The sequence below is a fragment of the Lathamus discolor genome, chromosome 3 (genome assembly GCF_037157495.1).
Source record: "Lathamus discolor isolate bLatDis1 chromosome 3, bLatDis1.hap1, whole genome shotgun sequence".
Taxonomy (NCBI): domain Eukaryota; kingdom Metazoa; phylum Chordata; class Aves; order Psittaciformes; family Psittacidae; genus Lathamus; species Lathamus discolor.
In genome coordinates, this window is record NC_088886.1 from 10637467 (window position 1) to 10708993 (window position 71527).

At 46.7% G+C, this 71527-nt stretch overlaps 1 protein-coding gene across 4 annotated transcripts; it reads left to right on the forward strand.

The window, feature by feature from the left end:
* Positions 1-3707: 3707 nt before the first annotated feature.
* TMEM275 (transmembrane protein 275) lies at positions 3708-28683 on the forward strand. Of its 4 annotated transcripts, none has more exons than XM_065672559.1 (4): positions 21052-21370; positions 22411-22546; positions 23356-23454; positions 25372-28683. In XM_065672559.1, the coding sequence occupies exon 4, from the start codon at positions 25450-25452 to the stop codon at positions 26008-26010; it is 561 nt and encodes a 186-aa protein (XP_065528631.1). In that variant the 5' UTR covers positions 21052-21370; positions 22411-22546; positions 23356-23454; positions 25372-25449; the 3' UTR covers positions 26011-28683. The 4 variants fall into 4 exon arrangements, with proteins under 4 accessions (XP_065528633.1, XP_065528631.1, XP_065528630.1 ...); XM_065672558.1 differs by having other exon boundaries at positions 23356-23447; XM_065672561.1 differs by lacking the exons at positions 21052-21370; positions 22411-22546; positions 23356-23454 and adding an exon at positions 3708-3804.
* Positions 28684-71527: the final 42844 nt, after the last annotated feature.

Here is a 71527-nt window from a genome sequence, read left to right on the forward strand (position 1 = left end):
CAGATCCTCTGCTCTGAGATAAGTCCAGTTTGGTTCTATTTCCTTAAAGAGCATATTCCCCACAGGAAAACATTACTTTGTTTTACATTTAGTTACGGCCACGTATGCAATTACATACCTTTCCTGTGCGTGTGTTCACACATACAATTGCTCTAATTCTGAGCATAGCTATTTCCTATCTGCTGTGATCTGACTACAGCAAGAATTAAAATAAAGATTAGATTAGTTGCCGTGGTAACAGCTACCCCTGCCTCATATGACGCACAGGTTCTGCGGAGAGAAGGAGCACACATCAATTTGCACTCTTAATTTTTGGGACACTCAGGGTTTCAGCTCTTCCCAGGAGGTCCTCTGATGACAGCAAGTGATACCTCCCCGCTCCCACTCAGCAGGCTTATCCTCGTTGACTTTCTGTAATTCATAACATCTTCAGAGCTGCTGCCACCATCTCTTGGTAGAAACAATCTCTTCTTCCTTTCAGTTTTAATTAAGAGAGTGGGAGGATGATGGAAAAAAGTCTGGCCTTGGGAATAATGGGACTGAGAGGGGTTTATTTGTCCCCTTGGGAAAGGGAACAGCTAGGGCTTCACAGTGCATCAGAGCAGAGGCTTGGGCTGGAGTTATATAGAATCATAGAATGGTTTGGGTTGGAAAGGACCATAAGGTCATCCATTTCCATCTCCCTGCCACGGGCAGGTGTGCCTCACACTAAACCACGTCACCAATGCTCTGTCCAACCTGGCCTTGAACAATGCCAGGGATGGAGCATTTACCACTTCTTTGGACAAGCTGTGCCAGTGCCTCACCAACCCTTACAGGGAAGAACGTCTTCCTTAGATCTAACCTGAATTTCCCCTGTTTAAGTCTGAACCCATCACCCCTTGTCCTATCACTACAGTCCCTAATGAAGAGTCCCTCCCCAGCATCCTTGTAGGCCCTCTTCAGATACTGGAAGGCTGCTATAAAGTCTCCATGCAGCTTCTGTTCTCAAGGCTGAACAGCCCCAATTTTTCCAGCCTGTGGCTAATAAGGAATTGCTAATGAGGGGGGAGAATTGTCACGTAACATCAGCCATCATGAATTAGCGAAGAAATATGCAAAAGACGTGAGCTGTCAGATTTCCCCGGCTCTGGGCTCCTTTGTCCCCATGACTGTACATCAAGGCTTTAAATGTTTCCACTTCTACTGGAGAAAAATAAACAGCCTTCAGTAGATGCAGTCAGGCTAATGATGTCTTGTGGTGTGAGAGCTCACTTGTTGCATTTTCCAGCTATTGGGTCTTTTAAGGCATAGGATGAGACGAATTACTGGGTCTGCAGGAGAAGAGCGCATGAAGAGATAATGCACTTGGCTGCAGTTAATGATTGCTGCTGCGTGTCTGTGAGCTTTACGGGGATAATAGGTCTTTGTGATTCTTGCCCATCAGGTACATGTCCGTGTTGTCTTTCAATCTGCATCCTTGGACCCTCCCCAGAGTTCATTCCAGAGCTTTCACCAACACCAAAATGAAACCTTACAGCACAAAGAGCACAGTTGTGAGCCCACTGGTAATGAAGGGGTGAGAAGGGAAGGTCCTCCATTCTTCTCACATAATTTCTCATCCATTGCTCCCTGCCATTTTTTTGTCTCCATCTCTCAAAAAAAATGTGTTTAAAGCCCCCACCTCCAGAAGAGAAATGCTTACCTTAGGTGCTTTAGGGATCAAGTTCAGCCACAGACTGAACAAACCACAGACCTTGGCAAGGGGAAGTGGAAAGTAAGTTTAGTACCACCTTGTCCCTTTGTATCTAGCTTGCTCATAAAAATAAGTCTCTCTCCTGCACGTGTAATAGATACCCTAGCAATCTGTGAATGTGCCTGAGAGCACACCTCAGCCTTCCCAGATGGAGGTCCAGCTCAGGGTTTCCTGTTGCCTTCTCCAGGGACACAGACTATGGTACCTGCTTGTGCTTAGGGCTTCTCAGCAGCGCGATCAGTACTAGATCTAACTAGACTGTTTCTGAAGATGGGATGGGGAACCATAGGCTCTTGTGTAACATCAAGTCATCCTGAATTTCCTATGGAAAACCCATTAGGAAGACCTTTCTTTGTGGCGGTGGCTGAACATGCTGAAAGAGGACAAAATGTCCCAGCTCACACTGGAGAGGCCGCAGTTTAGTTCGAGGTGTCTGTGTTGCCACAGCTGTAAGAACAGAAATACATTAGGAGTACTAATTACATTAATTAAAGTTGTGCTGCTGTTTGTGTGAATGTTTCCAGAGAGGAATACAGATTTTCCCCATTGTTTTGTTTTTTGGACAGAAGCTGGAGGCTTTGCAGGGGCCAGCTCTCTGCAACACAAGAACATACGTGCTGTGATTCCTGCAATGTAATAGAACACTGATGTATTTTAAAAGCGCTGCCACTGAAAGCAATATTTCTCCTCTTCAGACTGATTCCCTAGAGACTTTGATGGATGAAACACAAGTTTTCTTTCTCTAGCATCCCTGATTTGAACCATACACACAGACACCTATGCTGGAAACTGCTTTGTGCCTCTGTTCACCTCAAGTTTCAAGAAAGGAAATGGGATAATTTGTTTTCCTGTCTCCTTGTTTTATGTGGGACACCCAGACTTCAGGACCTTAGCCTGTATCTTCACATAGCCTAACCCTATAGACCGTTGCTTTTTCACTGTACCAAAGCAATGTCACATTGAAGATGTGTGCCTCTATGTGGTCCAGGAGGTGTTTTGGACTCTGAAGAACCCCTGTGGCTCCAGGGATGAGCTGGACTGTTTATTGAGCTTGCTGTTTCTCCACTTTCCAGCCCCTGCTGCTATGCTCAAGCCTCAAGTGTGCTTCCTGGGGTGCATTGCCATAGGTTTCCTGATGCTTTTATCCCCTGATGCCTTTATAAAGCTCTCACTGCTGTTTTGTTCTCTTTTCCTCCTTTCCTGTCACCAGGACCTCGCTGCTAAGAGTTAAACAAGGCATCAGCTCTGAAGGGGCAAGGTCCTTTATTCTGCATGGCTCTTGCCATGGGTAGGAGAGGGCAGCTCCTGACTGTGTAAGTGGGAGGAATGGGCTGTCTCTTTACACAAGTGCTCTATTTATGGGCTGTTAAGGACTCCTGCAATAATGCAGAGCTCTGGATGTCTCTTTATGGGGGCTGCAGAAAGCATTGTCTCTTATTCTGTGTGGTGGAGACTGTAGGATATGCTGGGGTTCCTGTGCCAGCTTGTGTCTTGTATTGATGGAATTACCTTGGCTATCTTAGCACTGGGCGTTTACAGAGCGATACAGTCTGCCCTGGCCTAGACCCTCGCATTTTCTATCTAGATTCACTTGACAGTAACCAACTCCTGTCCTTCTTCAGCAAGAGCATTTTTCCCTCTCTGCTTATCAGCCTACTTAAAAACTTGTACGAACACACCCTCCCTTCCATACTGGCTGGGAGGCCTATAAGATAGTACAGAATCACATCCTCTTCTGCTCTGAGCATCGTGGTACTTAATGCAAAAGGTGGAACAAGTGGAAGGGGTTAGTTCTAGTAAAACCTGAATAAAATCTCCCTTTAGGAAAATGTAATTCATAAAATTAGCAGGAACTGATGCAGGAAGATGTGTGTGCTGTGTGGGTGTCAGCAATGCTCCTGTTTGCCTGCTCTCTTTAGTGCCTCACGTTGGTATTGGTGTTACATCTTTGTCTCACTAGATTAAGAAAACCTGTCCAGCTGCATCCCGGCTTGTGCCTTAAAGAAGAGTGGCAGTCATAGAGTTTGGGACTGGAGAAGGCTTTGAGAAGACTTTCCTGCTGCCCCAAGGTGAGTTTGGTGTGTTAATAGGATCCGTATGTGTATTTTTATGCATTATAGATGCAATAACTGTTAATGTGTCTTTACCAGCTGCAGATTCAGATAGAGCAAAGATCAGTTGGTATATGGTTTACTACAGAGAGAGAAAATGAGGACAGAGACTTTATGAGCATGATATAGGTGAGGGAGAATGGCTGGAAAAGAGCAGTTTTAGTCCTCAGCCCTGCTAAAGCCTTCTGGTGTGATCCAGTCCAAGCCACTTCATCTTAACATGTAAAAAGGCCAGAAGGATTTCCCTTGTGGCTCATCTGTGTTACCTGTCAGTGTCTTTTGTGCAGGCTCAGTCCTGTCCCAGAGAGCAGATGCAATTGCAGATGCAGTGGTCATGCTTGTCCCATTGGGCTTGCAAGACCTGAATGCAGGATGCAGATGCTGGCCTTGCTCATCAGAAGAACTGTGAGGGTGGTGAAACACTGGCACAGGGTGCCCAGAGGAGCTGTGGCTGCCCCATCCCTGGCAGTGCTCAAGGCCAGGTTGGATGGGGCTTGGAGCAACCTGTTCTAGTGGGAGGTGTCCCTGCTCATGGCAGGGGTTGGAGCTGGATGAGCTTTGAGGTCCCTTCCAACTTGAACCATTCTATGATTCTGTAAGACATTTTTGTTACCCTTCTTGTTACCCTTCACTGCTGCAGCCCTTTGCTTTCCCACCTGCAGCAGCACTGTTTTAGCAGTGTCTAAAAGGCTATGTTAGTGCAGCCACACTCTCTGTTTAATCTTCCCTGTTTCGAGTGACCTTCAGCTTTCTTTGTTTTGCTGCTGTTCAGTGGCCCAAAGATTTGAGTCTTTCCATCTTTCAGCCTGACACTTTTCCGAGCAAATGTAATCTAATGCTTACAGCGGGCTTTCCCAGGCACAATGTGTTGTGGTTCCCAGTACAAGCTGTCTCTGTTGGCTCTAAACAGCAATAACAACCATCTTTAATCATCTTTCTTGTTCAGCTTGTAATAGGCAGCTTAACCACAGAAGATGAACTTGAGAATTTTCCTAGCCCATGTCTGCTATGATCCCAGGCTGGTTTCTATTTCCTGTCTTCCCTTTGCAATAATTAGTTGGGTGAAACCTGAGTGGAAATTGCCTGGCATCAGAGAGCTGATGTTTGCTTCCTCTGATGGATGAAAACAAGAGGAGAGGGGGTGAAAAACACTGGGTCACACTGCTCTCACAAGACTTACAGAGAGAAACAACAGCTCGTTTTCATCCTGAATTAATTGCTTGCAAAGTCAGAGTCTTTCCAGGTGGGAAGTGTCAGCTGGACTCTTGGGAAGATCCCCTGCCTGCTGAACCAGTCACCAAACAGTGCAGCACAGCAGGTGATGGATATCCATTTCCAACTTCTTCGGCTTTTAGTGTCAGATCTTCCCCGAAACCTATCATAGAATCATAGAATAGTCAGGGTTGGAAAAGACCTGAAGATCATCCAGTTCCAACCCCCCTGCCGTGGGCAGGGACACCTCACACTAAACCATGGCACCCAAGGCTCTGTCCAACCTGGCCTGAAGAGTTCTTCACCCTAATGGCACATTTACCCAGGGAGCCTTGCTCTGCTCTTGCAGCCCCAGAGGACCAGGATCGTAGTGACTATATGTGAAGCAGGAGACCTGTTAAAGGAGGTTGTAGGTGGGGAAGAAAGGAGGAAATCATGCTAGGAGAAAAGGGTGATGAGCCTTTGAGAGAGCCCGGGACCGGCAGAATGTGGGGGGATGCTGTTCTAGCTGGATGATCTTGTTTAATGCCAGAACTGTTTTCCCATATCCCTGCACCTACCACCAAAGGGGTTGCTTTGGCTGGAGCTGTTAGAAACTGCTGGCCACAGAATTGTCTTGTGTTGTTGAAAACCAGGGAGCAGGTGCAGACAAACAGCATTTCTCACATAGGGTGCCAGGCTCTAGGGAATTGCATGTGGCAGCATCCGGAATAAGGGAACATCACAAAGACCTGGTTTGGGTAAAGGGCTTGCAGGCAGACCAGGAGTAAAGGCAACAGTAAATGTTGCCTTTACTCCCTTGTTTTCTGTGAGCTCAGCTGTGGCTCAGCTGAACAATGTGTTGCTTGACACAAATTGCTTCTGACTTACTGGAATCAGTATCCTGGACCTAAAAGACCTGTGTGAGTGCCTTATGCGGTGGGACAGGGCGTATTAACCCAGTGGGAGGTAGGAGCCTGCAGTGCTGAGCTGCGGGGCTCTGCTGCAGAAAGCATCAAAAATAGCCAGAAGGCGTGTTTTGAGAAGAGTCTAAAGTACAGCTGGTCTGGCGGAGGTGCTGCCTTCCCAAGGGAGCTTTGTGGAAAGCAAAAGATGGGAAAGTGGAAGCTTGGGGTAATTTTGCAAACTGGCCTGAAGTCAACCTGTATCCTTCACACACAAGTGAATTGCCCTCAGGCACTGGGTGTCTAACCTGTGATGTTTGCTGGGTGTCCACAGGTGCTTGGCAGAGCCCATAAGGCTTTAGCAGGTATCAGAAGCCGATGCCTTATTGTGGATTCCTTTCCTAAATGGACTGAAGGTTGTTCTGGTCTCAGTCGTGCCACTTTCCTCCCATTACAAAACACCGAGGCTGGCAAATAGCTTCTGTTATATTTATGTTTGGGGATTGTAGCTGTCCTCCGGTGTCTAAGGCAAGCTTAAAAGCCCGATTTTTCTGCGAGGTAGAAGACTTCAGAGTAAGGTTTCTGTGAGAGCTAGGTACTCTCAGGCATGGTAATTGCTTGGGGACCTCAATGGGTTTTGCACTGACTCTGGTTTCCTTTAGTAGCTGCAGGAGGTTTTGGGGACCAGGAGCTCTGACCCAGCACACTGCTGTGGACCCCAGGCTCTGTAGGATCTCTGTAGACATCTCAAAGCCCCAGGATCTTTGCTGAAAAGCTGAGAGCTCAGCCCTGCTTAATCCAGATGTCAAGATGCTGTGGGACCTGGCACTAGCCCTTGGTCAGTCTAGGAGGAAAGTAGGCATCCAATCTTATCAGGAAAATCAGCTTAGATTCATGAAACCTGAGATGTTTCAGGTGAAACCTTGTATGGTTTTCTTGGTGAAACAAGGGTTTGAAAGGCTTCTGATCAGCTCTGCGTAGTTCTGCTACTCACATCTCCACTCGAGGAACTGTGCTATCTGGTGCTGCACTACAAATACAAAGCAGAGAGACAGTTTCCTGCCTAGAAAAACTGGGACTCTGGTATGAGTTGGTCCTTCTGGGCCTTCTGGGTTGCTAAGGGGGTCCCATCGTGTGATCTGTGTCCCTGCATCGTTCCTGTGGTGTTTCATCTTTGGTCTGTGTAATGTCCTGACTGCACTGTGATTTCTAGTGCTGCTGTTGCAAGGAGCAAAAAGTGTTTCAGGATGGAAGCAGGACACAATTTATGCTTGGTATTTTCCCAGGGAAAGCAGCAGCTTTCCTGGCTGTACCCCAGTCTGGATGTTGATATGTTTCTCTACTGCAAGCTAAAAGGAGAACCTGCATAATAGCTCTGAGATGATACCTACTGGGCAGCCTGTTTAACAAATTATAGGTTGAGCAAATTAAAAGCAAACAAAAAGGAGTGATAATAAGTAGAAGAGGTTTGTCGCTGGCTCATTCTGTGGGAGATCAGGGTATTTCATTCTTGGCTGACTCTATAAGAGGCTGCTGTTTTGCTCCATCCTTTCCACTGACTCCTTCCCTTCCCTGCACCCTGCTGCAGAGCCAACTCAGCTGGATGCCGCATGGGGCTGGATGCAGCCACAGCACGGGTGGGCACCAGCATGAGCACTGCTCACTGCACAGTGAGGGGGAGGCTTGGAGCATCTCCTCTCCCATGTCCCATCCCCAGCACAGTACATCTGGCCCTGGCTGTTCATTGCCGCAGACACGGAGCTGCGGTGCTGCAGAAGCAGAGCTCTGAAATGCCTGGGCAGATGCACATGCCTGCTGATGGGTATAACGGGGTAGGATCTGTATAGCTCTTTACTATTCTTTGGCCAGGTTTCCTTCAGAAGTGAGGCTTATGTGGTGCTGACCATGTGTGTGTGTCTTTGTGTGTCTCCCTGCTTTGCTCTTGTTTCTCTACCCATTCATCTCCACTCTATGCTGTCCCCTGCTCTTGCCCTTCCCCTGTCCCACCTCCTGCTCTCTCAAAGACTGGGGTACAGCTGGGAGGGCTAAAATCAAATGTCCATGTGGCTTCTGCTCTGGCAAATTAAAAGGCCAGGTCAAAACCTGAATCAATGACCATGGAGTCTCTGCAGCAATGTGTGGGGAAACTCCTGCCTTGGAGGCACCAGCAGCCCATTTGGATGCTCTGGTACCCTACTGGCATAGTCGTAAGTAAGTCCCACAGAGGGGGACACACATTTAGGTGCTACCCCTAAGATGCTTCTCTTCCCCCCTTAGTTTTCTCCTCCTGCCTGTTTTGGAGAACAGTGATAGCTTGCAGCCCACCCCAGAGTCTGTCTTCTGGAACTAAGCCTCAGTTCTGAAAGCGTAAAACTTTGTAGCAAACCCATAAATTCCTGTGTAATGTTTCCTATGAATCCTTTGGGATTATACTGCAGGTTTTATGAGTGCTTTCTAACAAACATGCCACTTGTGATATAACTGGCCAGTCAAGTGTTACCTGGGGAAGTTTTATTGCGTTCATTTTTTCTGTTTTTCCTGCAGTCAAGTCTTCTGCTGCTCCATCCCCACACAGACACTTGTGCCACTCAGGAGTATTAGAGCCAGCTTTATGTTGTCTATAAAACTGGGTCATGGTCAGCTCAGTCCCTCTGCTGCTATTTCTATTTCTCTGGTCATTCACAGGGCTGAAGACTCGGAGCAAGGCGCAGAGCAGGGGAGTTTATGGCAGGACAGATGAACCAGGGATAATGAGGTGCTGAGAGTGTAATTGGGCATGTTTTGCAGAAGGGGTGAGCAAGGTGCAGAGAGGCTGTGTCATACTGAAGGTGCCACATGGGATCTGGGGCAGAGGCAGGGAGAAAAGGGCACATCTCTTCATTGCCTAAGTCACAGCCTTTCCTCAGTGTCTGTGTGGTGCTGCAACCCCTGTGCTGTGCGTGCGTAGTGCGGAAACCACCAGGAGCTGAGCAAAACCTCCTGGTCAGGATTAAACAACCAAACCCCTGCTGCGTGATAAACAGAGGGAGGATTTGGGTTTGCAAACTGCTTTTTGTCTTCTGGGCTGCTTCAGGAGCCTCTCTTTTTGTCTGTGGGATGGTGTGGATCTTGGGAGCACTGGTCCTTGGCTCCCTGTTGAGAGTGGGCTAAGGCTGTTGTACACAAGGAGCTATGGAGGAGCCACAGGGGTGTGTTAGGTGGGAAAAGCATCTGTATGCTGCACTTGTGCATTCCCAGGCCTGCTGCATGATCCATGGAGGGACCAAATGAGTAAACTGGACCCAAAATGACAGAAAACAGCACTCTGGCTGAGCCAAGGGGTGAACTGTTTCCTTAGTGGTGAGGATGTCGCTGTGCTATGGGTCGTAGTTACACCTGAAATAATACTCATAGGTTTCCAGGCACTGATCCATTTCAGGTCTCAGGCCTGGGAAATATGCTTGAATGGCTGAAAGTTGTAAAATTACTTTGAATTAATCTTTGGTTTAATCCATCTCTCCAGAAGCTGGGATCCCCATACTATTGAATGAGGAATAAGCTGCAGTTACTCAGTGATTTCAGCTTCTTGCTCTTTCTGTGAGGCACATACCATTTCCCACTGAGATGAGTGGGTGTTGTACAGCCCCAGCAGCAAGCAGAAAATCTCACAGGGAAGCACAAGTGCACTTTCAATCCACCCAGCATCAAATCACACCCATTCAGACATGCGGAGGAGCCGACACAAGATTTCTCCCAGGTTGTATAGGGATGGGGTTTACCTCCAATTTTATGAAGTGGGGTTAAACATGACCAGATATCCTGTGTGTGAGCTGGTGGTTAAAGCCTGGAGGCAAAGATGTGGTGCCCTTGGTAGGGTGGAGCCTGTAAGGAAGATGGCTGGTCCTGGAGAAGATGCTTCCGTACCAAAGCAGTGCTGGCTTCTCTTGTAGGCAGCCTGACATCAGGGGTAGCAGAGAGGGGAAAGCTGGGGGCACTTACAGCAAGTACTCCCAATAAGTTCCTCAGAGGAGAGATGACTGCAAGGTGATGCTAGAAAACTTGCTAAGGGAGCAGCACAGAGCAAGAAGGACACGTTTAATTACTTAGAGATCGTCAGATACGGCGAATCATTGAGTTACTGCTCTTAATGAGTTGTGAGTGGGCTCCTTCCAGCAGTTGGTGTGAATGCTCCAGGCCCATCTTGAGTGCAAAGGAAAACACATCAGCTGAAAGCTCTCCCCGAGGTACTTAATGAGGTGCTCCTTGTTAGCTGAATCTCTAGAGCTGTCTCTGTGTATGCTCCCAGGCTGCTCTGATCCCGCAGCAAAATGACTGTGTGGTGCTGCTAACACAGTTCAGTTCCTAATTGGAAGGGGAGGGGAGTGTGTGCAGCCAGCAGCCGCAGCGGAGCTGGTGGATGGTGAGAGGTTACGCCATGGGCTCATCACCTTGCGAATGTCTTTCCCCAGTCCTGAGAGGAGCTGAGAAAACCAAATCCACGAGGAATGCAGCGACAGTCATTAAGAAATGGGTTTGTTCAGTGGAGTTAAACTCTGTGCTGGCTGGGCAGGGACTGCATGGCCAAGGAGTGTGATTAGCAGCAGGTCAGGATTGCAAATGGACGCTAAGCAGAAGCTTTGATTCCCATCCCTTTCTCTGAGGCGGTAGGGAAAGTTCAGTCCTCATCTGACCAGGAAGCTGGGAGAATGCCTCCATACCCCCTGCTACATGCCTGTCCTTTTATAGAGAAATTAATGATCAATAAAAGAGCACATGTGAAAGACGAGGGGGAAATTGGTGTTCAGAAAAGACCATTTTACTCCTTAAAACAGTCACAGAAAGGCTCAGCCAAGGTCTTTTCATCTGTTGGGTTTATTTTTCTTTCTCTTCCTTAATCATGTTTGCAGCATCCCAGGCTTTTCAGAAAACAGCTGGTGAATTCATCCTATACCCAACCACAGTGCAGTGTTTTGGGGGCAGTCTCTCACTTGCTGGGCATGAGAAAATGGCTACAAATCAGCCCTGGCTTCATTAGGTCCTGCGCATCTTTCCCCAGCAGTTTGCGTAGCACTAACCACCACCCCCCAGTCAAATCAGCTTCTTCTCCTGGCCTCTGTTTCTTACTCTCAGCCTGAGATGCTGCTTTGCTTATTGCACAGTTTGACCTTCAGGATGCTGGATACACAGACTGTTTTTCCTATTTGCTTTGAATAGTGGCAAATAATTCCAGGCGCTGCTTCTACTGCTTGAGGAAGATGCAAGCAGTGACTCCTCACACAGGGTTAAGTGTCCTTACTCTCCTTTTACTAAGGATTTAATGAGGAAAAAGAGTGAAACCCTGATCTTCTGCAGACCACAGGGAGACTGAGTGCTCAGCTGGCGGCTGCCTGGCCTCTGAGCAGTGGGGTGGGATGTTCACATCATCTTTGCACTTCTGCTGTGTCTCTGGGTGGTGCATACACACTGGAAAGCCTCTCCCCATTGCCTGCTGGACTTGGGGAGGCAGGTCTAGACCATGGTCCTGGGATACACCTCACCTTGACATAGTCTCTGAGCCTCAGTTTCCCACTCTATGCGTATTACTATTCCCTTCTCCTCTTTGAGACAGAAATCCTTTACATACATGCTTTTATGTAGCACCTTTGGTCCCTGATCTCTGTGGAAGGGGTGAAATGGGAGTCTTGCAGAAAAGCATATTAAAAAATGATGAGGGAAGGGGATACCAACTGGACATCTGTAAATCGATGGGTCCGGATGGAATGCACCCACGGGTGCTGAGGGAGCTGGCGGAGGTCATTGCTAGGCCACTTTCCATCATCTTTGGTAAGTCGTGGGAAACGGGCGAGGTGCCTGAGGATTGGCGGATGGCAAAGGTCACACCAATCTATAAGAAGGGCAAGAAGGAGGACCCGGGTAATTATAGACCAGTCAGCCTTACCTCCATCCCTGGAAAGATGATGGAACAACTTATTCTTGACTCCATCACTAGGCATATCAAGGATGAGGGGGTCATTAAGAACAGCCAACATGGTTTTATGAGGGGGAAGTCATGTATGACCAACCTTATAGCCTTCTATGAGGAAGTGACTAGGTGGAGGGATGATGGTAGAGCGGTAGATGTAGTTTTTCTTGATTTCAGTAAGGCATTTGATACTGTCTCCCACAGCATCCTCATAGATAAGCTAAAGAAGTGTGGGCTTGATGATCAAGTAGTGAGGTGGATCGAGAACTGGTTGAAAGGAAGAAGGCAGAGAGTTGTGGTCAATGGCGCAGAATCTAGCTGGAGGTCTGTGACTAGTGGAGTTCCTCAGGGGTCGGTGCTGGGACTGGTGCTGTTTAATATTTTCATCAATGACCTGGATGAGGGAACTGAGTGCACCCTCAGCAAGTTTGCTGATGACACAAAACTGGGAGGAGTGGCTGACACACCAGAGGACTGTGCTGCCATTCAGCGAGACCTGGACAGGCTGGAGAGCTGGGCGGGGAGAAACTTGATGAAATTCAACAAAGGCAAGTGTAGAGTCTTGCATCTGGGGAAGAACAACCCCATGTACCAGTACAGGTTGGGGGTTGACCTGCTGGAAAGTAGTGAAGGGGAAAGGGACCTGGGGGTCCTGGTGGATAGGAGGATGACCATGAGCCAGCAATGTGCTCTTGTGGCCAAGAAGGCAAATGGCATCTTAGGGTGCATTAGAAAGGGAGTGGTTAGTAGGTCAAGAGAGGTTCTCCTCCCCCTCTACTCAGCCTTGGTGAGGCCGCATCTGGAATATTGCGTCCAGTTCTGGGCCCCTCTGTTCAAGAAGGACAGGGAATTGCTTGAAGGAGTCCAGCGCAGAGCCACAAAGATGATTAAGGGAGTGGAACATCTCCCTTATGAGGAGAGGCTGAGGGAGCTGGGTCTCTTTAGCTTGGAGAAGAGGAGACTGAGGGGTGACCTCATCAATGTTTACAAATATGTAAAGGGTAGGTGTCAGGATGATGGAGCTAGGCTTTTTTCAGTGATATCCAGTGATAGGACAAGGGGCAATGGGTGTAAACTGGAACATAGGAAGTTCCACGTTAACATCAGGAAGAACTTCTTTACTGTAAGTGACAGAGCACTGGAACAGGTTGCCCAGGGGGGTTGTGGAGTCTCCTACACTGGAGATATTCAAGGCCCGCCTGGACAAGTTCCTGTGTGATGTACTGTAGGTTACCCTGCTCTTGCAGGGGGGTTGGACTAGATGATCTTTTTAGGTCCCTTCCAACCCTTGGGATTCTGTGATTCTGTGATACCTAGCTCTGACCACATCTGTGGCACTGGAAAAGTGCTTCTGTAAACCAACATCTGCTTCTAATGACACTTCATGATTTCTCAGCTCTACAAGTCTTGTTAAAGAAGATGTGAGATTTAATCAGAATTTCGCATTATCCTGATAGTGATGATAGCTGAGAGAGAACCTCGTGTTTAATTCTTACCTGGTATCAATCAGGATGAAGGTGTGAGCAGGGTCTCACTGAATGGTTGAGGCAGCTTTCCCCCTTTTCCCTGCACTGTCTGCACGTGGGATTGGAAAAGGGAAATTGTGGAATTTCAGTGACTTCTATAATTAAATAACACTAAAATCTGTTCATAGAAAGGCACCTCTCTGTGTCTCCTGTTCTGCCCTATCACTGTCCACTCAGCTACAGCAGGTGAGTAATGCCTTCTCATATCTGCCAGCAGAGTTACAGGCTGGTGGTGCTCATCTAGATCCTACTGCTCTGAACACACCTACACCAGCACCTGCTGCCATGTCTCTGAAATGTGTGTGCTGCAGAAGAGAGCTGTTTCTAATGTACTGATGGATCCCATCACCCTGTGACGAAAGAGGCTCTGCTCTGTGCCTGTTGCTTGAAAGAAAAGACTCTGTTGTCCTGAGGGCAGTGGTGACTGCTCTTTGCAGGAGACAAGACTTGTGTGATTTGGAGTTCTTCGCCTCTTTTGTCAAGGGTTATATGATCACACTACCACTTTCTGCTGAGGATCCTACTCCAAAGACTGATGAATTAATCATGTATGAGCTGACGTAGTTTTCACGGCACATAGTTATCATGGGATAGCTTTTCCCCACTCTGGATCCTGCTCTTGAAGGCAAAAACATGTCCACACATGCAGCTAATCTCAAACCTGTGAGAAGCAGTTGCTCCCTACAGACCAGTGGGTAGTTATGGGGTCTGGTGTGGTGTGTGTGCATGTCTGTCTCTGCTATAGGCAAGTACAGCTCTGCTTGTCTAGTGTTTGAGAGCTAAATTCATCCTGACAGCAGGTACTTTGAGGTAGAAGGGAACCTGTTCACTGTGGTTGGTGATGAGGCTGGGAGGGTGGTGCAGGAACTGAGAAGCAGATTAAGTGTATTAGGAGAGAGGCTTTGCAGCTGAACTAATGAGCTGGAGTCAAGTGTTTTAAACAGATGCTTCCCAAGGCTGTGTGTAAAATAAAACTCGTGCAGGCACAATGATGCTAGGCAGTGTTTGACGTGATGACCTTATAATCACTTCATTTAAGAGTGTTATTAATGGTCTGTTCTTTGCCATGTTAGAATTTGATATCCCATATGGAGGCCACAGACATCTGCTCTCTCCCAGAGGGTAAATATTCACAGGGCAGCATCCTACAGGCCTTGTTCACAGCTCACTGAAGTCGCTGCAACAACTTCCATGAAGTTATGTGGGGTCTGGCTAAACCACAGGAGGATCCAGTCTGGGGCTTTTGTGCACCCTGAAGCTGAGTAGATAGGGTACGCATGGAAAAAGTTCCCAGACTTTCACATAAGGGCAAATAAGGACTGCCAATCCTGATATTTAATTTTCACTTCATTCTTGCTTATTTTGCTGCTCTGAAGAGTTAAGGAGTCTCCTTGTGGAGTGTTTTAGTGATGCAGTGCAGGTTGAGCTGTGAGGGGCCCAAGTTTTTGCAAGCCACGAGAACTTCCGAGAGATCACAACTGCGTCCAAAGTGCTATGTATCTTGAAGGGATATGAAATATACTCTGTATGTGCATCATGCCGACACCGCTTTTCACAGTGTCTGTATTTCCAGGTATTAACCGTGCTTGTAGACTGTGTGTTGCTATGTAAAGTATCAGCCCTTGGGTGAAGACTGATGGGTAAGAAATGAGCATCAGCGCTCTAAGCAGTGATGGACTGATCAAGGATGTGTCTCGTCTGGATTCAGACAGAAACACCAGCTGCTGATAATGTTGGGTCTGACAACCCTCAAAGCTAGGTTTTCCCGGAACTCAAAATGGCTAGTGTAAGGTGATTTATGCTGGTGGTAATAAGTATCTCTTGTGGTCTGGCTTGCTACAAGTAGATGATCAGGTGGATGTAACAGGCGCAAATTATGTCTCTTCTCGCTGGTTCACAAAGCAACATCAAATCTGTTCCAAAGGGACAGGTTGAATGGGGACACCATTGAAAGCAGTGAAATTATCAAGATGTGGAAAGCTATAATCCATGATTTTACTCATAGTAACTACCTTAGTCTGCTTCCACTATGAAATAGATTTTGATGGTCTAAATCACCATGTGGGTGCTTTTCCTCATGCGGATGAATGAAATGAACATAGTTGCACCTGAAGCACCTAAGACCATGCTTGCAGCCAGCCCCTGATGTTGCCCATGGCTCAGCTGGGAAGCACTATCTTGCTCAAGGGGACACCTGAGTGGCTGGATGGACAAGAAGATACTGTGGGCAGGCAATAGACCACTCTGTGGGTTTGGTTGCCAAGGCTGTACTGACGTAGGTTACCTGGTGTCAGAAGGTGGTGCAGATGGATATCCTCTTTCATCTTCCTTGTGCTTTGGTCTCAGCCACCAGAGTAGGGTTCAGAGAGAACATGACATTTGTCTATTGTTTCCTTTCAGATTCCTTAATATCTGTGTTTGCTCATGATCAAAAGCCAAGTTCACCACTGCTCGTTTGTGACACCCCTAAATCCCATCCTCAGAGATGTCCTTAAATTAACGTAAGACATACACCCAAAAGAAGAGCATAAATGCTCTTGGAAGAAAAGCTCCTTGTTCATGTGATGTTTCATGCATGTGGCCTGACTCTGTTTCTATGCATATCATTGGTTCTTGTGATGTTACCTCTGCTTTGTCTGGGGAATGTACTGAGCATAGAAACTACATACTTACCTTAAGGATTGTGAATAGCTCCACTGAAGTTAATAGGCCAAAACCCAGAAAAAACACGATTTAAGTGTTCTACTGGATCAGGACCTCAGTATCATGACTACTACCCCATCAAGGCTGCTACGTTCCTTGCCAGCTTAAATGCAGATCAGATGTATTTGTATATTCTTCCTAATGAAGAAGGGGAAAATAGGATAAATATTATGATATGTAATATGTAGCATAGAGTGTATAAAGTATAACATACAATGCACACAGATTTCAGTTTATGTCAACAGCCCTTTAACTAAAATCTCCACCAGCGCTTACAGAAGAAGATGTAACACTGCGGTCTCTGATGAACCGCGTTTGAAATCATGAGGTAGAGTTACCAATGGGCACGCTGTGTGGTTTTGTCTCTTCCAAATCAACTGTCCTTTGCTCTGATCTGGCTAGCAGAGAGGACCACAATGTGGCAGAGGAGAATGAGCTGGGTGTTTGCCTCCTGGGTGAATAAAGCTGCCTGACTTCAGGCCTGCTCTTCAGTGAAGCTGCTTGCTAATTAGTTTGACAGTGGGAACCTTTGAGAATTAAACACAGGAGACATAATCCTCCCTGCAAGGTAATTAAAAACGTTTGCCCCTTGCTGATAAGTGACCTGCTGATTTTCTCCTGCTTCAGAAAGCTTCATCAGAAATTACTGGACAGTTTGTGAAGCAGGACAGCCGCTGGCACAGTTGTTTCTGCTAACTTGCTTCAGCTCAGTATTTTCAGAGGGTGCCATAGGAAGAGGGAACTTGTTTGAACATCTGGAAGCCTTTTTTTGTCTTTGTGTGAAGGGGAAAAATGATTTCTAGATTCTTTACACCAAGCAAACAAATAAAACCCCAAAGAACCCCGCAGAAGCACAAAGGTGCTATGGAAGTAGATCGCCTCATCTAAAGGGTAAAGACAAAGTTTTAATGATGCTGGAAGATCCCCATTCTGCTGAGATCCTGCTGAGGTCCCCATTCTGTCCAGGGCCCAAATCCCAAGCAGTGTGGTATGAAGACAACTTTTGTACCTTTCTCAGTCTATCTCCCAGTAGTGTCCTGTTCTGATTTAAGCTTCCTCAAGGCTGTGTGTGGGGTCTTGGCATGAGTGGATCATTCAGGAGAGGTTGGACCCATGTCAGGTCACACTATGAAGGGGTTCACTGGGTTCAGCTGGGCTGAATGCTCAATAAGCACTTGATGGGAAGCTGCCAGCACCCTGAGGAGGTGCAACCTGATGAGGAAGTACAGGTATTCTGCCTACAGTCTTCAGCTAAAATGGTTAACTGGAAGTGAATTGACCGCTGTTCTGAAGGGGTTTAGTGTATGGGCATAAGCAGGTACGGGGATGGGGACATCTGCTAACAAAACAGCTGGCCAAGATGCTTTAGGTCATGAAGATAGTGCTATGCATGATGAGAATGCTCCCAGGAAGAGCAAAGTATCCCTGCTGAAACGTGGTGAGTATGTTGGGGATTGCTGTTGTCCTGAGGGAGACTAGGCATGAAGTGTGGCTGCCCAGTCTCTCTGATCAGAAAAGCAAGCTTTGGTCTACATTCAGAAACAATAAAGGCTTCATCCTTGACACGAGAACAGTCATATGAGATCAGGTAAAAATATCTATCTTGCCTATTATTCTGCCTCAATATAGTTGTCAATAGTAGAGGCTTGGGTTATACGGGCCATGGCAAACCTGGAGGAACCTTTCCTCCTCAGGTTGTTCCCAGCGATCAGAAACATAGGGACACCATGAAGCTGCAGCTGGTCGGTTGTGCTTGACAGGTCCAGTCCCACCTGTGTCCTGGGTCTGAGCACATGAATACTGTTGCTGTCCACAGTGAAGTCCTGTGATTTTAATTATACACTGTACAAGGAGAAGTCTCCTTCACGGGTTTAAATCTCCTGCGCAGTAATTTCACAGCTGCCTCTAGGAATGCCAGATACATTTTTACCTCCTTCTTTCTGTACCTGATGTTACAGACAGGTAAGAACTGCTGAAGAAACTGGCCTTGCCCTCTTTGAATTGCCACAGAGGGCACAGAGCCATGAGAGAGCAGACCCTGAAAATGCAAACTTTCAGGCATTCATGGTGGCATTTAGAGCTGGTTTAGAGCAACAGCAGATTCAGTCTGGTGTTTCCTTCCCTTAAGAGGCAATTAAAATGTACGTGCAGAGAGAGATGCCAGTTCTGGAGACCTCGTGGAAATCTGCAGGGGGACGTTTCGGCAGTGACCTTTGTCTAATGATCTTATTGGACCATAAACTTCCAGGCATTCTCCGTCTCCCACACGCTCCTTGTGTGATGGGTATGGCTCAGCAGGCAGCACCACGGGCTGCTGCTTTTTGGTCCTGTTGTGCTGAGGAACTGGGCTGTTGGCATGCTGCAGCTCTCGTAGGCACGGATGCTGCTCACACATATTCACCCCAGTGTTAGTCCCAACCAAAAAGTCTTTGAAAGCATGGATCATTCTTATCCATCCCACCTGTTTTCAGTTATTCTGGTAGAGAGAAACCCCAGAAAGCCAGCATGATATCTAAGGGCTTCATATGTGGTAGTCACCACCCTGACCTGCTTCGGACCAGGAGGTGGTGACACTGAACTGAAGCCCAGCCTTTGTGGGTGCAAGGCTGCCTGAGTTAGGTTTCTTAGTAATGTAAACCAGAGCCAGTAACTAACAATGGGAAAAGGCAATTTTGCCTCTCATTCATAAATTTCTGACTTAAGCTGATTTCTGAATTCAGCAGGAGCTGGGAACAAACGGCTTCTCCCAGAGGAATATGATTTCTAGTCATCTGAGGATTGGGATCCTGCTTCTAAAGAAGGCAAGGCTTCCCAGTTCCTGGCAAGTTTGAAATTAGGAGCCATCAGTCTGGCAAAACCCCCTTGCTAAATCATGAATGCTCATGAGCTATCAAAGCTCTGCAATGCAATGATTCTGCTTTGATTTATACCAGTGGGAAATCTAGCCTTTAATTTTAGTTCTTGAATTAGCAGTTGTTTTAATCACATGAAGGCAGTCTGCCAGGTTGTCAGGGCCACATATGCAAAACACAGAATGATTGCTTCAGTGGAGCCCGAAATATCTAATGTTTTACTAAGGCCTTTTTATTGGGTTTATGGACCATTAAGCAGAAAGTGTGATGGCGTGTCATGCAAGAGCCAACCTGAAGCGGGTGCAGCCTTCTACATCGCTTCCTCATGCGATTAGGGAACAGCTCACAGGTCATTCAGTATTAATTGGCTCCCTTTGGAGCCTGAGTGCTTTATGAATGCTATTATATAAACTGATAGCAGGGGACTCGAATCAATGACCCTGGAGGTCTCTTTCCCTATTACAGCCACTGTTCCTAAATAACATGGCTTATAGGGCTGTTTCTGCTGAGCTCTATGGAGCCACGTCAAGAATAAGTTCAGCCACTCTGATTTCTACCCAGCAACAGTCAGCAAACACTGAACACCAGCTCTACCACACGTGGAACTGTCTCTTCCAGATGTGTCATGTGGAGATTTTCTCCACAAAATGCTCCATTGTGTGCTCTCTCTCACTTCTCTGCTAGGGATGAGTGCACTGAGACAATGTGAACCTCATGTTATGGGGCCAGGGAATCCCTAGACGAGATGCTGCACCTCTGGAAAGGCCTGAAATGAGATTTCCTAGTTATTTCTTTCTAGAAGCCCAGGCAGTCAATTTATCTGACCAGCAGTGCTTTTCTGATCCTCCCGCCCTAGTCATGCAATGTGCTGCTAGCATTACCCAAGCTAAGGAGAAAACAGAGTTGTGTTCCTCAGCAGTGGCCGAACCCCTTTCTGCAAAGCTTGTTTTTGCCTGAATTTCTAGGATGGCCTGTAAGTAGAAATGCAATGTGATGCAGTAGAGAATGCGGCTGTAATAAGAATACTTAGGATGAAGTAGTGCCTGGAGAATAGAGAGAAATAAGTGTTCATTCCTCTTCAGCGATTTCTCTCTCTGACCTTTGTTTTTCACTGTCTCTGTGTTACTTTTCTCCTTCTCTCTCTCTCGAGATCCTGAAAGCAGTAATTTAAAAAAGAGGGGAGCATGATTCATGTTCAATCAGCTTCAGCCTGGTTTGTACAGGATTCTTCTGCAATAAGCTGGAGAAGAGCCTCTGTTTGGTTGTCACCGGCAGCATCTGGGCTGGTTACAGCAGTGTGGGCACGGAGAGCAGATGAGGGCATGTGAATCTCAGCACCGCTTAAGCTACAGAAGGATTGATTACCTGCACTCCATCCAGTGTATAACTTGCAGTTTGCCTTGTTTCCTGTGGTCCCCAACTCTGCAAACAGACAGCGATTGTCTTGTTGGGTGCTGAGATCTTGGCTATGCTTGCAACAGGGTCTAGCATCAGGCATGTTTTACGTTTAAGCGAACGTGAGATCTGTTTGCCTCTTTAAAACAGTACTTTTGCATATGAAGACCTGTTTTGTTTGGATTTGTGAGCTCCCACACCCTGAACATTTGCATGTCTGGGAGGTCCTGTCTCAGCATCCTCACTGCCGACCAGGAGTCACTCCTGCATCCCTCCAGCATCCAAAGGCACCAGGACACTAGTTGTAATTTGATTTTTATTGCACAAAATGTGCTTTTCTACCCTCTTGCTTTTACGAGATCCCTTCCTCTACAGCAAGCAGGCAGCCTGCATCTTATTCCTTGTCATTTAGCGGTGTTGTTCGCCTCCTCTCCCCGGGCGGCGACCGGCGCTTTGTTCCCCGGCCGGGGCTGTCCCTCTGCGGAGACCGGCTCCGGGGATTTTCCTCTCCCAGGGGGGAAAAAGGGGCTGTTCTGCTCCGGGCACCTCTGTCAGCTGAAGGGGGCGGGAGCTGCAGCCCTGAACTAGAAAAGGAAGAGGAGAAGAAGGCGCGGGGAGAGGGTGAGAACCTGCCGGCCGGCGGGGCTGAGCGCTGCTGGGGACCGCGGGCGGGAGGAGGAGGAGGTGCGAGAGGATGCAGCGGAGCAGCGATGCTGCGTCTGCCTGAGGAGAAGGACATCATCCTCCGAGGGGAAAGAGGGAAGTGGGGAGAAGGCGGCCAAGGTCTCACAGAGCCCGCTGAGCTCTCCCGGGGCTCGCCTGGTACCCGAGCAAAGTTTGCCGAGCTCGGTGAACAGAGGGGAGGAGGCATGTGAGATCCTTCTCCCGGCGCTTCCAGCCCTGGCTGTGCTGGGACTAGCCATGGCTTTGTCATCCCCGACTAAAGGGTGAAGGAAGACCCGGGGCACCCGCTCTCTCCGTCACCTTCCCCGGCTCCACGCTCCAATCCAGGTAAGTGTCCTCCCCTTCCAGACACTAAGGCTCCGTCTGAGAGTTTCCCAGCACTTTGCCCAGGGAGAAAGTCTTGCTCTTCTCCTGATAGCTAAAGGGTGGGTGGGTGCGTGTTTGTGAATGTGTCTGTGTGCGGGGGGTGGTTATAGCTGTCTGACTGCAATTTCTGTTCGCTGATCACTGTCATTATTTCACTGTGCCATCACACCTCTAGAAAGGAGACTCATCTGGGGTCTGTCAAATATTTTGGCTGTGTTGCTGCTGTGAGACAGTGTGGAAGGATGACAGCTCGATCCCCCTCGCTACAACTGAGAGGAAAGCGTGCCTAGCTGTGCATGCTACTGGTGCTGCTGGTGTGGCATTAAATGATGCTCCTGAAATGCTGGCTGAATATTATCAGTATAACTCTCAAGCTCTAGGAAGACTCATAGCTGTGAACGAAAATCTATCTGTGTTCCCCTGAGAAAACAGGGAGGGATGGATATTCCCCTAGAAGGAGTCACTACAGACTCTGGATTTCCATCACTAGCTTGGATATGCAGTGCTTGTTTTGTGTGTAGTAGTGCTTGGCTGTAATGCATTTCAAGATGCAATGTTTGAGGAAGAAACCTAGACTCTAACTGATAAGAAAAGAACCTGTTTCATGCAGAGAGCCCAAAGAGAACTTTTTTTCACTCCTGAGGTAAAGGAAGTTTGTCATTTTGGGCAGTATAATTTGGCTGGAAAACTGATCAGTTTTGAGCCCATTAACTTGGCTGAAGTAGAAGGTAAAAGCTGCCAGATGTTATCAGGCAGGTTAGGAGTGGGATGGAGAGGGACCCTACTGCCCACACCATCAGCCTGTGCTCTAGGATATGGCAGGAAAACAAAGATGCTTCTGTTGTATATAGCAGTCAGAATAAAGATGGACTTTGGGTTGTTGCAGGGTTTCATTGGGTAGAGGATGGTATAAGGCATTATGTGGCTTTGGTTTGTTTTTTGCTTTATCCTCCACTGCTTTGCTGGTTTTCTCATCCCCATTTCATCTGTTTTTCCAACAGGAATCCCCTGTGTGTAATCCCTGATGTTTTAAATGGAGATCAAGACAAGAGCAAACAATGATCCGCTTTCTAAATGTTCCCAGTCCAAACACGCTGTCTTCTGTGTACTGTTGGTTACTCAATGGTGTTTGTGCAGGTCATGTCCTAGCTCTGTGATGGTGCTGTCTTCCAAGCTCTTCTGTCCCCAGGCTGATAGGAGAGGTCTCCACTTCAGGCAGGGCTCCTTTGGGTTCTCCAGTGACTCCATTGCTTTCTCCTGGGAAAGGTCCATTACCACATGTAGGTGCCCCAGGCAAAGAGGATGGGAAAAGGGTTTTGTCTTGGACATAGCATGGCAAGAGCCCTTATGGTGCATCTGTAGAAAAGGGTGGGAGAAGCCCTGAAACTGCTCACATGATTGAAGTGAGATCTCAACCCTGGCTCTATTTTTGACCACTCCAGCTGGATCTGTCCCATGGTTCATGGTATATCCATATATGTAAATGTATATATCTCTATATGTGCATATATACATGTATCTTTATATATGTATCTATATACATAATGTGAATGAGGCAGATTTAGCTCCCTGTGTTCGTTTTGATGCCATCTCAGCAGGTTTGGTGGCTTGCTCATTCAGTCACCACCAGGTTCTTTTATTCCTCATCTAAGGGTGTGCAACACAAACCTCTGGATTCATTTTGCTATACCTTCACTCTGCAGGCAGTGCAACAAATAACAGTCCTTGTGTTAGATGTGGCCCTTTGAACTGACAAACAAATGTTTTACGGTCATAGATGTATCTAAAGAGTTCCAGGACCCTTTTGTGCAGGCTGATACTAATATGTTCCCAGACACCCGACCCAATGGGCATCCTAGGATGAGGACTCCTGGCAAGCTACTAATCCCTGCTTTAGCCACAGAGGTTTATTTGCAAACTTCCTTTCTTCCCTCCTCACTTTCCAGGAGGCAGGCAGCTGCCATTGCTTGACCAGCCCCTTGGCACAAGCTGGGCCCTCGGGTGGACCAAGGAGCAGCTATTCCATTCAAGCTGCAGGGTGAGAGGTCTCTGTCCTTGCATCCCTATTTCTGTACTATAGATCTGGTTCCCTTTCCTTCTGGGAAGCAGCCATGAACGCCTGGGAAGCTGATGGTGACTGTACCCACCCTGAGCCCAGCTGCATCATTCTCTCAGGTCATTTATCCCTCCAGAGTGGATCTGTGGTTCTCTTTTACCTGCTGGGATAAGCTGTCCTTGGGTGGGCTGCCCTGGTTTATCATTGTCAAGGTGTCTTGTCTCCCTCTTCCTCTGTTACAGTCTGGGGAGGGCCCAGTGAGGATTTTGCCCAAGCTTAACCCATAATGCTCACAGAGCTGTAATGATGAACAAAAGTTGCCAGGCAGAGAAAAAGAGCTACCAGGGACTGTGCTGGGTGATATTGCTGCAGCCTTGAAAGCAGCCAGACACCAGCATAGTCTCTCTGGAGCAAGTACAGATGACTGCTGACAGATGTGATGGGCAACAGGTTGAAGCTCCTCTTGGAAATCTCAGTGGGAGCATGACCTCTGGTCTCTGCCTTGCCTAGGAGCAGAGGCAGCTGGCTTGTTTGTGCATCCCACTAGAGCCCAGAAGCTGTGACAGGAGGGAGAATACTTGCAGGGTAGAAGCAAGTGCGTGCTGAGTAGTCAGGAGGGAGAAACATAGTGAAGCGCTTTTGTTACGTGGTTTAACCATGAGGACCCACACAGTTCCCTGCTGAGCACTTTGCAGTGGGAAAATGTACAGTAAACGGAGGGGAAGAGCCATGCTGGGGTGTTCGCAGCCTGTATCTGCCTAAGATTCAAACTGGCATCCAGAAGAGCTGGGCTGAGAACAGTGTGTGTGTGTATATGTGAGCCTTTAACCAGAAGCTATTTTGCTGCTGCTCCAGGGCTGGTGAGGGAAGCAGAATCAGGGCTCCAGCTCACAGCAGTGTGCCAGGACTCCCAGGCAGAACAAAAAGACACTGCTGGAGCAACATGCATGTGTATTGGCCTGGCTAATACAGAAAATGCCCTTTCTCTGTTGCACACCCTCAGTTCTCCGGAGAAATCTTTGCCTACAGAGAGACTCCTCCCCAGCCAGGCATCCCTCAATAAGGAAGGATTTAATCCTTCCATGTGCCTGTTCCTGTCAGCTCCAGCTGATGTCTCACTGAATATGAACTTCACTGCAAGTTCACTGCTGCACTTCGTTCAGGTCCAAACAAAAGCCCAAGCCATGGAAATGGGATACGACACCAGATAGGAAACATGATGAAAATGCCATTTCTTGCTGGTCCCACTGGCATGTTTTAGGGTGATGGGGGGGTGGGGGTGGGGGGGTGGGTGATTTGGTGGGGTTTTTTTAATGTAGTGGCTGCAGAGTGTTAATAGCACAACGATTCTTGGCTCTTGCAGTGGAAACCTGGGTGGTACCAGTTTTCCCCCAGCAACCCTTTTGAAAGTGATTTAACAGCAGAGGAGGGGAGAAGCTAGGGAGTGAGGCAAGGGGGTAGAAAAGGGCAGACTGCTATTGTTTGCAATCAGGCTGGGAAGAGAAATGCTCTCCTGTCTGTAAAATCAAAGGCATCACCAGCAAACTGCTGGTAATCTGGCTTCCAGCAATTTGGCTTCCCAGCAAAATATAGCGAACACAAAGCCAACTCTTATCACATCCAGTAATCTCATCCATGGAGAACTGCTGTTACCATTCAGGGCTATGTGTTCCTGCTTTGGGTCCTAGGCAAAGATCATTGAGCACACTGGGCTCAGTTCGCCAGCCTGAGGCTGACTGCATATGGCCACCATAGGCAGTGAGAGCCCTTACTTGGGAGCAGGCTTGGATCTCTATTTAGTTGTTGGCAGCAACAAAGAAGATGATGCTGGTCATCATGAACCGCAGTGAAAAGGTGCCTTTGGTTCATTGCTCTAATGGCTGCATGTTTTCTTGTTCCTCTCCAGGGATTTCAAGGGCAGCAGGAGATCAAAACTAACCTTCTCGACACAGTGTGTATCCTGTGAGGACTGAAGCGACCTCTGATGAATCTCAACATGTTCAGCGAAAAGAGCAGTGCCTCTTTGCCCCAGAAACCCATCCAGAAAAAGACACGACCTCAGGGCCTCCCCTCCCCTGCCCTCTGCTGTGCTTGTGGACTTTGCATCATGCTAGCAGGGATCAACATCACCTTAGTGGGAGCATTTGCCTTTGGGACCTTCATCCCCATGAACAACCCTCCCATCATCATCGGACCCATCTTGCTGGTGGTGGCCTTCACGTTCTTTGGTGCCTGCTGCATCTGCAGCCGGAGGCCCCCAGCTCATGGGGCGAGGAAATCCAAACCAGGTTCCAACATTGGGCTCATCAAACCTGGCAACACAGCCTTTGAAATTGAAACTAGCGAGCACACGGTGCAGGATACCACTGCTGTTCAGCTGAGCCCCACAAATTCCCCCATCTCCTCAAAGAAGTCCACTCCGGTTCATGAGAATGCAAAGGCTTGCAAGCTCTTCACCATGGAAGGCAATGGACCGGTGGCCAAGTATACCACAGGAGGCGAGGCGATACAGCTCAACTTGCCCAGGGACCTGGCTGCATCCTAAACCCAGGCAGAGCTTTTGTTAGCAGCCAGCCAGATGCTGCAACGGGTGGGCTGGAGATCCATGATGTGCCATCCGTCAGAGATGTGGGGAAGCTGCCTGTGAAAAGCCAGCACAGACAGGTTTCTCTCTGAATCAATTGAAGGGAGGTGGATGCAATGGCAGGAAAATTCCAATTTTTTGCTGAAACATGCCCATTACATGGCTTTAAAAAGAAAATTGATTATGATGTTGTTGTGAAAGGATGACTCTCAGTTCCTGGGAATACACCGGCTTTTTTTGGGAGTGGATAGGAAGAAGTGAATGAATTAATTTGGCTAGCATAATGTGGAAATGTGATGCCTGGAAGGAGGAGCTACACAGGGCTGACAAATGACAGCTCTTTCTTCTCAGAAGTGAAGCAATTCTTAAACATAAAAGAAGCAGGAATGCAGTAAATTACAGCTTGCTGCCACTCAGTCACAAGAAGATTTCAGCATTTTTAGTGCCAGGCTTTTTGGCAGTAGGGACAAAGCTGTGTGTTCGCTATCGAAAAAGCAATGTGAAACAATCTCCCCTCTGTTGAAAATACTTGTCCTGTGTTACCTTCATTCAGGTGACTTTACCACCCATTCTAGGAGACAACAAATCACAAAGATCACCATTAGCACTGGTATTTTCCTCTTGTTTTAACCAGTTTGAGCTGCAGCTGTGCTGCTCAGTGCAGTACATATCTTGGAAGGTCCATTACACTGAATCCTTGGGGAATCTGGAGTAAGCCGAGATTGGCAGGAAACTGCAAATGAAATCTTTGGGCAATGATTGTGTACTGAGTGCCAGGCAGCTTCCTTCCCATCTTTTTGTGGGAAGCTGGCCTGGGACACACACCAGCTTGGGGCCAATAACTGTATGGGCTTTAGTATAGTTGTGATGGAAGATGGTGACTCTTTCTCCTTCTCTGAAGTGTCTGCAAGATCCATTACACAGAGTGGGCAATCAGCAGTGGATCTCCCTGCTGCAGGAAACTGGCTGTTCAATGTACTCATGAGCTTGCAAAGCAATGGGATGAGTTTGCAGGAGAGAATTTATCGAGAGGTGTTCAGCACAAAGACAACAGCTCTGCCTTGGAGGAGCCCTTATGTGATGGATTATTGCTGCGAAAGCTTCATGTTCTTCCATGGGAAGACAGTGCTGTGCTAACGGGCCTTTGCTCTGACTCCTGTAGTGGCTGTTCACTTGTTTTGGAAGATAAGGGATTGGTGTGGGGAAGGACAGTGGTGATAGGCAAGACCAGTATGTGGGGAGGTAGCAGCGGGAAAGTTGGTTTTGCGTAGGAATGGCTGCATAGATTCTCTGTTAGTGGAAAACCTCCATTTGAAATGGGGCTCTTGGGACTTTGAGTGATTAGAAAGTCATATGCACACAAGAGTGACCATACCAGATCATTCCAAAGGCCCAGCTAGCCCAGCATCCCACTTCTGACAAGGCCAAGAGCAAGGTCTAAAGAGCATGAAGACAGCAAAACCAGGATGTTGCTTGCTCAAAATGCTCTCCCAGCCTCCATGCTCCCAGCTGTTGCTTAGGCGCTTCCTGAGCTGGAAGTGATGGATTGTTTGAAGGCAGACGAGTCTCTATGTTCTGGTCTCTGCACAATCATGTCCTTTAGAGCTCATTTTCATGGGTGAGCTCTGTCTCCAGCACCATTGCCCTTTGGCACACAGAAATTGTTGTACTGAACAAAAGGCTCCCATGATTTTTTCCTGCTGGTGACTGCTGTAGCAATTAAACAGAGTAGCTTGATGATTTAGGTTTGATTCCCAGCTTGCTGTCTCTCCAGCCTTTTGGGATGGCACACAACAGGCTGGAAGTCCTTTAGAGGCTTTGTCCACTTGAATACAGTTACTGCAGCACTTTTCGTTGAGCATCTGGGGCCAAAAACCATTAAAATCAAGCGGTAACCATACAACTCCTTTCTCTGCTTGCTCAAGGCTTGAAAACCAAGTCTGGGGTGTGTATACTGGCATTATTACAGCTGCACCACAAAATACTACCAGTGATGGATAATACAATGGCAGAGCCCATGCAAGTAGAAAGCAAAGGCCCCTTGGGCAGGAATGGGGGCAGAAATGAGACTTTGAAGGCCAGCTACGAGTTTAGTGTGGTTCACGCTTGACTTGCAGCATCACAGCCGGTACCATACAGGGAACACTGACACAGCCCTGGGGCCAGGCACATCCTGTGCTGCATGTGCAGGTCGTCATAAAGCTGGTGTTGCTCTGGGAGCTGATGCCCTTGGGACCAAAGAGATGACAACCAGCAGAGATGGCACCTGGGCAAGCAGAGATGTAGGACCAGCAAGATGCTGATCCCTGCTGTGATGTGTCTGTATGCCAAGCCATGACCCCAGCCTCCTGCCCACACATCAAGGTGGGCATAGGAACATCTGCTGCCTTCTGAAGCATGAATGCCCTGCTTTTGCCTTTTTCTGTCTTTCAGGATTCCCATGTCTGTCTGTTGGTCCGCCTCTGTGATCGGCTGTAATGTTGTAAATCTCGTGCCTCCTTGTGTAGCAGGAGACAGGGAGAGTTTCTTGTTCTCCAAGTCAACGTTTCTGATGTGAGTCTTTTTCTACATGACTATGTGTGTGCAATGTGGAATTTGGAAACGACAGACCCATTAAATAATTGCACTCAGTAAGCTTGCCGGTTCTTTCACTGTACCAACCAGCCTCTCCTTCACCCCAGGACCGTGTGTGCCCCAAGGCTGTCTGTATTCATTTTGCCATGTGCTCCTCAATCTCCTGCTTGATTTTCTAGACAGTGCAAGTAGCTGCAAGGAAAAAGAATCCATAAGAATTCAGGTTGCCCCTTGAGTGACATTGATCCTTGAAGCCCTTGTTGCCTAAACACTGGTCCCATCATGGACTCCCGCTGTCATTGCTTTGGGTAACACAAGAATAGCCCATTTTAGCCTTTTGGTTTTTGCATGTGTGTTTCAGCTTCCATCTGTGTACCTGAACAGACCAGATGTGAACTGTGGGCCTCCAGTGTATTAGGGACACGGGATGAGCAGTTTTGTGGTCCAGGGTGGATGAGGACTGTGAGCTGTTCTGAGCCCAGCCCCTCTGGTGATGGAGGAATGTACTGGATTATTTTAGCTGATCCTCCCCAGTCCTGGGTACAGATGGTGTTTAATTTATGGTGCAGGGAAGGGGTGGAAGCTGTATCTGTTGTGTTTGTGTGTGTCTAGGATTGGTGCCATCACCTTTCCATGCTCCTCCTGGGCTTAGCCCAACATGGTCTCTTGGAGATGAGTCAAAGAGGGATAGCACAGCAAGAATAAAGAGGATTTGAGAGCCTTGCAAATTCTCTTCGTCAAAGGGCTTCTCTCCCATGTGCAGCCAAGTGATTTGGAATGAGAGGAAATCTCTCCGTTCCAGGCAGGCTGGCTGGTTAAAGACCTGGGAAATGAGCTGACTGAGGAGGCTCCATTGACAATGCATGTAAAATGAAAGCCTGCTCCCTTGAGAAAGGATTTTTTTTGGCCAACAGCAAGAACTCCCTGGAAGGGTTTTTCTTTTTAGAGGTGGAACCAGAGAGAAAAGCACAGAGGAGGCTTTGCTGAGCATCCACTGCTGCCCTCCTGCACTCGCAGCTGGTGCTGTTCCTGCCATAGCAGCTGCCCAGCACTAACCTGGACCCTGAGCTGCTTCTCTTTCCATCTGGAAGCATAAAGCAGAAACATCACATGAAATGTAATTAGCTTTTTCTAATTCCCAGCACAAAGTTACCTGTGACTGGTTTATTTCTCTTCACCCTTGTACAAACCATGGTTTTTAACCAAGATACCTTTCGGCCACCTGGAAATTTGTATCCCTGAAACAAGTTCCTAGAGCTTCCCTTCCATTAGGCTGAGCTGGCTAACCCCTTCCATCCTTCCCTCCTATGAAATGCTCACCTTTCCTCAGGAGCCCTCACTTCCCTTTATGGTCTATCGCTCTGATTTTGGCTCAGGAGCTCCATGAACGTTCATAAACTGCCACTCTTTTGCGTGACTTCAAGTCCACAGCAAAGGGGCAAAACTTACAGGTGCAAGAAATGGGGCAGTTTTCCTGGGTAAGTCAAGTCCTGGAAGAAGGAAAAAATCCATGAAAGAGCAAAAATATCCATGAAAACATGAAATTTCCAATTGCAAAGTCCATCTGTTGGAAAAATACGAGCTTTTATGTCATTAGTCTCCAGTAAGCCCATAGTAAATGTGCTCAACTTAGAGGCTGAAAGGCTGGTTTTCTCCAGCTCTCAGATGGTGTCAGTTCAGCATCCATAGGACAGGGCCTCAGACACCTCTTGGCTCTCAGACTGATGACCCCAAAGAGCTCCTTGTTTGGGGTAGCCTCAGTGACACCTTGCCCGTGTTCCCAGGGTGATGTGAAACCACAGCAGATGCTCATCCTCTGCAGCAGCACACCCCTCCAGATGGACTAAGGATGTGGAGCATCTCCCCTGGCGTTGTCTTACGCCATTTGCAATCTCACATTTCCTAGGGAAGCTGGGAGCTTGTGTTTTTCATCTTAATATCAATTTAAACTTCTTGGAGACTGGTTCCATGCAGTGGTGCCCAATCTGGGGAATTCTACTCTTCCAGCTCCCCTCACTGCTGATCTAGGGAGCTCCAGCAAGGAGGGGACCACGTCTCACTCAGGCTCACAGTGAGCCACGAGGCTGCAGAAGACAGCTGCAGCACTGGGGTTGGTCAGTGAGGATTGCTCTGTACCGGCTCGTTTCCATGGCTTTGCTCAGTCTCATTTACAAATTCTGTGGAGAGGAGATTTCTCCAATTCCATCAGCAGATCTCCTGCTACTTCCAATCACTCTCAGTCTCTCTGTGGGACCTGCACATGCTGACACGGCTTTGATTTCTCAGAGCACAGAGGGTGTCAGACCTGGGAGGACCAATGATGTTTCTTCAAGGCATCCTTGCACACAAAAAGTCCCCAGGAGTTTTTCCAGGGAGCACATATTCATCAGGAAATTCGGATTTCTTGAAATTGGCCTGTCCTCAGAACACACCAGTTCTCATGAAGCTTTTGCCAGGAAAAAATCTTCCTAGGTTCCAGATGAAATTTCCAATCCAAACACTTGAGAATTGCTCTATTATTCAATCCTCCAGGCACCCCTAAAATAAGATCTTGCTGGGCTCTGTCTCTACATAAGGACCAAACTGCAGCTTTGGGGCCACAGTCCCTTCCCAGACCCCCTGCTTTCAGTTAAGTCCCAAAAGCCAGGTTGCTCCACAGTGGTGCTTTAAATAAGCTGTGCCTCCAGAGATCTGTGCACCCTCCTAAAACCATCACAGGAGGTAGGTCTCTGCTGCTGAAATCTTTGCTGGAGTTTCTGGCATCGATCTGCTGTGATAAGGAACATGTATATGTATGTCATATACAGCTCTCTGGCCTGGTGCCAGAGGGATATTTGACAAAGTTTGCTATAAAGTCAGACAGGAAAATTACTTATTTTGCTGGCACATAAGCAGAAAAGATGCTTCTTTTGGAGACAAATCCTCTGTCGTTATCTCAGTATGAGAAATTGGTATGATCTGTGGTTCATCTTTTTATCTCCAGCTGAGCCAGGCAAACTGATGCTCTCATTGAGAGCTGATCTTCCCTCTCCCATTGTAAGTGGCTGGTGCTTTATCCCATTTGCTTGCTCTGCAACCTCCATTCAGAGGCAGATTTTGCATGTGGGAAGGATGTGCTGGAGGCAAACCCAAGGGGTCTGGCTCGTGGGTGGACGGATCACTGCTGCCTGCGCCCTGCGGCTGTTGTGCAAATAAGCAGCCAGCTTATTTGGGAACCTTTCATGAGGCCACTGAGTTCACTGGGAAAGAGGAACCCTTGGCTGGCAATTACAGCTGAACCTGGGAGTGGCAGAGCTGTTTGCTCTGGGGAGGAAAACCCATGTAACAGAGCATGGAAAGCTCCCCGAGGCTGCCCTCACAGCTTCATGCTGCTTAATGATCTCCAAATGGCTTTTCTTTCTTATCTTTCATCTGAAAACATCAAACCAGCCCCAAAGCTAAGGCAAATTTTTGCTGCATTATTACTGGGAAGCCCTTTTTCTGGCCATAAATCCCTGGAAATCCATCTGAATGTGGTCTTACACCGCGCTGATGACCAATGGCCCCATCCATGCTTCTGGTGCTTTGCTGTGTTGGTGCAAGGCAGACCCTGCTCTGGGTAAACAGAAAGACAACAAGTGAGAAAGGAAACTGAGGCACAGAGCTGAGGGTCTCAACTCAGATCAAAGCATTAGTCTTGCTTATCCCAGGGAGAGGAAAAAAACACCTCAGCATCTGTAACATCCTAGAGCAAGGACTTCCATGCGTTAACCCTGTGTTGTGTGTCTACCTACTTGCTCATGTGTGCCGGCTTCATTTGAAAGAGCTGGAGGAAAAACCATCTCTTTTCCTTGATAAAACCTCAGAATACATCTTTTGGTGGTCCAGTTTTGGTCATTCAATAAATAGCTGTAGATACCCTTGTTCAGGGTAGTGATCTCTGAGGGTGAGAAGTACAGAGAGGGGTTTTCTCTGCACGGAGCTAAGCGATGAACTTACTGAATGATCCTGTTGGCTGTTCTCCTGACAGGATGACTTTCTCTGGCGTAATGCTGAATTTCCCAGCAGCTCTGGGCTACATATATTTTCATAGAGCCTCATTAAGAACATAGCTTCAGTTCTTAAAATCACATTTGTTCTAAATAAGAGCTGTCTGCTGGGAGAATTAATTCCTCTGACTTAAGTCACCTCCTTGGAAATGTTGCTGTTGTCTTCGATTTCATGGCTCAGATGATTACACTTTTCCTGCACCCAAGAATAACAAGATTAGGGAATTTGTGGCAATGAAGGCGAAGAGCAGGAACTGGCTAAGAAAAAAGGAATAGAAATTGAATGTTCCCATTAAAAGAAAAGGAAATAGCTATTTCACAGAAGCAGTTTTGCTTTCGGGAAATAACAGCAGGGAAAACTCCCTGCTTGAACCAAAGTCCCTTATTAAATCTATCAGGTTCGTTGCATTGAAAAATCTTCATGATCCTTAGATATGCTGTCCCGAGATAATTTGAGAAGTATTAAATCCACTCCTGTGATTTGTGAATTAATACAGCCATCTTCTGCTTCTTATTTCTGACCAGACCTTTCCAGAGGGTTACACATCCTTGTTGGGAATAGATGGGAGGTCCTGGGGGATGGGGGAAAACTTGTTATCTTAGAAGATGAGTGGAGCCACTGGGAAAAATCAGTTCAGGGGTCTGGTTTGTGTTTGAAAATGATGCTGTTAGAGACAGAGTCATCCAGAGGTGACAGTTACCATCCACCCATCACCTTTGGCCCTGCACAACTGCGAGGGAAATCCAGGCAAGTGACTCAAACTGGTGCGTTTTCCCTGACGATTTAAACAAGATGAGGGCGAGACGCAGGGCATGGCTGGTGGAGGGGCTGTTTGTGATACAGGGGAGTTGCAGGACAATACGGAAACTGAGGGTGTCAAGAGTTTGCCTTCTGAAATAGGGATGATTGCTGCACAAGCGTGCGTGACACATGAATGTATGCATATATATGTGCACCTGCAGCTCCTACTGGAGTCAAACCTCAAAGGAGCAACAAGCTGACTTTCCTCTGCAGCACCAGGGATGGGAAGAAAACACCCCCCCACCGTGGGAGGGACAACTGCTAAAGGGAAAGGCTCTTCTTTTGTGACACCAGGAGCACTTCAGCAGAGCTAAGGCTCACAACATCATTAGGCTTAATGTTTCTGTTATTTGTGCTGTCAATTCTCTTAATGGCGCTCCAGCAGCATGGAGTGGAGTGAGTCATAAAAGTAATTATTAACTAGGCTATGGCACTGAAAAGGCATTCCAAGTTCAATTCAGCGCCAGCCCTGGTCGATGCGGATCGTGTGCGTTTGTTAACAGGCAGGTGCAAAGTGCGTTCGCCGAGGAGAGGAAAGGGGAAAGCTGGTTCGGTGTGAAGTGTTCTGCCTTATTATCTTCACAGGGAGGTACGTAGCAGCAGGTGGAGGCAGTGAATAGCAGTAAGGCTGTACATCTTGCTCCCAGATTTTTCAGAGCAGCAAAAATACAGGCACTTGGGGTTTACTACATCAGTACCCTGGCTGATGTAGGGACCCAGAGGTGTCGGGAGCTGTATATGTGAGGAATGGCAGGAAGCTATGGCTGCCACTGAGACCTGGGAGTCTGAGTAGGAATAAAGACGGGAAAAGAGTGAACATTCCCATTTTGGAGGGAAGGAAGTGGGTGTACTAGGAGATGAAGTGATGTGACTAAGGTCATACAAGGATTTGGTGGCAGAGGAGAAAACACTGCTCACATTCAATGCACTGGTGTTGTGACTTACCCACCACGCATCCTTCTCACCAGGGTGTGCTTTCTGCTGGGGGCAAGCAGCCACCCTTCCAGTCAGAGTTTTAGCTTCAATGACAAAGGGACATCAACTTCCTCATAGGCATCTGTCCTTCCTCCGCCTGAGGCTTGGTACCCACAGGAGCCTCAGCCCAGGGCCAGAACTGGTCAGGTAACACTGAACTGTCAGCTCCTGAAAGTTCCTATCAAAGGCAAGAAAGCAAGACCCAGCAAGAAGCAGGTACCACCTGTATCAGTGCCATCACTGCTGATGATATTCTGAGGCAGGACAGGCTGTATTTACTCTGTAAGATTATTTCTGGGCTCCCACAGGGTAGCTCTGCTGTGCTGGTAATTGTCCATAAAACAAATGGCAGAGCAAAAGCTCACAAGAACAGCAATAAAGTCCAGTCTGGGTTTGTGTAGGGCTTTCCTATTTTGCTGTTAGTTATGTGGAAAGGGGTTTGTTTTAGTCAGAGACCAGGAGTGATAAAACTCATTTCTGAAGGTCAGAAGATGATATCTACTGAGATGGGCAGCAGCCACCTGGAATAGCAATTACAGACCCTGCAGATGCAGCATTGTCTGAGCAGGCAAGAGTATCCAGGATAACTGGTTTGTGTTTTATAAGTGTGGATCTGTGTCAAGAAAAGCTTAGAGCTGGTCTGAGGAGGTGACAGACTGCTTGGGTGGAAAAAGCACTGATCTGTTTTCTCTTATGATCTGTGAAACAAAACTGACGGAAAGCAAAGGTGGTCGGGTAAAAGCTCACATGTATCAAGCCATGAGCAATTGCCTGATGGACTAACTCCAGTCCCCCGAGCAGAGGTGGGTGATGACTTGCTCATGTGTCCCATGGGAGCAGAGCTGTGGCAGACAGCACATGTCTAGGGTTGAACATCCTTCCCTAGGGCCTCTGTGAGGCTGTGCGTCCCCTGGCACCCAGGGAAGAGCTGAGAGCCCTTTTGCTCCTCCTGGCCCAGTGCTGACATCTGTCTGCCCCTGCACTAGTGCAGCTCATCTTATCAAATCCACATGAAACTCGTGCTGCATGAAAGACCAAGTTGTGTTCCCTGGGATTAGTCAGTTTAGTTGGCTCAGAAAGGGGTCTGTCAAATACCTTAAGCAGAGCAAGAGAGGAGGGGGTGGGCAGGAGCAGAGGGGTGGGATCTCTCTTTTGGAAGCAATGGGCAGCAATGGGAAGAATATATAAAATAAAAGAGTATTTTTCCCCCTAATAAATAAATGACAAATTGATGAGACAGTTTCTATAATAAAATTAAGAAGCTATAAAGAGTGTTCAGGGGGGGAAAAATAGTTACAGCTATTGCAGAGAGGAAGAGCCCCCAGCAACACCGTCCAACCTGGGCTGCACTTGCATACCCACAGTATGAAGAGGAGAGTAAAGAAACAGCCTTTGATTTTTCATCTGAGGCAATGACATTTCATTGTCATCTGCACAGACATTGCCACATGGGCGGGTGTGTGGTGCTTCCAGCTCACGTTCACAAATCTGATGCAGTCACTGGTGCTGTGGTGGGGCGAGGAAGCCCTGGGTGAAGGGAATTCACCAAAAGGAAGGACTGAAGGACTGAGATGGCTTCCATTGCGCATGAGTGAGACACGAGGATACCTCAAGTTCATTTGGCTCTCACGTGCATTTGTGGCTGGCTGCATAACTGAGATGGTTTTGAGGAAAACAGCGTGCAAGAGCTGGGATCTGGGCCTCATGGTGTAAACATACCAGGACATGCATCATTTAGCCTAGCTCATGAGGTTTGAGTCAAGGAGCCTTCTTGCTGCTTCCCCCATCTCCCAGCTACCATGGCCAGTGATGGAGAGGTAACAGATTTTGTTCAGTGCTGAGAAAATACCCCAAGGGCTCTATGTTGGGTTAGAAAATGATGCTGCTTAACTCCGTGGTGCCTGAGGCCGGCTTACAAGGTCAGGAAAGAACAGCAAGGAGATGTTCTTTCACTGCTTAACCAGCGCAATGAGAAGGTCCCATGATATACATGTGCTTGGCAGGATCAGGCTCTGCCAGGCTTGCCAGCAGCCTGGGTTCACTGTGTGAATGGTTGCTGAGCTCCAGTCAGCAGCTCTCATTTGTGTGCAATCTCCCACCATTAAACAAAGCCATGCAAAACCCTCTAATAGCCTTCAATCATTTTCCACTTAATTCCCCTGGTTCCAAAGCCTTGTTTAAAGCTTATAGGCTAAAATCTATTTCCACAAAGACCCTTCTTTCTGGTCTGGAAGGTGGAAACTGCGAAGTAGCAGTGAGAAAGAGAGCAGTCTTGGGAGTGTGTTGTCCACCTCAGATGCCTCACAAAGTGGGGTGGGTAAATCACTGTTAATGTCTATAGAGCTCTGTCTCTTTGGGGGATGCAGCTATAATTTACTGTCTGCTCAGCTCTGAGCTTCAACTTGTCTATTTTTAGGGATAGGCTAACCTGAACCTTGTTCTGCCCCCGCCACACCTGGCCTCAGCCTCATTTCTTAATGCTTTGAGGCTTCCCTCCCTGCGGATGGTCCACTGCTGCCCTTGGTCCATGCTCCAGCCTAGCTGCTGTTGGCCCAGTAGCTGTGCATAAGCTGATCTTCAGCAAGGTGCATGTGAGCTACCTCTCAGCTTCTGGACTGGAGTTTCCCCAGGATGAGGTAGATCTGGCATGTGACGCTGAGTGGGGATTGGATTCAAACGGCTTATGTTCTGCAGGTTTGTGATGTTATAATGTGCAGTGGTTTGCCAGAGCTTCAGTTTTCTGAAGAATTTATGCCTAGGCACGGTTAGCAGCCAGCAGGTAGATAATAGTGGTGTACTCAAGGCACCTTTCCAAGGTGAGGTGCAATCTTTACTGGATTAACAGCAACTCTGACAGCTTGGCATCCAGGAACAACTGAGGATCACACCTAAGGATGGCAAACAGACCATACCTGACTGTTTCCAAAGGGAAGCAAAATTAAGCTTGCAGATTCGGTAACTCTTCCACTGATGTAAAATCTGATAGAGATCGAATCATCTTTAGCTACCTGTTTTGAAGCCTAATTGATGAGCTCTTGGTGGCAGTTGCATATCACCAATAGTACCAGCACCACAACTAGTAACTAGACCCTTTTTGGTTACAGATCTCCTAATTTCAAGAAGCCCATGTGTTTGAGAGGTGAGACAAGTATGGGAATGCTGCCCTGCCTGACTCCCAAACTGCTTTAGAGTTAGGCCATCTGTTCATCACCTACTGGAAAAAAAAATAAAATATTTATGTCTTAAAAAAAAAAAGGATGTCAGAGGCCCATTTTAGGATAGCATAGCTTCATATATTTCTATATGATATATAAGTAATATTCATAGGAATACAGGCTATATGATGTATTTAGGAATACTTATATGATATATTTAGGAATATTTTTAGAGAAATACAGGCTTGTATCTTCAGTCTGCTAATTTCAGTGGCTTTTGCTCCCGGCTCCCCAGATATTCTTTCTGCTGGGCTTTTGTATTTTCTTCTGCATCCTCCCTGTGCTTGTCTTTCCCGTCTGTGTCCAATGTCTTAAACCAATGAGACTCTTGCAGAAAAAATGTAGTGGAAGCCAAGGACTTTTGCCAAATACATTAGCATCAAGGAGTCAACGTACTCTTATTGGACCTGCTTTGGTGGAAAGTTCTAGACAAGCTCTGAGCGAGGCTTCACATCTCAGCACCGTGGTTTATTGGGACTGCAGTGATAACTCTGCTTCTAAATGGAAATAACTCCCCAGATTGTTTCCATTCAGGCTGACAGCTCCACCTGCTCCCAAGTTCCACAGCAGCAAAAGAGGTTTATGGTTGTGGCTTTAATTAACTCCCTACAGCAAGAGCCACTTTGGCCGTAACAGGCGAGTGGCTTTTGGATTTATCAGCTCCTTAAATGTAATCAGAGTGAGCTTGATCCAATTATGCAGGAAACAGTACAGGATAGCACCACACAGCCTGCATGCAGGAGGACTCAGGACAAGGGGATGAGATGCTGTCAAACTGCTACCTTCTCATCTAAGATACAATGTCATCCTCCCTTCAGTTTCTGTGATTAAAGTGGAAGTCCTTGATCCCTCAAAATGCACTTCAGCATCTACCAAAGGCTGAGCCTATAACTCTGTTGCATGTCATGTAGGCAAGCCCGATGCTTCTTCCAACCTGCAGTGGGGTTTGTGGTGCTAAGACACTGTAATGTCTTAAGAACATTAGAAGAACTCCTTTCTGCTCTGAAGGGCAAGCTGGTGCTGTTCTGCCAAGAACATGATTCCTGCCCTTCCTGACTCTTGAGGACTTATCTAGGGGGCAAACTGGGAACTGGGAGAACTGTTGCTTCATTAGCCAAGACTGCTTTGGGCACAAGAGAGATGTTGGAAAGGTCTTGTTGGACCATGGTGCTCCCTATGTGGTTTTGAGATGCTCTGCTAATTGTGCTCATGAAGGGACCAGTGAAGACAGTTATTTTCCTTCTTTTCTGTGTGCTGTCCTCTGCACAGGAATGGATGAGAAGCAGAGGAAGGGATGTGTAATGATCTGTGAATTGGGGTTTATTCAATCTAGCTTTAATCCTATGCTCTATAATTTTGTTGCTCAGGAGCTTGTTGCTGGTCTTAGTCTGGATCCTGCCCCTTTGCCAGAGCCCAGTACCTACCATTTTGGGCCAGACTTACCGGGCCAAATATGACAGAAGTCTGGAGTAAACCCCCTGTTAATTTCAACAGGAGCTAAAGAACTGAATCTGCAATGGAAAGCAGTGATTTAATGCTAAACTTGCCCTAAACCATCTGCACTATGGCACTATTAAGGGTTGTTCCTTTTCTCCAGTCCAAAACTATTTCCTTCCCCAGTGATGAGACTGCTTAACATCCTGGATTAAATGAATAGCCTTTTCAATGAGAAATAAGGGCTAAATCAGTTGCTTTGGGGCAAGCTGTTCACAGATGTGGGTGAAGACTGAGCACAAAAATGATGTTTCAGGGTCTTTTGGGGTTTTCCACTGTGATTTAATATTAACAGGAATTTACGAAAATGGTCAATGCACCTGGTAAGATTTTTGTCTGGGCTATAGTATAACTGCAGCATGTCCCCATTTCATGGTGTGTTTCCAGAGAGGCTAAGAGCAAGCTTGCTCTGCATAGGCTTAGCTGCGCAATCCATGACCAGGGGAGTTCATCTGCCCACAGCAGTAATTTCACCTTAATTACAGAAGCTTTTCTCTGAGCTGAAAGACTGCTTAAATATTTCTTGGGAGCTGGTAAGCCAATGGTAGGGAAAGCAGCCTGGCCAACACATGTGATGGAAGGTGCCCCAAGATACACGTGAGGCATGGGCAATGCCATATTCACCTGTTAGTGCTCCATGGTGCTGGAGAGTGTGGCTGCTGCTGTGTGGGCACTGAGACGGTGCTGGCACACTGGGCAGATGGGAGATACAGAGAGCAGATGGAATGTGCTTCTGCTGGGGATGACTGAAGATGGTCTGGTGAAATTCAGCTCTGTTTTCCATCACTGCTAAGAAGCCAAGGCTACAATGGGCTATTTATGGACCAGCTTCTTCCCTCTGTGAGAGGAGCAGGGCTGAAGTCAAACTTTGTTAAGGCCTTACTCCTTCACTGACCTCTCCATGAGGCTTATTGGCCCTTCACAAACATGTCTCAGAAAGCACCCGATTTTCACACTTTATAACCAAGGGGAGGTATCATCCAGCTACCCTTACTGGAGGTAAATAACACGAGGTTGTGCTTAAAGCAGCATTTTGTTGGGTGGAATGTGTAGGGCAATGCTGCCGCTGCACAGCAGCACCCAGCATCACCTCAAATGATAGTGTCATCCCTGAGCATCTGTGGCCATCAAACCTGTCGAAACAAAGTTTGCTGCAGCTATTAAAAGAAAGGAAGCCCTGCACTTCCTTAGCTAACATTAGGCAGCTTCCACTCGAGAAGAAGAAACTGGCCACCACAGACCTCACTTCTCTTCCCGTTTTGGTGCAAAGGAGACTGACTCCATCCTACATAGTTCTATTGGGCCACATGCAAGCCCATCCCCACCACAGAGGCTATCTTTCCCCTGAGCCACGTGCTTAATGCTGAATTCATTTACATTTCTTTCATATGCTTGTGTTTTTCTCAGCAGACAGTCTATGAGTTATTGCCTGATCTGCTTTTCTTTTCAGGAGGTTACAAGGGCCTAGTTAAACAGAAAAGAACATATGAATTCAAAGGTGACTTTCCAGGAGAGCAAAACTGGTGGTTAGAAACACCAGACATAAAGAAAAGAGCTTTTACATCAGTGCTGCAAAGCTTTTTGCCCTGAGTTCAGTGTTTATATGAAATTATCATCAAGTCTTAAATTTAACTGACAGTTTGGATGACAGACTTCCCAGCAACCAGCATATGAAATAGATACCAGTCAGGTGAATGCTGGCTGTGCATTAGGAGGTGGGTTTTATCCAGCTGATTGATGAGGATTTACCAACATCATGAGCGCTGTCTGCTTGAGTGATGAGGTACCTGAAAGCGGTGGCTTGTGTTTTATGGATGCCAGAGATCAGATCCCAAGCGAGCAGAGTGGGTCAGGTGAGACTAGCAAGGAAACACTGGGTGATGCTGGGGATACACTGGAAGAATTGCTCAGAGCCAGTGGGCTCAGCTGAGGGACTGGAATTGGGGTCAAGGATGCAGAGTAGACCAGAAGGGGACCAAGGAGCTACCTTGCTGATTAGCTTCTTGGAGCATTTTTTGTTGCCTTCAATATATCAAGTGGGGAGTACACCCCAAGAGGACCACTCAGGGTAGATGCTGCCAAAGTTTGTTCTGAGTAGCTTGATCAGGGGTTAAAAGCAGCTGCACATCAGGTCAAAGGGACTGGGGTTGTTTTGGCACGGGATGCAGTGGTGCTTGCAGCAGCAACTGCGACCACCAGCGCTTGGGGGATGCTGGGCACTGAAGGCAAACCAGCATCGTGCTGGTCTATGGCAGGAAGAGCCACCACTACCAGTACTGAACATGGGTCTCTTTTCCCACTGAATCGCTGCTTTCCACCAGATAAAACCACATTAACACCCCTGTATCTCCTTGGCTGCTGTGCTGCCACCCAGCCAGCCTGGCCGAGCCTGCACTGGCCAGGTCTGCCCTTTCCCATGTGCTTGCACCAAGTCCCCATGTGTCACCTCCTTCTCCTCTGTACCTTCCTTTGTTCTCTTCTGCCCACAGCTTTGGGGACCTGCAATGAGCTTGTGAGCCAGAGAGCTGCCCTCTCCCTTTCCCCCCTCTCCCCTTTATTTTTCTCTTTCAGCTGTATCAGCCTGTCTAATAAAAGATGTTGTCTCTCCCTATAAGCCTTGCCTCTAGAGACTTAACTGCACTGAGGTTGCTATAACAACAACGGAGCTCTTTGCTAGCAAGAAATGGAGGAAAAAGGTACTGGAAACACCAAGAGGGAGCTCAGCAGAGAAATGTGCTGTAGGACTTTCCCTGTCGTGCATTCAGGGCAGATCTGGGTGAGCATTTGCCCTTTTCAGGTTAAAAACCATGTGTTGCTTCTGCACCAAAAGGCACTGTGTTTAGCATCGCTTATACCCAGTTACTGGGCTGCTCCCGGGTCTCATTCATGGGATAACATTCCCATCCTGGCCAGGAAAGAGAAAGGTGATCAGGGTTTTGATAAGGTGTCAGAGCAAACCCAGCACTTCCAGAGGGTAAATGGATGCCATGTCCCACTCTGGCTGCAACTGGCCTGGAAAGGTGTCCCCTGCTCCTGAGCACAGCCCTTTTAAGCAGCAACAGACGGACTGCTCTGGTTTCTTGGGCTGGAAAGAGCTGGGGGGGCTCAGCTGAGAAGGGAAGTGGAAAATGCCACCAAGAGCATGCAAACACTTGTAGGGGATGTTTGTCATAGGAAACAGCAACTTAAAAGCAGGAAAAATGCTAGGAGAGCTAATCTGGAGTAGTTGTAGATACCTAGAGACAGGGACACTCTTCTCCATCCTTTTCTGCTCCTTTTAGCTGATTACAAATGCCACAGTAAAGCTCTTCTAACTCCATCACTAGGGGTTTATTTGAATCAAATCTTCATTTTTCCCTCCCAAGTTATGGATTAGAGGCTCTGAATTGTTAAACAGCTGAGGATTGCCAAGAATAGAGAGTTTGCTAAGCACTCTGAGAGCCGGGCATTAAAGAAAGTCAAATTATTGTTCTCGGATCCACTGCAGAGTGGAATATTTGTGCCTCAATCTAGTTTTCCAGAGTCTCATCATTTCTTATGTCAACTGTACTTTATAGAAATGTCCACAGGGAAGGAATTGACTTTTGTCCCGGACCCAAACTAAACAAGCTCAAGCAGTGATTATTTGGGTTTTGAAACAGTTGGATAATTTAATCTCAACATCTATCGATCTCCTCCTGCACTGGAATCCTATGGCTAAACATCTGCAAAGCAATTAATAGCCTAGAGTGCAAATTCATCACAGATTTATCAATAGGTACTGAGCTTTAGACTGAGAAAAAAAATTGGGCTTTAAGCTACTTACTTAGGGGGGAAACAAGAATTGCAGCTTCACACAGCTGAAGATATATCTAAGGTCATGAGAAAACTGTTCCCTGTTGCTTGCATGGTTTGAAAGTCTGATCCACTTCAATCCACATTGCTCCTGATTTGGGGCAGATGAGGGTAAATCTTCCAGCAAAACAGCAATGTCTTCCTCCAGTATCTAAAGGAGGTCTACAGGAAATCAGGAGAGTGAATTTTCATATGGGCATGCAGTGACACGACAAGAGAGAATGGCTTTAAACTGGCAGGAGGAAGATTCAGGTTAGCTATTAGGGAGAAGCTCTTCCCTGTGAGGGTGCTGAGGCGCTGGCACAGGGTGCCCAGAGAAGCTGTGGCTGCCCCATCCCTGGCAGTGCTCAAGGCCAGGTTGGACACAGAGGCTTGGAGCAACCTGCTCTAGTGGAAAGTGTCCCTGCCCATGGCAGGGGTTGGAACTGGATGAGCTTTACGGTCCCTTCCAACCCAAACCATTCTATGATTCTATAGTTCTATGACTCCATGATAACCAGCATCTCCTCAAAAAGCAGATTTTTAAATAATAAAAAAGTAAAAACCTGTGAAACCAGTAGCAGTGTCCAGCATTACTGACCCTGACCCTTTCCCTGGCCAGCAGCTGGGGCTAAGCTTTTCATGTCCTTCCCTGGCTACTCTCCCTTTTGGATGCAGCTGCCTTCAGTGGTTAGCAAAGTGATTCCCATATCAGATAATTAATTGCTGCAATCTGTTAATGAGGTTTACAATGTACTTTGAGGGCCATCTGGACAAAAAATGGTTTGCGAGGATGACTGCAATGTGCCCCTGCTTTTTATCCTGAGTAATGATTAAATATGGACTAATTGGGGGAGGGACGACAGGGACGGGGACGGACACGACACACAAAACGGTTACTTCAGCCAGGGCTTGCAGTGATGGATCTATCATCAATGAGTAGGAACTACAGCTAATAGGAAAATCGATGCCCTTCTGAGGAGGATGGGGAGAATCAATCAGTGCTGAGTGATATGTCAGACCAGACTCAGCAGTGGGCTTGGCTTGGGCCAAAGGCAAAGCACAGGAAGCAGGAGGGATGCTGAGATGCAGGGTGGCCACAGGACTGGCTAACCTGGCTTCAGGCACAGTGGATGCTTGGCCCTACCCAGCAGCATCTCAGAATCCTCCTGCCTAAGTTTGGCCTGCATTTCACAATTGTGGCTGGAAATCTAGAAAGTAGGGGGTTGCCAGTTGCTTTGAGCATTGTAATTCATCACATCTTCATATAATAACCACCAGGTGCCTGGGCGATTATCTTAGTATAAAATCCAGCATGGGAGGGTAAAAAGGAGTGAGAAAAGAGAGTAGCAAACTCAGAGAAACGTCCTCTCTTTGACCCCCATCCTTGTCTCAGCCCCCAAATAATGTGATACTCATCCCCATTCATCAGAGCTCATTTCCCTTTCCAAGGAAGTAAAAAGTACTTGGCTCTAATTTATGCAGCAGGCACATACGTGAGTGTCTGGAAGGGAATCAGCTCAGTCAATCATGTGCAATGTGAAAACATGCCAGATCCACTTTGCAAAATGACTCCAATAAACGACAAAACAATATGCATGCAATCTTAAGGAAGAGATTAAACAAAGACCTAGAGCTTATAATTGTTGCTGCTCTGGGGTAGGAATGATTTACAATAACAGAGGCCTGCCTGATGCACATTTTAGCAGGTTTTGCAAGCTTTTCCCAATACTTCAATTTTGTTTGTGCCCGGAATGATTAGAAAAAAACACCCTTTTCTACTTAGCAGTGCATAAATCTTCATCCAGAGGACATTAGAGAACAAATGGCTGCAGAATGATGGGCCCCCAAATTAGCAACTATTTATTGCCTCTACAGCCAGCAAGGCTGCTTCCAAAAAACCCTGAGCTGAGTGTCCACCACTAAAATGTAAGTTTAGGACTTATATTTAAAGGTTACTCTTCTATTTAATGTCAAAGTACTCATCTGCACAGAAAAAGACTCAGTAGCCTGTGATCAGAGTGGGTGTGGGAACTGATATTTGCCATCACTAGAGAACATCGATTGATGGGACCCATGGTCCTGAAGCTGTTGGATCAGTGAGATTTCTGCTTGTGGGGGCTCAGTCAGCAACATCAGCCATATGTTAAACCAGCCTATAAAGACTAAAGCAAATACAGGTGTTTCTGCTTTTGCCTCCCTTCCTTCACCAGGCACTCCTACTCTGGCTGCACATCTCCACCACGCAGGGTTTTGTCCAGCATGTGAATGATGAGCTGAAAATACAAGCTGCCTTACACTACAGCTCTAATGCCTATTTTTATCCCCCTAATTCTCACTATACAATAGGGATGCTTAATATGGGGCTTGATAATTCTTTGAGGGGTCAAGCTATTTGAAATGATCACCCCTCCCTGTGAAAGCAGCACTTTGAGCTCACCGCTGCCTCCTCCCACTGTGCTGAGAATGAGTGGTGTTTTATTTATAGGCAAGACACAAAGCTGAAGGCCCAGGATGAGAGCTGCCAGCTCCAGAGACAGAAATAATATCTGTGATTGACATAAATGTCCAAGGCAACCGCTGACAGCCCAAACACAGCACAGGAGCGGAGCCTCTGACTAATAAATGGAAGGAAATTTATACCCAAGGCTGCAAGAGAAGACCTTGGGAGATAAATACCCCTCAGCCTTTCAGCAGCAATTGCTGAAGGTAGGCGACCAGATAGATTGCATCCCACTGTTATGCCAACCTCCCCAAGCACAGCAGAGAGCCTCCAGACCAAAGCCTGTGACTTGGTGACTTGCAAACACCAGAAAAGATCCCCAATTGGCATTTTCATCCTTAAAATTGCTTGTGTGTGCTCACAAATACCCTAGGTCACAGCAGTGGGAGGCTGTGACCCTGAGGGGTGGCCCTGATAGCTGCCATCAGCTGGAGGATTCCTGCACTCAGCAAACGGCCTCTGGTGAGTGACAGGTAATGCCCAGGCACTGGGCATAATGCCTCAGCATCCTCATGCATCAGGGTGCAAGCCAAATGCTGCTGGAGAAAACCTTCTGGAGACAATTTAGCCAACAGATCTGGGGACATCTGGGACTTTCTGGACTCAAAGACCAACCCCAGAGCTCATTTATTCCCCACATCCCCTCCTCATCCCTCAAATCCTTTCCCATGCTTAATAATAAGCAGAAACCCTTAAGATCACAGTGCTAAAAAAGCAGAGGAGCTGGAAAACTTTGCTGTGGCTGTGATGTGTGATGGCCACAGTCATGGAAAAGACTCTCAGAGGTAAATATACCCTTGGCTAAGAGCTGATGGGACAACCTGGGCACGGAGGGCTCTGGGAAATATATATCCTCTGCAGAGCGCAAGGCAATGTGGCAGTATTGATTTCTGTGCTACCGGGCGAAGCTGATAGGTGTCACTAGCAATAGATACAATTGAAGATAGAAGGGCAGGCGTGTTCAGTTTGAATTTCTATATTGAGCCTTCATCGCTGGGTTGGGGCATCTGCTTTTGGCACAGCACAACACTGGGGGTGAAATACAGATACGCACAAACCAGGTTAAGCTTGTGATTTAGAAACAGCCAGAGCGCTGTCTTGTCATTTGTCCCCTAGTGCAGTTATTGCCCAGAAATGGGATTTGTTTGATGTTGAGAGCACCGTTAAAGGACAGGACGGTGGCAATGTGTTCTGAGCAGCAGCATTAGCCCAGGGTGAGCAGACGCGTCAGTTGCCCTTCAGACTCACCAGGGAATGCTGAGAGGCTGCTGATGGAAGTAGCTGAGACAGGCACAATCCTAACCCAGCACACCCTGAGCTCAGATGAGTTTGCCCATGGCCTGGCACTCACTTTCAGCTGGTCTTAGTCCACCCCACTGCCAAGAGGATGGTTCTGCCTCCACGGTCCTGCCCTAACCCTCTTCTCTCTATCAATACTGGAAACCTGATCTTAATTCAAAAAATTATCTGATCTCCTTTCCTCCTCTGAAAATATGGCTTCCTGCTGGATCAGTTCCCTGCTCTGTCACACAATTGCTACTGGGAGTGATGGGGAGGTGCAGGAATATGGCACTGGCTGTGGGAGACCTGACCATCTCGGTGAAGGCTTCACTCCAGGCAGGAACATCCTCTTCCTCAGCACCCTGCTATGAACCGGTGGGATAATTCTGCACATGGGTGTGTAGAGTGCTGCTAGAGATAGAGCAGTGGGTACATTGGTGGCTTTGCTGCTGAGTCCCCTTGCAATGGACATCCAGTGAGGGAAACCCCAGCCCTGGGCATCTGCCCTTGTCTGCCTGGTCTACTTTTGCATTTCTTTTCCCCACGCCGTCTCACAAGCTTGGGCTTCTGGAGCTGTGCTCTGAGCCATGGTTATTGCACACAACTTCCCCCTCAACTGCTTTGAGAAGTAATAGAATTATCCTCCTTCCCCAGCTCATCAGCCAGGAGCTCTCCAGCTTTAATTCAGTGATAAATCAGCTCCGTGGAGGAAGAAGAGTGAAGGAGGGTGGATGGGATGGAGCAGTATAGCCACAAACAGGGACCTGATAAAAGCTAATGAATTTACAGGGATTACACCAATCCTTTAGCCAACGCTGGAGACCCACATAGCTACACAGACCAATGCAATCTGCCCGCATTTCACTGGAATAAGTAATCCCAAAGACAGGCAATTTGCCCCCTTGCTTAAGAACAAGAAGACCAGGTAAATATTCACTTGCCGCAGGCGGAGGGACATGCTGTGACCCTGCACCAGCTGGAAACCTGGTGAGTGCTTTGCCTGGACCAGGCTGAGCCCCCACATGCCCACAGATGGTACCTGGGGGGCAGCATGGGCTGGGAAAGCAGGTGTCGGTGGTGGTTGCCTCCCATTTATGATGCTCTGGCCCAGAACCCGGCTTGGATCAAGCCGGAGGACCCGGTCTGTAGAAGGCTGAGATGCAGCCGGTCCTGCCATGGCCTCACCCCTTTCCTCCAGAGGCGACCAACACGGTTTTGTTTTACAAGGCGATGCAGGCAAAGGACTGCAGGGTCCTGCCTGCCGCTAGCGGAGGTTTGGGCAGCAGAGGGAGCTCGCTCCTCTGCTATGAGCAGTTTCTCGCTCGGAGCTGTGATTTACTTGTCCTGAGGTTACCGATGCTCTACACCGGGCCAAGTCTGCGAGACAAAGGGCTGGCAGCTTACCCATGGATGATGCAGATGTGCAACATCTGTGCATCTTCTCCATTCGGGTAGATCCCGGACATCTCCATGTTTAATGGCTGTTTCTTACGGTGTGGTTGTGCTGCCTACAAGCACAGCTCACCAGAGTGAGACCCTGCCCCAGAGAGCATTCCTCAGGGCTACACCTCACAGAGGCTCAACTAGCAAAGCACTTGGCCCAAAAGACAAGCTCGAGCTCTGCAGGTTAAAAGCTGAGCTCCAAAGGGCCCCACCGAGGTGCCCCACACCTGGTCCCTGTGTCAGGCAATGACAGTGACAGTAACCCTTGCTCCTGCTGTGCTGGTGCTCCGGCCACCTCTTGAGGAGGTGGCCATGAACGACAGATGTGAAAGTGCTGGTGGAGCCCTGGCCTCCTCCATTGGCCATAAGCTCGTTTCTCCAGCGAGAAAGGCCAACTGGTCACTGGGGATTTGAGCGGGACTGCTCTGCACGGGGACACGTGCAAAGGACATGAATAATCTAAAAGCTTTAATCATCATAAAATCCTCGAGGCTGAAAGGCAGCTTAAGCTGTCCTTTTGTCTTGGAAAGGCTTTTTTTAATGTAACTATTAGTTTTAGCCAATGTCAAGGCCTTTCTGCTTCTCAGCCTGCCCCACCAGTGGGGGGACTGGAGCTGCACAAGAAGCTGGGAGTGATCACAGCTGTCCCCAATTGACCCAAGAGGTATCCCAGACCATATGATGTTGAGCTTAGCAGTAAAAGCAGGAGAAAGAAGACGGAAAACGGGAACATTCAGAGTTATGGCAATTGTCTTCCCTGCGCTCCTGGAGATGGCTGAACACCCTCTTGTCGATGAGAAATAGTGAATTAATTGCTTATTCTGCTTTTCTTGTGCACTGCTTTTGCTGTTAAACTGTCTTTATCTCAACCCATGAGCTTTCTCACTTTTACCCTCCTGATTTTCTCGCTCACCCCACTAAGCTATAAAGTGAACAAGTGCCTCCATGGGGCTGAGCAGGGGTCAACCCACAACATTACCTCACCTACTTGGGCAAAACCAACCTCCATTCACACTATCTTCAGTGTTTCTGAGTGCACGCCTGTGTTTCCCCCATCCTTACCCACACACAACACCCGCACTCAGGATTTCAGGCAAAATGCTCCTGAGAGCTGTGTTCCTCCAAGCTCCAACCTAATTTCAGAGCAGTCCCTGGAAGACGCGGTAGATGGCACTCCAGATATGATATTCTGGGCCTAAAACTCCACTCCTGAAGTTAAACTAAAACTAAGAAGCTGGAAAAGTTCAGGAGAGCTCTAAGCCTCTTAATTTAAATACAGATGCTGAACATCTGGAAGAAATTCCTGACACTGGAAGCTGCTTTTCCCACCTTCTTCTATAAGAAAGGTCCCATCCGTGATTTATCAGCACAGTTTGAGCGTAGGATCCTTGAAGTAGCAGTTAACCAAACAGAGCGATCTGGGGCAAGGCAGGTGGAAAAAGGGCATGGCCAATTTTATTATCATTAATAATAACAAATCCTTCACTTGAAAAACTTCTCACCCCAGAAAGGACCTGGGATAAAGCTCAGTATAGAAATGTCATTGGATGTGGATGCTTTTCCGGTGGTTTTCAGCTGTGGCTTGGCTTCGGGGAGGTGCCACATCCCTGACCCATTTTCTTTACAGCTGCATGCCGGCGTCTTCTTAACACCACAGCATTACACGGCCATTGAGGCTGCTGCTCTGTCCCAGCGGCACCATAGTGGAAATGCAATGGGAGGCACTGCTGGTGATGGAGGTTTGACGAAAACTGATGTCTAATTGATTCTTATATCCTGCCGAGCTGCTGGATGGATCATACGGGTGTAAGCAGCCATCCCAGGTAGAGAAACAGCAAGACTCAGATTTACTGGAGTCAGGGTGTAGCTGTTGCCTCCAGCAAGAACCTGTTCCCATTTCAGATGCCTCTCCAGAAATCCTGCCTTTCACTTACTTTCCCTTTTTTCCCCAGGTAGTGCAGTGGTCTTCAGGAGTTCCCTACAATGTAAGCCAAAAGAATCTATCCTGCATTTCTGGGGGACAAGAGTTTGAACTACTTACAGACACTCTTTTAGAAAGAGACTCTTGAAGATTTATGTTTTAAGCAAAAAAAATCTGTTTTTAAATAAAACAAAAGGCAACAAAAATGTAATTATATATATATATATACATATATTTTTTTTTAGTCTGTTATCAAACTCTTCAATTTCAAGGGGAAAAAAACCCACTACTATTCTGGTAGCATATTGGCTTATTTCTCCATATTTATCAAGCCTTTTACTTGCTTGGCGTAACTGTAAAACAATAAACACATCAGGAAAAAGGCATAAAATCATCTGCTCCTGAACTGAAGTCCTCTGAAGGTGAATTTATCCCAGGTAAAGTCTTCTAGGAAGCAGGACAGGGAAAAGTCTCCGGTTCTCAAGTCTATTCCCTTGTTTCTTGCGCAGGCTCCATTTTGGGAAGCATTTTTCAGCAATGTCGCATCTGATCTGAGGTAGATTTGAGGTTAGAGGCACCCAAATCCCCCTGCAAAGCTATTGGGGAAAAGCCACTGGAATGGCTTCTTTGTGGATAAAAAATAGCCTGCTTTAGGCAGCTCTTCTTGGGCACCAGCGAAAGAAGAAATGCTGGAAACCACTGGATTGTATTGCACTTAGGGCTAGCTGTAGGTGGAACTGGTTGGGGCTTTCCTTGTATATAATATAGAGAAATCAGCAAAATGGCCAAACTTTAGTAGACAAATGGCCTTCAACACACCTTGACCTCCATGTTTGTGGCTGCCATTGACCAGAGACCACTCTGGAGACTTTCTTTTGGTTTCACATAGCTCGGGATCGGGCATGAAAACCACACAGACCCTGCCACTCGCATGAATGTGCACGCTCATACCTTTTGTAGTGTGAACATCTTCAGTGTTTCAAGCAGCTGAGGTCCTGTGCACACGGTGTTCACAGAGAGTTGTTCAGGGGAGCATTCATTCCTTTTCGTGGGATAGATCAAGAAAAAAACTCATTTCTGCATATCCATCCAGAACTGGAGCTGCTAAGTCATAAGGAGAACATACAGCAACCTTGCTGCAAAGGTTATGTACAACCCTCAGGTCTGTGCATGCCTTAGCATGTCTAAGGGAGGCTGGATTATAAATGTCTGTTCTTCACAACACCTCTCTGTGCACGTCAGTGGCAAAGGCAACAACAGGACATTTTATATTCTGCAGGTTACGTCCTACTTCAGTGACCCAGGTGCGAGAAACCTGATATTAAGTAAGCTGGGGAACTTGTGTTTCTCTCTTAATGGGATTCTGGCTGTCATTAATCCTTTACTGAGATGTGTGTTTCCAGAAGAAAGCATGTGTAATCAGAAAGACTGATGTGCTGGGTTTTGGATGAACTATGTTCAGTTGCCATGGTGTGGAAGGCTCTGCTGGGATAATTTACACGGCAAAGCAGGGAAAGGAGGCATCCCCAGAAGATGGTTACTCTGTGAAGAGGGGTTATTCAGTGAAGGCAGTGTGTGCCTGTATCCTTTGGCTAGGGGATGGAGGTAAGAGCAGGTAAGGTGGCTGGTCAAGGATGCTGTGTTGGGAGAGGGATCAGAACCCTACATTGAGATGTCCCACTGTGTGATTCCTATGTGATGTACACTTATTAGAGAATGAAGATCCCGAGAAATAAGAAGTGAATATTATTGGGTATTTTCTCCCCCATTTAGGGAAAAAAAACCAGTGAAATTCTCCTGTGCTGCAGAACAGGAACGTTCAAAACAAGAAAAGACAGGCAATGAGCAGAGTGGCAATGGGCCTCTGGCTCATTGCTGACCCCATGCTGTAACCCATCGTCTCAGGAGGACTTTGGATCCTGCACATGACCTGGCACAAAACTGCCAGGTCCTTCTGTGTATCTGCACAGCACATTCTGCTCTGGCCATCATCTGCAGCAAGGGGGAATTTGACTCGGCCTCATCTCTGTTCAGCTGTCCAAGCCAGACTGAGGATGCTGGTGAGAGCACAGAGGGAAAAGGGGTGTCCTGCCTGTCCCAGCAGTCACTCAGGTGGTCCCCTCCAGGTTACATCCATGTAGGGTAGGACCCTCAATCCCACATTCAGCCATGGTGACACATTCTGAGCACACGACCACTGCTCAGTCGGTGTCCCTGCTTTTTTACCCTGTATCAAATTTGCAAAGTCTTGGAGAACACAGGAATCCTCCAAAGCTCAGAAAGATTTGCAGGAGCAGAAATCTGTTTCACATCCCTTTTATATGTATCAGCCTCCTCACAAGGGTTGTTAAAGATCTCCCCAAAGCTTCTGTACAGCAGAGTAGCTGCTGAAATAGCACTGATATCCAGGAGGGTGACATTTGCACTGTGATGTGCTTACCTCTTCGTTGTGTACAAGAGCAGAGAATAACTCAATTGAACCCACAGCAAAATTCCCATTCCCATGTACACAATGATCAAGAGGAATTTAGGGGCTTGCCGCACCTCAAATAAGGCAACAAACCTACATAACCTGCATAAAGGTCCTGATTACAACACAATAAATGGCTGAAATTCTCCTTCAGCACTCTCGTGTTTTAGCGAAAGCACTAAAAAATATTTAACATGTCTGGGGGAAAAAAAGACAGGAAAAATTAATAGGATTTAAAAACCATCTTTAAGTACTTAAAGAGCAGCTTACAATCAATTAAAGCCCTCATAAACACGAGAACATAAACAACGTCAAAAAATTCCTGCATATTATAAACTGATTTGCCGTAGAGTGGCTTGCGTGAAGAGATTAGATATGCTTTGCAGCATAAAACATTATTCTGTAAAGGCATTATGTTTCAGCAAACACGCCACGCTAATTGTATTAGGGGAAGTGCAGGTGAAGCATAATTCCTGGATTAGAAAATCGAAGACACAGGTTAAACAATATGTGTTGGTCCGAGACTGCTTCAAATGTGCTGGCAGATCTTAAATGGGATTTCTTTTTTACATTGATTGCATTACTGACGTTTTTATTGCTAGACTCTAAGATCTGCTTTTTAAGTGTGCTAAAATTTTAAGCAACTTGAAGCCAATGTAATGCATTAGGTACATGGAAGCAGGAAACACATTTTGTAGCTATTTCAAATGTTTAAACAATCCTACTGATTATAGGGTTGAAAACAGCCCCTGAGATTGCTGCTATTCTAAAAATGTTTCCCCATTGGCAAACTCTTTTAATGCACTTTTAATTCAGATCTGAAAATAATTAACACATTCGACAGGGTACATATGAGGAATACAAGCACTATAACCGTTCCGAATATGGGTTTTGGCCAACAATGGATATGACCCAAGCTAAATGCCGGAGCCAGGCTATGTACTACCTCTGTTGGTGAATTTTTCAAGCAGTCATGTGTGGTGTTTCACATGCGTGCAGAGCAGGTGTTTGGATGTGCTGGCACTTACCCTTAGTGCTTTTAGATGAGCCGGCATTAGCAGCCTTTAACTTTGTAAAAGGAAGCCCCCATTACATGTGCCCTCCTATAGCACCTTCATCTCAAACCTTCTCCAATGGAGAAGGAATAAAAACCCACAAACGGGGGGAAGCAATCCGTTTTTATTAAGTCAGAATAACTGAATGTAGGAGCTGCGGGATGCAAAGAAGAAATTAATTCGGGTCCCCCACATTTTGACAGGGAGCACACGCATAAAGACAACACCTCCCTGCAAAAGAACCCCCGGACTTTGTCTTGTCAAAACGATCCTGATCTGGTTTTGCATGACAGAAACCTACAATAAATAAAATAGAAGATCAAACAGAAGAAAGAGAAGAAAAATGGCAGTCACCCTGGGAGGAAGCTTCCTAGCGTATGATAAATTGGAAAATGGACAGACAGAACACGCCGACATACATTTTTAATGGCCCAATTGCTCAATTAATTCTTTCCCTTTTCCCTTTTTAATGTGAAAATCGTCATAATTCCTCCCAGATTAGTATAGATACAGGCCGACAGTCTCTCCTGCTCAAGGTATTTGCAGGACATAATTCATTCATAAAGCCGTAATGCACTCATCTATCATCCGAAATATTTTTTTTCCTCTTTTTTTTTCCTGCCTTTTCCTTTCCCCCTCTCCCGTTTGTGCTTGGGGCTCTCGCTGAGTCTCTGGGCACTGATGTATTAGCTGGCATATGCAAGCTATGAATTATCAACTGAAAGGAGTCAATTATCCACTCTAAAAATGAGTGTCTGGGCACCAATAGCCTGAGGGGCCTTTTTTGTATTTACGAAATGATTTCATGGCAAGTAGAGGTGTGTGTGGAAGGGGGATTGAGGGGGGGGAGAGAAGGGAAAGGGGTGGGTTTTTTCCCTTTTTCCTTGCGTCCACCCCTTAACCGGAGCAAGGCAAGGAAAAAAAAAATAAAGTAAAATAAAAAGAACATTTTGAACTTTTAATGCAATAATCCATTTTGATATACACCGACTTTAAGGAATGATTTCAGCAGGATGGAAAGGAGGCTTGTCTGGTGGCCATATTGCCTGGGCTTCTCCTCCTCTATCTGGTCTCAGTTCAGCCTTCAATCAAACCCGGAGCCCTGGCTGACTTCAGCTGCTAATAGACTGGATAGGAAATGGGATATTGGATAGTTTCTTGGTCCCCAGTCACTGGCTGTGTGCCTTGTCATCTCCGCAGACATTGATTTCTCCCTCTCTTCCCCCTCTACCCCCTGCTCTGCTAAGGGGCTGTGGCCCACCAAGAGGTAACACCACATCAGCAAACCTTGTGCTGAGTTATGCTTAGGGAAATGAGGTCATTAGATGGAATTACAGCGGGTTTTGATAGCTCAGTAATAGGTTTTAATGATGGAATTTAACATAGGACCCCCACTAGGGACAAGGCTGATATACACCCAGACAGGTCACTTAATAAACCTCCACTCGGCACTTGAGTTGAGGAATTCAGGAGACTCTGAAAACACAGCCCTTTTTAACCAAGCCAATACATCACTGGCAAGGAGGCTCTTTGGAAGGCTTTTTATTATTATTTTTGAGGTGTTTGATTGACTTAAAACATGCCATTCCTTTAAATATGCACATTTATTTTACCAGATGCATTCTTGAGGGGGATTTCTTTAGGCAGCAGATGTTTTTCTTAGACATGAGTGGGCTGTTGTGCTCTTGGATGCTAAAGAGCACATTTGATGGTGTGGCAAATTGTTTGGAAGTTTGGAGAGCTTAGCTGGCCTTTAATGTATTTGTTACTGACAGGTAAATTGCAGGTTAAGTGCAAAAGCAGCATTAGCTGAAGAGTCCTGGCTTCCACAAATCTACCTTGGCCTCTAATCTGAATACAAAAGGAAGGAAGGAATTAAATTTGACCCCTCAAATATGCTGTTCACTCAATCCTAGACTTATTTAGTAAGCTCCTTTAAGGTGCTTTCTGTTTGTTCTGGCCTCATCTCAAGCAGGTACAAGAATGGCCACAAAAGAGGACTCTTTACAGGTAGCAGAGTGGATCAAAGCCGGAGCCATCGCTTTGTATGTCCCAACAATACTGAAGGTACAGGCTTGAGGCTGTCTTGAAGGACAGTTCATTCAATTTGTGCCTAATACCATGGTAGCTGCTGCAGATCTGCACAGTCCCCAAGCACATGAGAGCCACGAAGCCTCATGCTGAATGGTAGTTCATTTGTGTGCTACGTCAGCCCTTGAATCAAGTGCAATGGAGGTGTCTGTAGCTGTGATTCCCTGCCCATGGGGAATGAAATTCAATGTTTGCCGTAGAGGGTCTTCACATCAGGGTGTTCTGAGCAAAGGGCACAGTGGTTGAGCAATGGAGATTATATGTGGGTGGCTTGTACAGTTCCATCTGATGCACAGTTCTGTCTTTCCTTGATTTTGAACTTCACTGCAAACCCCTGTGTTAACTGCAGTGTCCTCTAAACATTGCAAAGGAGGGCCTCTAAATAGGCAAGCTGAGAAGAGAAGGTCTAGCAGCTAGGGACAGTCTGCTGGGACAGGGAAGATGGAGATTTTATTGACTGCTCCACCAGCACATTTGTCTGTTATGGATTGCTCAGCTGCGGGGTATCTTCAGAAAGCAACCAGGTGATCTCTCTATATGGTCTCTGTATTTTACAGAAAAGGAGAGAGGCTCTTCCAGAAGATACTTCAGAGCCAAAGTACACATCTATCCATCAAAGTCAATGAGAAATGCCTCCTTCATGGTGCTTGATGTCTGTTTTAAACTAATTTCTAGGCTTCCTTGACAACCAAGAAGGCTGATTTGATGAAAGTCTGTGGTGAGCTGATCCAAGCTGGCCTGGAAGAGTGCTCACATTTCACTAGGGGGAACACTGGTTTATGGTTAGCCGCCAATGAGTCCCACCACCCAGAACCATGCTCTCCATTACTTTCCTAGTAGTGCTACTGTTTCCTAGAGGCATTTGAGACCCAGCAGTAGTATTTAATGTTCATATTACAAAGCAGGCTAGAGACACAAATGTTTCCTGGTGGCACCATCCTGGCCAGGAGGATGTGGTGCCTCCCCTGGCATGGTGGAGGTAGGAGCAGTGGAGATACAAATCCACAACTGATTTCCTGCACAGATCTTCTGCATGGTGATTGTCTCAATGGCCAGTCAGTGGGTCCATGAGCAGGGGACCAGGGCTGTCCTCACTGCTGTCATGGCCCTGCTCACTGCTCTTCTTTGGCCTTCAGTGACTCCAGCCACAAGAGGATGGATGACAAGTGCTTTCACGGATGTGCTGAATTAACCAAATTTGGCTTTGTCTTGCTTGTTGTTACCGCCTGCTAGCAAACCCTACCACTGCAAAGACACTGATCTTCCCTGTAGTTTAACCTTTTCCTTCTTCTTTTATTCCTGCTTTTCTTGAACAAAGGTGTCATAAGTGATTTGCCAGCTCGGATGGTATTTGCTCCAAGTGTGAACTATGTGGGCTGTGGAAAGCTGTCTGTTTAATTTTGAAATCCCTGAAGAAGCTAAGAAACAAGACCGGGAACAAAGAAGAAACTGCCACTTTTTGGCAAGAAGTGTTGATTTACAAAGGGCATCCTTCAATTATTTAAGGAGCAGTCAGCAGTGCCATAACTTTAAGTATGAATCAAGTGGCATGACTGAAAAATTTGTCACAGTGTGTTAGATCAATGGTAATTACCTTACTGACATGAGTACTGTTATTATTTTACAGGGCTGCAAACAGGATCATGGACGTGAGGAAACACAAACTGCACTGTGATCAATACTCTCTGAAATATGACTCTCCGCGGCCCAAAATGGAGTTTTCGAGCCAGGCAAACCATTATAGACTGATTCTCTCTCTCTGCCTTCAGATGGATACCCTGAAGTAAAACACAGCAGCAATTGGTCAACTTGTTTCTGGCTTTGAACAGGCAAATAGTCACTTATTATTTTTAAGGACAACTGTGTGCAAATAAAAAGTCTGTGCAGCCAAACTCCAGGTGAAGAGAGAGCCGTGGAGGGAGCATGGGGAAGGAGGGCTCTGCCACAAGCTGTGTGTGTTGTGTAGAACCTAAGACTAATCTCTTAGCTGCAGCACAGGTTTAGAGTCAGGTTGTGTCCCCACTCTGATTTCAAAGGGCTGTGGGACTCCGATCACTTGGCATCATAGCCGGGATCTACAGGAAGTGAAAGCTTTCATGTATTTCCTCTCTGAACAAGTGATACATGGCATGGGACAACATGGTGCATATGCCATGTCTAATGGTGGTTAATGCTATGCTCTTTGCTGCAGTATTTAATGAGATGCCCATGGCCAAACAGGGTATAAAGTGTTGAAGTGGACAAACATGTTGGCTGAATAGGGACAGATAATGGAGGTAAGATCCAAAACTGTCTCTTCAACCCAGGCCACTAAGGGCTGCACTGTGTCTGGCACATCTATAAACATGTTCCTTGCCCAGCTGTCTATCACACAAACTGTGTACAAGTTCATCAGTGTATAGCCCAAGGAAAATGCTTGAACTCTGGTGCTTATTTGGGACTGCTTGTTAGTACGGTGTCCACAGCCCTGCTAAGCAAACAATCCAGATATTCTCTCCAGGTAAATTCTAGTAGGAGGGATGGACTTGCCAGACCTATGAATGAGAGCTTGATCAGCTTACGTGACAGAGATGAAGAATGCTCAACTAGAGATAAAATGTTCAACATCCCAATGCTGTGCCTAGGCACTCCAACAGAGAGGAGCGAACAATCAAGACCCGCCAATGGCAGATCAGAGTTGAAAAGGTAACCTGAAAACCAATCACTTGGAAATAGCCACTGAATATATATGAAGTGCTTAGTCACCCAGTGGAGGAGTGAAGGAAGAGAAGGCCAGTGATGAAAGTCACCAGCAGAACAGGAGAATATTGCACCCAACCCAGGGCTTTCAATTGCATCCTCGCACTAAAACATGAGCACAAGATGCAATACTCCTTGTTTCAATGATTTCAATAAAATCAAAGAGCAAACTAATGAAGGACACAGGGAGAATTGTTGCCATGCTGCCAACATCTTAAAGATCATTTATAAGACAACGAAAAGTAAGAAAACAGAGGGGGATACTTGGCAATACCGAATTTCTGGCATTCTTATTCTTTGGCTGCTGTTAGGAAATCTTGGTCTTTTTAGCAGGAAGATTAAAGTGGTTATTTAGTGTTCTTTTGTCACCTTATTCTGTCTTGCTGAATTCCAGGGTTCCATAAAGAATGAACTGGGTCCAGGAAAGTTTCATCTCATTTATGTCTTACCTACTTTTGTGTGTGTGTGTGAGTTGAGAAGATGAAGCAGTTGAATGGCACACTATGCTAGGACATTATCTGATGAGAAACAAATGTTGAGTGCAGTCAGAAGCAGCAGAAATGAGCAGTGCCTCTTGCGAGGTGAATAGTTCAGAAGTGGCTATGTATTATTTTGGAAAGGGTCACAAATTAAGGTGTAAATTCATGTACACCTTAAGTTGTGACCTCATGAAAATGATCAATGGTTAATGGTGCAGATAACAGGATTCATAAGGGAAATTTATTGGCCACTTTTGTGAAATAAATATATTTATACCATACCAGTGGGAAATAAAAACACATCAATAAATCATATAATATCTACAACTATACTAATAGCATGAGTAGCTGTTATAACCAACATTTTTAGACCTGCAGACACCCCCTCTGGCATGGTACAAATATAATACATGTTAGCAGCAAAATGTACTTCAGTAAGAGACAGCCCTGTATATCCCACTTGTGAGTTATCTAGGCAGGCACCCGTTATGAATTATGGTCCTTCCTCAAAACAAGAGCCATAGAACAGAAAAATAGATACTCTGCAACTACATAACAAAGGTCAAATGCAAAACTGCATTAGCAGACCAGGCTTGTAATCATAGAATCATAGAATATCTCAAGTTTGAAGGGATCCGTAAGGATCATGGAGTCAAGCTCCCATTGAGTTCACCTGACTATCTTTTCAAAGCTAGGTGATCCCTCCACCTGCATGCTCTAAACAGGAGCAGGTGTGGGCAGCAGCACTCATTCTGCTGCTGAGATTGCATTAGATTTTATTTTCAGCTGGCTACCAGTTAGGATAAAATTCAAGGCAGGATCTTGTATGATGTCCTACAAAAACACGTCCTCTCTGCTCTCTGCTGGCATGCCAGGGGTTAGAAGTTCATTTTTCCTGGGTGTCCTGGGACAATTTGCCCATATCCCAAGGGAGCCACAAGGTTTGTCTGGCCTGCCTTTAACTTTGACAGGGTCTCCCAACAGTGATGTTCCCATTACAGGAGCAAATCTCAGCTTGCACTGCTGACTAAAGACCATCAGGGGCAAGTTGCACAGTTGAACCTTCTACATAAAAGTTGGTTTTGTGGTTTCAGGTTGCAAGTTCAGTTTTCTCCATGGCTGATCTTCATGAGGTTCCCATGTTGACTTAAAGCTTCTGAACCTCAGCTCAACCTTGTTTCATCCTAGCTTGTTGCTTTGCACCAGGCATCAGGCTCTGAGCTCTTTGGCAGTCTGGTGCATGGGTACAGAAGTCATTCTGCTGCTGGGCTGGGATGGATGTTTGGGTATGGCAATCTCTGACCACCCCAACGAGGCTCAGCAGAGAAGAAAGTGAGTTTCTTGTGAGACCTCACTTGGAGTATCGTGTGCAGTTCTGGTGTCCTCAACATAAAAAGGACATGGAACTGTTGGGAAAAGTCCAGAGGAGGGCCACAAGGACGATCAGGGGGCTGGAGCACCTCCCGTATGAAGACAGGCTGAGGAAGTTGGGGCTGTTCAGCCTGGAGAAGAGAAGGCTGCGTGGAGACCTCATAGCAGCCTTCCAGTATCTGAAGGGGGCCTATAGGGATGCTGGGGAGGGACTCTTCATTAGGGACTGTAGTGACAGGACAAGGGGTAATGGGTTAAAACTTAAACAGGGGAAGTTTAGATTGGATGCAAGGAAGATGTTCTTTCCTGTTAGGGTGGTGAGACACTGGAATGGGTTGCCCAAAGAAGTTGGGCTCCATCCCTGGCGGTGCTCAAGGCCAGGTTGGACAGAGCCTTGGCTGACATGGTCTAATATGAGTTGTCCCTGCCCATGGCAGGGGGATTGGAACTGGATGATCTTAAGGTTCTTTCCAACCCTAACTATTCTATGATTCTGTAAGAAAGAATATGCAACACCATGTGGCTCCTGCAAGGCACCTCCTAAGCCAAATTCCATTGAAATCCATGAAAAAATATATTGGCTTCAGCAGACTCTGGAACAGACCCATTTGGAGAGATCAGGTCTCCAGTGTCATATTGTTATATCTCTCCCCAGCATCAAAGTCACTTGGAAAGAGATCAAATCAAACACTTCTTGTAGCTATCTGCATTTTCAGTGCCTATCAGCTCTTGCCATGGTGGTGATAAATCCGTACTGTGATGTGACATGTAGCAGTGTGCTACACTGGAAGGGTGAAGAGGTGTAGAATAAAAAGAAGGCAAATATAGCCTAAATTGTTGGGTTTGTGTGAATTCGGGAGGCCATTATTCAAACACCAGCAATCTTGCCTTTATGAAGGGAAAAAAGTCTCTTTTCCACTAGCAGAAAATAATAAATTGTTCCTGTGCTTTGAAAGTATTTTCAGATTTTTTTTAAACAAGTAGTTACGAATTTGCTTTCCAAACGTATTTTTCATTGTGTGTTTTGTCATCTTTAGTCCAATAAGATTTTCTTTAGGACCAACACATTATTGTGTCAGAGTGGGAGGAGGGTACGAATACACCAGGGAGCCTTTTAAAAATGTTTAAGTATTAATTTATTTCATGATGAATTTTCCACTGTCATTTTCTTAATAGCATGCACATGAAATAATCATGTCTTAAAATGCTCCGTAATTGAAGGACATTTTCATTTCCTGATTACTGAGGGAATCCTGCTTTGAACCTTTATGACTTAAGGTTGTAAGCACCAGGCTTTCTGGTGGTTTGGGGTGGGTTTTTTCTCTTTTAATATATGTATTTCTTCCCTCTGCAAGTCTGTTGGAACAATTTCATTCAGCGATAATTTTCACACAAGCAAGGACCTTTCTTTTTGGATGAGAACAAATCCTGCTATGTCCCTCACTGATGCAGAGTGAGGATGCTGTAGGAGCTGCAGCTCTTACTGACTGTATTTAGATTTACAGGGGGGTTTGAGGTCAGTCATAGGTAGATACAGGGACAGCTTCAGCCACTGGATTTTGGCTGAAGTAGGTAAAAGCTCTGCCTTGTCCTGATGGGATCTCTGTGGTCACCCACCTGCTGGAACCCAGGAACCCCATGGGGTTGTGGACATAGGGGTCTGGATCAGGAGACAGAGCCAGGTCAGAGCCCTTTTTTCCCCAGCCTATTTCGTCCCTGTGTTGCCCAAGCTGCCATGCCGATGCGGTGAGCTGATGGCTGGGCTGATCAGCTGGATGCAAGGAACACTGATGGGGATATACACTGGTCCATTTGGCTCTCAGCTAGCACACCCATGGAGACAAAGAGTCACTGTGAAGCTCTGAGCTGAAAACGATGAACACAACCCCCTGCACCCTGTCCCACCTCCCTCCCCAGGAGCTAAGGGCCAAAGGATCCCCTTTGCACCCACGGCTCACCCAGGCTTTGGATGACCATCATGACTGCAGAGAGGGGAAACTGAGGCTCACCCATCAGCACGTGGCAGAACTGGAGGTAGCAGTGCCAGTGGGTGGTTTTGCAAGCCCATAGTTTAGTGTTTTTCCCCAGTCAAATCTCTGCCTGTGTCTCAGGACTTGGCTATCAAGCTCCCTGCACCCCGAATTCACCTCTTCTCTCTCTCCCCCCACACCAGTGGGAGAGGAGGAAAGACGGGGGGCTGGGAGAGGCAGGGAAAGCACCGCTTGCCAGGGAGGAAAGGAAGATTTATTAGTGTTTATCCAGAAATACCAGCTAGCCTGCTGCTGATCCAACTGAGCCCAGCAGGCTGCAGATTGGGGATTTACACCGAGCCCGTTCTGCGCCAGGCCATCCATCACGCCTGGGGTCGGTGGGGAGCGCGGGGCGGGCGCCCCAGGGGGCTGGGGATGCATTGAGGTGGGGGTGCACCAGTTCTGGTCTCCACAGCTTGCACCCCGCGAGCATCCTTTGGCTGCTGCTTCCCACCTCCCTTTCTCTCGCTCCCCATCTCCAGCTGGCTCCGGACCGCACCGTGCAATCATTTTTCTCTCTCGGACTCGCTGAAGCAAGCGAGACATGTCAGTGCCTGATGAAACCCCATTTTCACTGATTAGCTCCCTTAAAAATATTTCATTTATCAGTGCCAAGATTTAAGTACTTCCCACTTGCAGGCAGCCAAGTGTGTCTTGTTGACTATGTAGCACGTCCATTTACATCGGCACTGACAATGTTACAGCAAGTGCTAATGTCCCCTCGTCCCCCACTCCCTCCTCTGCCTCCCCCCGCAGCATCTCCGGGCTGGCAAAGCTTAGACCTGTTTCATTGCAGACCTGTCCTCCTCATCTGTGGGAGGAAGAGAAAATGAGGAGGGAGGGAAGGAGAAAGGGGGGGATAAAAAGACACCTCTGATGTGTGTCTCTCTTTCCTAAAGGAGTCATTTGCAAAGTCATAAATTTCAATTTCCTCCTCCCCCTGTTCTATTATTACCTGGGCCTCAAACAAGTTTTACACTCATTTATTCCCAAATAGAAACGCAATTTCCTTGGCAAATGATACCTTGCTAGAACTCCATTTGCGCTGCACCAAGAAGACTTCTTTCCTTATTTCCTTTTTCTTTATATTTTTCCCCTTCTTTTTTCCTTTTAACACCTTCATTTGCATCTCACCCTTTGGGTTGGTCCCCCCTGCTCCCATGGGTGGCACATAAAGGAAGAAGTAATTTCACCTTCTTTCTCAACACCTTACCTAAGGTTTCAGGAGCTGGCACAGTGACAGAGAGGGTTTGGGGCATAGTGGAATTTGTGAGAAGTAAATAGAACCAAGGGCAATGGCATTTCTCAGGGCTGCTGGTAGAGTGTGTCAAATATTCTCCGGAGTCCCACCTCAGGTGGAAGGCAGTGTTTACAGCAGGACATCACCAAAGCATTTATACTTAGGCCCCAAACCCATTGAGAACAATGAGAATGGGAAACAAAATGATCACACTGTGGAAATGGGAAAATCCAGTATTATATATATGGGAAAATTCAGCAAGAAGGGGACAGGTGGAGGTGGTTGTACAAAAGATGATTTCTGGGAACCAGTCCACCCACACTGGAGTAGGATGTGTTCTGGTTTTTGATCCAGCCACAGGAGATGAGTGAGCCCAGAACTCTGCCTTGGACAGCCCACATCACCCGCATAGGGATCCTAGGGGTTGCAGCATCCAGCTCAGGGGATGCTCTGGACCTGCATGCAATAAGTCATGCTGTTGACTAACTTCACCCTGAGGCAATTGAAGCCCAGGCTTGACTGAGATGTTTGTTCCACGACTTTGAAGCTGCAGTCACTCCACTGATGTCAGGACATCTGTGGAGTTGCTACAGCACAAACAAGGGCCAGATCTGGCTTATTCGAGATATTTTGTGTGGATGAGTGACGTGCTGAGGAAGTCTGATTTTGCTGCTAGTGCCAAGATAGTGGTTTGGCTGTGACTTCGCCCTTGGCTCTGCCTCTGATTTCTGCTACCCACCAGCTCAGCAAACTTATACAAGAGCAAAATTTGTTTACTGAAGACCTTCTGAGTCGAGCCTTATTCAGCTTTTGTTTTTCTTGTATTCATCCCTCCTTTTGCACACTGCTGAAAGTAAGCACAAAAAATACCCAAGCTGAGATTCCATCACACTGACATTTTAACTGATTGCACAAGACCTAAATCCCAGTGCCGCTGTTCATAGAAACACCACACACATGTTCTTTAGGAAATGGATAAAGAGAATCAGCCATCCTTTAACTTCCCTTCTCCAGCAGCAGATTTCCCATCCCAAGATTAAAAGCCTAGGAAATACTAAAGGCTAAATGCCAAGGAGATTCCTTTCATTGGCTCATTGGCGTCCTGACATTTCCACCGAAAACAGAGTGCTCTCATAGAAGAGAACAGAAAATGCCCAAGCCAACACAGCAGGAGTCTGAAAACCAATATAGTCTTATGGCTTTTGGCATGTCGCGAGTGACATAGTCAGCCACTTCCCTAATACAGAATAATACTGCTCTAGCTGCAAGAATGTGGGGAGGAAACATTGCACTTAGCACTGAATTGGCTTCATGCTGGCTCAGCACGGAGAGATAAATCTGTACAGGGGGAATCTCAGCTTCAGGTGCTGTGAAGGGGCTCAGGGGATGTATTTCACAGTGGAGAAGACTATTGGCTTTTAAGAGATGAAGATGTCCTTGCTGCATTCATGTGTCTGAGTGTGAGTGCTATGTGGAGTGTGAGTGGAGTAGGCAATAAGAGAAAGTGAAGCTTGCAGGTAGAAGTAACATCTTTTATTAAATGAATTGTGACTTTATCAGTCTGTGAAGGTGTTATTTTCTCCATCAATCTCTGCTAAGCTCAGAAATGGCCTGCCTCATTCTACAAAGCAGTCTCATTTGACATTTCTGTGATTCCATAGGATTTTTGGTGTGGAAGTTGCATTGGAAGAATCAAACAGCCTCAAGCCAAGGCTGGAAGGCAGAATAAACAGGCAGGACAAAGGTGCACTGGATTTGCATCTCTGCACCTGCCTGCAGGACATTGGCCCAAACCAAAGTCCTTGTGGGAAGTTCTGGAGCTAATGTTCAGGAGTAAGATTTCCCCATGTAGGGCATGAGCCTGGGACTGACTGCATTCCCAGCAGCCCAAAAAGGGAGCAGGAGAATGGGGGCCAACCTCAGCTTGGCCCCAAGCACCAGGGACCAAGCACAGTCAAGGTGCCTCTTGCTTCAGGCAGCAAAAGGATATTTGGTTCATGCGATAGCCCATGCTTGTCTTCTGATGCAGTTGGTTCAATCTTTTCTCTGCAAATGGCCACATAGGAGATGCTCGTTAACAAATTCAGCACACTGAGCTCCTGCCTTGATTCTTTTGTTCATCAGTGACTCTACTGCATTCGGCAAAATGAGCCTGGCAGAAACTGTGCGAATAAATACAATTGCAGATACTGAATGTGAACAGCCATGTTGGCCATGCACTGCACGGGCAGTCTGGATATCCCTGCTATGAGACTGGCTCATTCATCTGACAAAACACATCAAAACCAACACCAAACCCCAAATCCATCAGCCCCTCTTCACCACGGGGCCTACCTTGAATTCGAAATATTTTAGAAGACAGGGAGCAGTGACTCTCTTTCCACTTGACTCCAAACCAAGTGCCAGCCTCCACTGGATAAGCACAGTAATTGTCCATCTGTCACTTCCCTACTTCTAATGCCCCTGGCCATTTTGATGGCACAACCATCACATCGCTGTGCAGAGGTCGCTGGTAGAGCAAAAGGCAGTAGTGATGCTGAGAGAAAGTCAGAGCGAGTTCAGCTCTCAGCTGCTCTGCTCAGCATCCTCTTCAGGAGATGAGATGCATCAACCTATAGGCAAAGCCACACACATCTCCTAAGTAACCCATTAACAACATGGTTGTGTGCTGGGCCAACACACAGAGGATCCGGAGCTACTATCAGAGACACGAGGACTGTGTTCAGGGTAAGGGGGACCACGACAGTCGCATGGGATTCTGTCACTCACATAACAACCAGCTTTGCAGGCTGTAGGGTAGGAAGTTGGTAGCTTTCATGTAGTTTTGCACCTATTAGCTTGTCCGCTTGTTTTCAAGCTCCCTTAGAAGTCATGATGTTTAGTGTGACACATTTATTTACTAAGCTAGGAACCAGAAATGAGCTGTGTGGCAGTTCCATTGAGCACAATGCTAATAATTGACAGGGCAGTCCAGATTGTGAAATAGAGGTGAACAGAATGGATTTTGTGAGATATTAAACTTGACCAGAGACGGAGGTGGCTATTTTATTAGTAAGCTCTGGAGGGGAAATGCCATGCACCCACATTTACGCTGCTATAACACTTCTGGCTTTAGCTTCTATGAGTCTTATTTTTCGTCCACAGATCTGAAAAGCTTTTACAGAGAAATCACGCTGAGGAGCAGAAACCAGGTTGCTTAACTCCTACATTATCAGGCAATCTGTTGAATCACACTTCTCAAACATTTCAGTGTTGTATTTCTTGGCTGCATAGTCCAAATCGCAGGTAAAATGCCAAGATTTTACACTGAGAGATGCATTTGTTCCAGGTCTTGGAGGCTTTGGTGAAACGTTTATACAGCCAGATGGAAGGAAGGTTTGAAAATACTGTATGTTAGGCGGTGTTTCTCATACTCAGAAGTACACAGAATTTGGCTTGTCTTAGCCAGCAGTAGGAGTTCAGCAGACACAGTGATTGCCGCTGAGAGACAAAGAACTAATAGGAAAGTCTATAGTAAGTTAGGTGTGAATATCTTTGTTGAAGGGCCTAACAGACTGAGAGGGGACTAGTTTTCCAGCTGGCTAGCAGACATCCAATGATGTCCCTTGAGGCCAGTGTACTGGGGCAGATTGGAGCCTTCATCTCCTTTGGATGTTCCCCCATTGGCATTACACACCTCATTGAACTATGGTTAAAATAAAGAGATACTGATGTAGATGGAGTTGATATGCGTAAACATGATTTTAGGCTTACTCTTCTACTTCATGGAGAACACCTTCTCAGAGGTACCTACCATTGGGAAAGATGAGATGCCTCCCCTTACATAGAAGGGGACAAAGGGCAATGGATAGATGGAAGCATGGATGGATGGATAGAAGGATGGATGAGGCAAATTCAAGCATTCATGCCTTTTCCCTCCACCTTGTGAACTCAATCCAGCGAGTCATCTCCCAGTCTTTCTTGTCTCACTGCAATCCAACCAGCTGTGAAGTTGGTATGAGACTGTGTTTTGTGTGCTTCCTGAATGGTGTGCTTTCCATGGGGAATAGATAGAGTCAAGGTGGGGGATAAAGATCATGAACTAATAATCAAGGCTGTCCTAACAGGGAAGTCTCACAAGGAGCACTGCAGTACATTGACCTCAGTCAGTGCCCAATTTTGGCTGAAATGTTTGGGTTGCAGCTCAGTTCTCCTCCCTCCAGATTGCTCTGCAACTCCAGATGAAGCAGCTATCTGCTGCAGACCTTAGCATTTGCCATACTGATGGAGGATGAGTCTGGTCTTTGCATCAAGATGCATTCACAAGTCTGTCCAGCCTCCAAGTACAAAGAGGCCTCCAGATGCTGGGACAAAAGACATGTCATTAGTATGGCAAGTGACAATGCTAAGAGATGTCAAGCTATCCCATGTGAAAATTGCAGAGTAGGTGCCTGTGTCAAGGAAGTTAAAATAAGGTTGTATGCAGCCCTTGAAAATGACAAGAACTGAGATTTAGCTGATCTCCGCTAAATCCCAGTGGGATCTGCAGTTTGAGAGGGCTGTTATTTTTTTCCCTTGGTTTGTTTTTATTATTATTATTTCTTAAGCTTGAAAACAAAAATAAATGCTTTCTCTTCTTCCCATCCCTCCCCCCCCGAAATCCATAATGCTATAATTAAAATGTCATAGTGAGACCGCTCAATATTTATCAACAGTCAGATGCTGGCAGCTACAGTTTGGGATCGAGATCCAAAGCTTGCATAAACTGGTAGAGTTAATGGGAGTTACCTAATTTACACTAGGAGACAATTTGGCCTGAGGTTTCGCATTTTCTTGTCCATCCCTGAATATATAAAGGCTGGTTCCAAGCTGGGTTTTCAAGAAGTTTGCTGTGAGTATTAATTTGAGCAAGAGCAATCAAAAATCCCTGGTATTCCATAAAGGCTGCATAGCTGCTGTTTCCCTCTGTAGGAGGGAAGTATGGTTTCATTTGTAGCATCTGTCCTTTTGAATGGAGGAATAATACTTGTCTTCATCTATTTTATTTATCTCATCTCTGTTGTCAACCAATACTTGCAGATTGTGGCTCAGTATTTATTGTTCACCCAACCATTCCACTTAGGCAAAATGCCTCTTAATATGCTCCATAACGAAACTTTACCCATTTGGCTCATGGTGCTGTTAATTTGCATATCATTACAATCTCATTAGATTTATGGCTCTCATAGAATACTTCCACCGCCCTGTTACTCTATGCTGGCAATCTACAAGCTATTGTTAATGCTCTGTATCTTGGAAATGCCTCTTTCCTTTCTGTTCTGTTTTCCTTTATTTTTTAGTCTTTTGTCAGAAGGATTTGGACAGAAAAAGTATATTCAAGGCTGGGGACGTCATCACTGCACACTCACAGGGACAGTGGAGATAAAAGAGTCAGGAAAAAAAGACAGAAACCTGTGTCCACTGATGGTATGTGGCCCCTTTGAGTCACAATTTAGGAAAACATCAGCCACTTGTAATCTTGATCTCAAGGCCCTCATTTTCCTTTGGGGCTCAAACCTTCTTCCAGTGATGGACCATGCCAAAAGTAATACTTTTGGCTAGGGTAGCCTTTAAAAATTGGTGATACAACAGGTCAGTGACTGCAATCTCAGCGCAAACACGTTCATGCCAGCAGAGCTTGGCGGCCAATATTCCCACTAGTGAACAGGTGCTCTTATTTAAAATATTTGCAGTCATTTAATTCTTTATGTCTCTGGTGATCACGTACAAGTGATTCACACTGCACAGTCTGTCCCTGAAGAGCCTGGGATGTTCATAATTCAAACAGATCTATTACCTTTTAGCTTTCCAAATGTAATTATAATCCAATTAATTAGGCACTCTCAGTTGATTCTAGGTTTCTTCCTCCAATCTCAGTCTATTGCTATATGAAGCTAATAGCTGTGAGTCCTTAAGATCATTTGCTATGAGCGCTCGTTCTTCAGTAGAGGCTAACAAGTCAGGCGTGCATTTGGTAGCCAGTGTGAGGAAGCCATCCTAGCATTTATTTTTATGACATTCAGATTTTGAATCCCATTTCAACTTTCTGTTATTTGATTTAATTCTCTTTTCTCTGCAAAACACTTCTCAGGAGTCAGAATGGGTTAAGAAAGAAGGAAAATAAAAGGCTGTTCCATTATGTTACATTGGTTGCTTAACAAAACAGGCTCTGTCCCCATTAACCATGCCTCGAAGACGAAAAGCTCCAAGCTCCACTGAAAGAGCAGCATGTGCAACATCAGCCAAGGGCATGGCAAGGCAGTAGATAGTTTCCACTGTAGCTAGAAGGAAAAAGTAAGTCCTTGTCCCACCTGGGGAGGTGACTCAACTATGTAAGAGGGAGGGAAAAAAATGGTAAAGGAAAAAGTATTGAAAAAGGTGTTAAAAACTTTCTCTCTTTCCTTTACTTTCTCTATCAATGCTTTGAGGCAATTTTACCAAAACCCAGGATAAACCCAAACCATAGCTCCACGACTGGTATGTCTACAGCCATGAAGAGGTAACCCTACTCAAAAGCAGGATGGGCACAAGCACACACCATCAGACACAGAGAGTGTCTTTGTTCCCTTTGTGTTCCTTGTTCAGCTCTCTCCAGGGTCCATGTCCAAACCTAGCAAACACCTCAGTCAGCAGCTCCAGGCACTGCAGAATAGCCTTGAAGCTCACAGTTCAGCCAGAGACTGACACAGGATGGGTGTCCTCACAAAACCATCTTTCCATGGGCTGGCAGTATCTAATCCTGCAGCTGTGTAAATGCACATCTGTAACCTTCTCCAGACTCACCAAAGTGCCTGCAGTCTCTGGGCCCCTGGGAATGGGTCATCTTGCATGCATAAACAGTGTGTGAATATGAATGGAGGAGCCGTGTATCAGCACAGCTCTGCCTGTGACATTGGCCAGGTCAATATATCCCTAAAGCTGTGATCCATCTCTGTTATCAGTTCTTCTCATTAGGTGTGGAAAACTGCCAGCACTGTGGGGCTCTGATTTTTACCTAAAGTTTCTGAAAGCCACAAAATAGAAGTTAAGAGCTCTGGTTTTCATTGAGAGCTCTCAGTAAGATCGCTTGTTAATTATAACTCATCACTTACCAACCTCCATCCAGCCACAACCTTCTGATCACATGAAGTTTTTAACTTAAGAAGTGGTGGCCCTGGATTAAAGTCATGGACATTTTCTATGCTGTAGCTGTCTATGTGAGAATAGATGTACACCTGAAGATGGGAACCATGATCATAAATCAATGTGCCCAGTTCTTAGAAGGCAGACGCAGGAACTGTGAGAATGAAGACCTTGGGCCCACTGTAGGAGAGGATCTGGTTCGAGACCATCTTCAAAATCTGAACGCACACAAGTCCGTGGGACCTGATGGAATCCGTCTGCGGGTCCTGAAGGAGCTGGCGAATGAAGTTGCTAAGCCACTGGCCATTGTATTTGAAAACTCATGGCAGTCAGGTGAAGTTCCCGACGACTGGAAAAAGGGAAATATAACCCCCATTTTCAAGAAGGGGAAAATGGAAGACCCAGGGAATTACAGACCAGTCAGTCTCACCTCTGTGCCTGGCAAAATCTTGCAGCACATTCTCCTGGAAGGCATGCTAAGGCACATGAAAAACAACAAGGTGCTTGGTGACAGCCAGCATGGCTTCACTAAGGGGAAATCCTGCCTGACCAATTGGTGGCCTTCTATGATGAGGCTACAGAATTGATGGATAAGGGTAGAGCAGTTGATGTCATCTGCCTGGACTTGTGCAGAGTGTTTGACACTGTCCCACACCACATCCTTCTCTCTAAATTGGAGAGACATCGATTTGATGGATGGACCACTCGGGGGATAAAGAACAAAGAGTTGTGGTCAATGGCTCGATGTCCGGCTGGAGACCGGTAATGAGTGGTGTCCCTCAGGGATCGGTGTTGGGACCGGTCTTGTTCAACA

Coding starts and splice junctions, on each gene's coding strand:
- TMEM275 (XM_065672561.1), top strand. CDS start 25,450: ATGAATCTCAACATGTTCAGCGAAAAGAGCAGTGCCTCTTTGCCCCAG.